Source organism: Acinonyx jubatus, chromosome B4 (assembly GCF_027475565.1).
Source record: "Acinonyx jubatus isolate Ajub_Pintada_27869175 chromosome B4, VMU_Ajub_asm_v1.0, whole genome shotgun sequence".
Taxonomy (NCBI): domain Eukaryota; kingdom Metazoa; phylum Chordata; class Mammalia; order Carnivora; family Felidae; genus Acinonyx; species Acinonyx jubatus.
The window spans coordinates 64,715,668-64,787,756 of record NC_069387.1 but is presented as its reverse complement, the minus strand read 5'-3'; the positions used below and the strand labels follow the sequence as shown (position 1 = coordinate 64,787,756).

At 35.8% G+C, this 72,089-nt stretch overlaps 2 protein-coding genes and 1 non-coding gene across 3 annotated transcripts; all 3 read right to left on the bottom strand.

Annotated features, from left to right (window-relative positions):
• Positions 1 to 17,170: 17,170 nt before the first annotated feature.
• On the bottom strand, positions 17,171 to 17,291 carry LOC113593126 (U6atac minor spliceosomal RNA). The gene has a single exon (XR_003413186.1). It is a non-coding gene; the product is annotated as a U6atac minor spliceosomal RNA (small nuclear RNA).
• Positions 17,292 to 26,008: 8,717 nt separating this feature from the next.
• Positions 26,009 to 26,667, bottom strand: LOC106977418 (protein tyrosine phosphatase type IVA 1-like). The gene has a single exon (XM_053226116.1). It carries the CDS (start codon positions 26,543 to 26,545, stop codon positions 26,024 to 26,026), a length of 522 nt encoding a protein of 173 aa, XP_053082091.1. The 5' UTR covers positions 26,546 to 26,667; the 3' UTR covers positions 26,009 to 26,023.
• A 25,805-nt stretch (positions 26,668 to 52,472) lies between these two features.
• Positions 52,473 to 63,513, bottom strand: LOC106977425 (dol-P-Glc:Glc(2)Man(9)GlcNAc(2)-PP-Dol alpha-1,2-glucosyltransferase). The gene is made up of 3 exons (XM_015074933.3): positions 63,156 to 63,513; positions 61,705 to 61,902; positions 52,473 to 60,025 (listed from the first exon to the last, which is right to left on the bottom strand). Exons 1-3 carry the CDS (start codon positions 63,336 to 63,338, stop codon positions 58,970 to 58,972), a joined length of 1,437 nt encoding a protein of 478 aa, XP_014930419.2. The 5' UTR covers positions 63,339 to 63,513; the 3' UTR covers positions 52,473 to 58,969.
• Positions 63,514 to 72,089: the final 8,576 nt, after the last annotated feature.

Here is a 72,089-nt window from a genome sequence, read left to right as displayed (position 1 = left end):
TCATTAATTCTAAGATATACACCTGTCAAATTTTAACATCTGTGAAAGCAGAATTCCTGGAGGTCTTACCATCGTTGCCAGGCTGCAGTCTTGCCTGGTTCTGTCTGATAATATCGAGACAGTGTCAAAATCACCCTTAAGGATGAATGTCAGAGGTTTGGAAGCAAACATGAGAAACACTAGTTAGAACATGCATTTAAGAAATGCCACATCACCAAAGTTCTAGAGTGAAACAGAGGATACTACTGTATAGGGGAGAAAACATAGACATGAATAACCCTGAGTAAAAAAAAAAAAAAAAAAAAAAAAAAAGTGAATTAAAAGAGCTAGACTTTGGGAAGTAGGTTTATTCATATCTGAATTGCTTTATTGCACTTCTACTCAATTTTTATATTTACACACAAGAAGTGTATACAATTAAAAGTCTATACCTAAGTAAGTCTAAAATAGCGCAAAAACTATAGAGAAGGAGTCAACAAACTTTCCTTAAAGATTCACAGATTTTTTTTTGTTTTTGTGGACCAACAGGTTCTGCCACAATATTTAGTACAGCCATCATAGTGCAAAAGCAGCCTGGGCAATATGTAAATGAATGGATATGGCTGGGTTCAATTTTTTTTTTTTTTTTTACAAAAATAGGTAGTGGGCCAAGTTTGTCCTGGTAACAAGAGTAACAAGTCCATGTGATAGGAAAGCATTTGGTTTTAGTTTATCAAGTAATTTTTTTTTCTTCCTAGCAGTATAATGTTGACTTATTTTTCTCAGTTTTTTAAATTAATAAGTAAATTGACAAGTATTATTTATTTAATTACTCTACTCCTTTGAAATGTCATCTTTACAAAAATCAGAATGTAAAATCTCTTACATTCTAAGATTTATTTGGAGGCTTTCCAATTTGACCCATTAATATAATTCTCTATTCTTATTACAGGAATATTTAAGATATTATAAAATGATATTTTATTATTATTAGTGTCCTTTAATATCTCTTCCTGATAGAAATTATTATGATTTGTTATGTTTTTAGTTCTCCAATTAGTTAACATACAGTATAGTGTTGGCTTCAGGAGTAGAACCCAGTGATTCATCTGTTATATATGACACCCAGTGTTCACCCCGAAGAGTGCCCTCCTTAATGTCCATCACCCATTTAGCCCATCTCCCACCCATCACCCCCATCAACCCTCAGTTTGTTCTGTCTATTTAAGAATCTTTTATGGTTTGCCTCCTCTCTGTTTTTATCTTATTTTTCCTTTTCTTCTCCTATTTTCATCTGTTAAGTTTCTCAATAGAAATTCTTATTTTTTTAAACATTTATTTTATTTATTTTCGAGGGAGAGAGCACAAGTGGAGGAGGAGCAGAGAGAGAGAGAGAGAGAGAGAGAGAGAGAAAGAATCTGAAGCAGAGAATGTGAAGCAGGCTCCAGGCTCTGAGCTGTCCGTGCAGAGCCTAATGGGACTCAAACTTATGAATCATGAGATCATGACCTCAACTAAAGTCAGACACTTAGCTGATTGATCCACCCAGGTGCCCCAGAAGAAATTATTTTACATTATCATAAATGTATTCTTTCCAGTGAACTTTAAAACACTTAAGTTGCAAAAAAAAAAAAGCTCATTAGAAGTATGTTTAATATTGCATTAAACCAACCCAATCAGTGAGAAGAGTTCAAATTTTTAGTGGTCAGTCTTTGTATCCAGGAAATCAAGTATTTTTCACACTCTGGTAAGATTTTATACTTAATTCATACAGGTTCCACATATTTTCTCGTGAGTCAATTTCTAGATATTTAACTTTTGGGGGATTATGAAGAATGGAATATTTTGTATTCCATTATATTTTCTAGCTTGCTTCAGGTGCTATATAATACAGCTATTAGTTTTGTACCATTTTAAACAAGAATCTTTGTATTAATATTTTTAATTATTTGTTTAATTGTTTCTTCTTAATTTTCTAGAAAGATCATTGCATTACAAGACAACATAATAGTTTTGTCTCCTTCCTTTTTCCCTTCCTCTTTTTCCCTTCCTCTTTTCCTTCCTGCCTTTGTTCCCTTCTTTCCTTGCTAATTTCCTTCTTATCTTTAATTGAGATATATTTAGCATATAACATTGTGTAAATTTAAAGTGCACAACATATTTATTTGATATATTTATATTGCAACATGATGGTCATTGTAGTGTTAGCTAACACCTCTATCATATCAAATTATTATCATATCCTCTAGTGTTGGAAACAATTGGAATTTACTCTCTTAGCAAGTTTATTATCTATAATAATCATTTTGCTGTCTATAAATGCTGTTCTGTGTATCAGGTTTCCAGGAATGATTTATCTGCTAGTTGCAAGTATGCACCCTTGCAACTTGCTCATTCTCCATCCTCTGGGCCCTGGTAACTACAATTTTACTGTCCACGTTTACAACTTCTTTTACATTCCACATATAGGAGATAATGTACAGTATTTGTGTTTCCCTGTCTGAGTTATTTCACTTAGCATAATGCCCATCCATGTTGTTGCAAATGCAAAATTTTATTTTTTTCATAGCTGAATAGTATTCTATTATATTTATACATACCACATCTTTTTATCCATTCATTTGTCCATTGTCAGACACTTCAGTTGTTTCTGTATTTTGGCTATGGGGAATAACATTACAATAAATTTTTGCCCACTTCCTACTCAGATTATTTGCTTTTTTGCTATTTAGCTATGAGTTTTTTGCTATTTAGCTATGAGTTTATATATATATATATATATATATATATATATATATACACACACATACACATTTATATGTATATAAATTTACTTGTATACAAATGTATATACATATATATATACATTTATTTGTATACAAATGTATATACATATATATACACATTTATTTGTATACAAATGTATATACATATATATACATACATATATATGTATAATGAGTTATATATATATATATAATGAATCATATATATAGTTGGATATTAATACCTTATGAAATATGTGGTTTGTAAATATTTTCTCCAATTCCATATGTTGCTTTTTCATTTTGTTGATAATATTTCTTTTGCTATGCAGAAGGCTTTTAATGTGATGTATTCCCACATGTTCATTTTTGCTTTTGTTCATGTTTGCTTTTGTTGGTGTCACAGCCATGAAATCATTGACAAGCCAACTGTTAAGTAGATTTTTCCCTATGTTTTCCTCTAAGAGGTTTATGGTTACAGATCTTACATTAAATCTTTAATCATTTTGAGTTCATTTTTATGAATGTTGCAAGATAGGATACCTGTTTCATTCTTTTGAATTGGAAGTGTTCTGCAATTTGGGGGGATCTGAATGTCCATATTGGGCTCTCATTTCTCCACAGGAAGAAATGTAGGTCCAAGAGGACCCTCTTGGTGCAGTGCTATGCTAATCTGGGGAAGGCCCAAGGCAGTCAGAATGTAGCTGCTCTTACCCTTCTAATGCAGTCCTTTTTGGTCTCAGTGGTCCAGGGTGGTACTTCAGCCATGTCCTAGGTTCTGGGATTTCACAATGGTGTCTTATTTAGAGATAGTTGCTAGTTGGTCTTCTTGTAAGGGAGACTGAAATCAGTAATGACTTTTGTTACCATTTGATAATAACACTCCATTGTCTTTTCACTTTCTTGATTATGTCCTTTGAAGCACAAATGTTTACGTTTGATGATGCCCGTTTTTTCTAGTTTAAATCTTTTGTTGTTTGTACTTGTGTCATATCTAAGCAACCATTGCCTACTCCAGGGTCACAAAGATTGATGCCTATATATTTCTGTAAGAGTCTAATAGTTTTAGCCCCTACATTTAGGTCTTTGATACATTTTGGATTGATTTTGCATGTAAATGCAATGTAGGGTTTCAAGTTCTTTCTCTGGCATGTTGCTCTCAGTTGTCTCAGCACAGATTTTCGAAAAGAACTTTCTTTTTCCATTGATTTGTCTTGACATCTTTATCAAAGACAATTGATCATAAATGTGAAGGTATATTTCTAAACTCTCAATTCTATTTCATTGAGCAATATGTCTCCCTTTATGCCAGTACCACACCATCCTGATTACTGTAGCTTTGTAGTAAATATTAAAATGAAAAGTTAGTCCTTCAATTTTTTCTTCTTTTTCAAAGATTGTTTTGGCCCTTCCAGGCCCCATTCGTTTTCATATGAGTTTTAGGGCCCACCTGCCAATTTATTCAAATAATTCATCTGGGATTTTTATAGGAATTGTATTCAGTCATAGCTTATTATGATCCTACATGGCATATTCAACCTTAACATATTTAACATACTTTGTTTTAGAGTCTAGTTACTTATAAAGTATAGTTACACAACTATAGCTAGTTGTGTTATCCCCTTACTAGATGGTCAGCCCCATAACAGAAGATATCTTTTATTTTTAAATGTCTTGAAATTTTTTGAATATCTTTGCAAAAGCATATATTTCCAAATATTTAACCTGTATAAATCATCAAAATCCTACTTAATATGATATTTTCAGTCATCTTAAAAGCATACTTGTATAGATCAATAGCGAATTTGGTCAGTTACATTCAAACAAGAGTATAGCCAATTTGTTTTTGCAATACGTATGCTGCAGACTTGGGAAATATCATTCTTTATGCTCTGTATCTATGCTTATAAATTTGAGTCCAAGCCTTGTTCAAACTGCTCTTTTATATCAGCTATTTAACTTTTTTTAACTTGCTAGCCAAACTGGCTACAAAAAAAGGTGAGGGGCAACACACATACCACATTTTTTTCAGGACTTTAGAGAAATTTCAATAAATGAATATAAGAATATTTTAAAATGGTTTTAAAATAGAAACATGCAGGTGGTTTGGTGTTGCTTATGATTGATGAACTATTCATAAACAGTAGTAAAATAATAGTTACTCTATATAAGCCATCACTTTGGCTAAGAAAAGAAAAAATGCAGTCTGTGTAGTAATTCTCTGGCCAAAAATAAATGGGTATCACTTTTAGTTTTTAATTGTCACACCTGTGGTTTGTTTTTTTTTTTCATTTAGTCATGGCATGATACACAATGGGACATGACTTAATGACCAGCAGACATAATATGAATTATTTTCAGCTCACAGAGATGTTGCCAAGTGATTCCCATACATGGAGTAGACATCCAAAGAGTTTTTCAGACTGTAAAGAGCTCCAGTTCATCCGGACCACCGTTAACACTGAATTACTTGACACATCTCTAATTAAAACTACCACAGTGGTGTTTCTACTCAAAAGCAACCACACTGTGATCTGTGTGAACACACTTTTGCCAAGTTTCTGATTATCAGATGGCAACGCAGAACCAGCTGGTGTAGAGTCCTTTATATCTGATCCTCTGACATTGAGAATGCCATACATTTCTTTGGAAATCAACATATGCTTGACTAGCTATCTCTTGCAGTAATTATGCAATTTCAAGAATTTTTTGAAGTTGTATATCTCAAATCACCTATTAAAAATTATTTTATGTTAGTTAAAAAATTCTTTTTAATGTGTATAACTCCAGTTTCCAAAATTCACTTATCCACAAATTTCATTCCGTTCTTTTATATGGATATGTCTTTAGCTATTTGCAACTAAAGGATTATTTATAAAGAAACAGATCAGCCCACAGGTGTAACTAAATATACAATCTAACTCAAATTGTAACCAATATACATCAAATAAGTTAGTCATTCCCTATATCTTGACATCTTGATGGAGGATATTATTTTTATTACAGTGTTCACCACTCATTGCTTTTCTTTAGTATATTCTAAGCTCACTAATTATATTAATATCCTCCTCAGCAAGTCCTGGTCTTGTGAATATTCTCCAGTTCTCTTTCCTCTCAGATATTTCTCCATTCTCCAGTGAGACAGATTCATCAATTTCATTCACTTTACTTACGTGAAACCATAGTATGCATATACAATTAAAGCCCAGTAACCCTGTGATTCATTTTGACTCCTGGTTGCTGTGTGGCCTTCCCACTGTGTGGGAATCTCACTGAGCACCCATTCCCTCTTCACTAAATTGAAGATAACATTAATTTACCTCATAAGTCCTTGAAATTTAAATGAAATTATGTAAATAAAAGCATTTTCATACATACAATTGATATTTTCTTTCCTTTACCAACTGTCTTTATTTCTCAAATTCTACTTCAAAGGAGCTATTAATTATTACTCAGGATCTCACCCTTTTTAAGTTCAAATGTATAGGTGTTTGAGCCACTGCAATGACAGTTTAGATCCCCTGACTGTCCTTAAGAAGCATTACAAAATTATACCAGGCCAGGGTTTGATCTTCATATTTTCAAACTCAAAATTTGGTCTTATCTGCTTCTTAGACTGGATCAAACTTGGGGATATTTATTCACTGTAATAAAGATTACAGTGGACTAATGGATAATGCTGATTTCATTTACATTGAGAAAAACAATTGCCAAGGGGAACAGATACTCATTTCTTTGACCATTGTATTCTTTCTCTGTAAGAAGCTGAATGGGAAATCAAATTATAATCACAAGAGCTCTTAGTGATCTTGGAATCAGAGCAGAGTTTGCTGGGGCTCTGATTGCAGCGCCTAATGGCCTCCAGGTTTGACAAGTGCATGTGCTCATTTCCACAAATGCACCTGCCTTCTAAACAGGATGGGTTTGTTCCTGCACCAGGCAGTGACAGAACTGCCATGTAGCACAATTTTAGCAAGTACCGTTTTCATGACAGTCTACATAAATGATGCCCCCTGGATTTGTGCAACAGTGGCAATGGTAGAAACCCTTTTTCCTACATGAGATTTTAATGTGTACTGCTGATCTATTTTTCCTTGACATTTTTCTTAATACTTCCACTGATGGCCAACTTCCTTCATATTTCAGATTTTGCATTACAGTGTCTTTGTATATTATTTTTATTCAAAAAAAATTTGGGGGGGGGAGAGCGCAAGCAGGAGGGGGCAGAGAGATGTGGACAGACGATCTGACACCATCTCTGCAATGACAGTCTGACAGCAGCGAGCTCTATGTGGGGCTTGACCTCACGAACTGTGAGATCATGGCCTGAGCCAAAGTCTGAAGCTCAATCGACTGAGCCACCCAAGTGCCCCCACCATTGTTTATTAACTTTATCATGGTCCTGTCAGAAAAAAAGCAACCTTCTAAAATGCTTTAAGATTATTTTTACAGCAAACATTTTATTTAATATGACATTTAAAATTTTTGATAAATCGTGGAATGGGCCTCCAAAAGAAATAGTGCCAAGGCTATAAAGGTCTTAAAACATTCTTGCACTCAACCGTCTAAACCTTCCTTAGCCAAACCTACTCAAACTGCTCCCGAAGAGAAAGGCAAACAAAGTGCTTTTTGTCTTAAAGGGAATGGAGGGCTAGTTGCTTGATACTACTTTATATTTTCCCTTCTTTTGCTACTGATTCTATAGTCGACTCAAAATGGAAAGCACTGTATTCTCTGCCCTGCCATCTTATAGTCTGCTGATGTATGGTAATAGCTTTGAAATTCCTGCCTTCTTTTTAATTGTTTTTGTTTTGTTTTGTTTTGTTCAAGTTTTATTTTTTATTTATTTTTGAGAGAGACAGAGAGCATGAGCAGGGGAGGGGGAGAGAAAGGGAGAGAGAGAATCCTAAGCAGGCTCCACGCTGTCAGTGGGGAGCCTGATGCAGGACTCAAACTCCCAAACCATACCGTGAGATCATGACCTGAGCTGAAATCTAGAGTCGGACACGTAACCATCTGAGCCACCCGAGAGCCTGCTTGCCTTTTTTATATATAGGGTTTCCCAAACTTTATAATTATGATTTTTAATAAGATCTATTAATATCCTGTAGCATACACTTAAAAATTGGGACCTATTTTCCATTCATTTCAATAGTGAATATAGTTGACGTCAAAGTGGAGGGAATAATAGTTTTGAGAGACAAATTGTTATGTCTCTTGTTATCATATGTTGCATCTTAATTTAAACGGAGTGGCAGAACCCACTACTCCAGGCTCTGTGCTGCATTTGACCCTTATAGTTCCATGGGCTCTGCTTAATGTCAGCTGAAATAGGTACTCTATGAAGCCTCTGGCAAAGCGGCAGATACTGGATGCTAAAAGCTTAGGTTGTATCTCTTATCACCTCACACCAAAAATCAATTCACTGGGAATTAGCCCCCCGATGGTGGGCATCTCCCATTGATTTTCTCTCTACTGTAGAGCCCCTGTGGTTGGCACTCAATAGCTAAGAACTGATGAATTTCTTCTTTCCCAGGTCCTCTCTCTCCATAGACACGTGCACACGTACACACACACACACACACACACTCTTACACTATACAAGGATGCCTATTTTTGTATAATTGGATTGGAAAGTATTATGACAAGAAAACTTTAGTAAATTTCTGTTATACACATTCACAGATTTTTCTGTTATGAGAGTCTCATCTCCTTAGGAATTTTATGTCACTTTAAATAAAAATGTCCCCAGAATATTTTATGACAGGGTTTTTCTACATGAATGCATCCATTCAAATGTTTCATTACTTTGCCAAGACACATTTTATAACTTTCAGGTTTTCACTTTAACAGTCCCAAGAATCTCATGGTATCAACTTGTCTAATTAACCAGTCCAGATATTTATTTTTTCTGAAAACAGAGTGCAATTCCCACACCTTGTAGCACAGGCCAGGAAATTTTTTTTTTCTTTTCAGTCCCTCCCTTTCCAGAATGAGGAAGATCAAGGAGAAAGCAAAAAGTTACCATACCAGAGATGAACTGCTGCAAAATGCACAGAAAAATTTAAAAATGGAAGGACCTCTGGAGAAAGAACCATGCATCTCACAGTCTGAATGACTCTCAGCATTGGGCCCCTGTATAACAATAGCACTTTCAATATCATGTACAAGTCAAAGCCTTCCAGCATTTTTACCCTTTCCTTTAATCAGCATATGACCCCCTTTCAGTGTAGTATGTATATAATTAAAACCATTTTCCCCCACATGCAATAGAGCCTTGTATCTGTTAAGATAATTTGTAAACTGATGTTGTCATGTGGTCTTTAAGAAGACCTCATAAAAAATGAAAACAAAATATTTGACTATTACAAATAATGAAATTCTCTAAATCAGGGTTTCAAAAACAGAGCTAAGCACCCAAACATCCCAAGAATTGTTCCAACATTTGAAAAAATATCCTTTGCAAATCGAGATGATTGCTCCTTGATTCCTTAAGTTTTCAGATGTGAAGCTTATCATGGCTTCCAAGAGAGGAAATCATTATATCAGAGGATGGTAAGAAGAGACCAGAGACTCATTCATGTGCCTGGAATCTACCCCAGATTGGGCAACATGTTTCCTGGACGTGACTGGAATATCGTGTATGGAGCTTTATCACTGCCCTTATTACAGGGCTTTATGTTTGTTATGTGTTCATCTCTTTGAGGAGACTGTGAATTCCTTGAGAGCACAAACTATATAATAAGCATCTTTGTATCCTGATGACAAGCAAAATGTCCAGCATTTCAAAAATATTTTCTCAATTAATCAACTATGAAGTTTTACCAGCATCACCATCATCACTGCTACTAAAGCAAAAGAGGTGGTACTGCCTTTCTCTTTTCTTTTACCTTCCAGAACATTTCCTGTTTGTTCATTCAAATCAGATTTAAAGTCATGGAGCCTGGAAAGACCTTGAAAGAATGAATATTTATTGTGAGTCTACCTAGCAGCCGTGCTTTAATTGTATTATCCCACTTAATCCTTCCTTACAATCTTATTTAAATAATGAAAGGCTCATTTTATAGATGATGAAACAGGTTCAGAAAAGCTTAAATAGGTACCACTAGCATAACTGGGGTCTGAGTCAATCTGTTTAACTCTAAACACTGGACTTTATACTGTATTCTATCCTTGTGAAATAATTCTCTCATTTTATAGACAAAAGAATTGAAGATTAGAGATACTTATGGGCTAACTAAAGCCAGATGACTGATTAATGCTGTTCATTACTAAAAGTCTGATTACCAGATTAACAGCCCAATGGGATTTCCACTGGAAATAACATGAGAATAATGTTTCTCACTAACTCTACATGCTTTGTCTCACATCCTAGCTTCGTACCTTATAATAGTGCCTGGAGACTGGAGTTATAAGACTGAGATATGGTGTGGATTTTTTTTTTTTTTTTGTGGTAGAAGAGGCAGTGATGATAATGTTGATACTGCTATTGGTGTTGGGAAGAGGAGGGTTGGGGAGGTGTTACTCATTGCTCCTCTCAATGTAGCCCCTGTTTTCCCAGGATTTAAGATTTTCTCTGATCTTCACCTTAGTTGACTGAGTTCCACAGGAGACTTTGATATTGGTAGTCATTTCCAGTATGTACTGTTTGAGATGTTTGTTTGTGAGTATATATATATTCTCTGTAGGTGTACAACTACGGAAAAGGGAGAAAAGGGTAGAAAGAGAGTGAGATTACACAAGGAAGAAAAGAGCAGACATTTGGGAACCACAAGTCTAAGTTACAGTGTTCTACAATGAAAAAGTAAGACTTAAATTCAGCTAATGCCAGTCATGAATGGTTTCATGCCTTGTAGTGTTTTATTAAACAAAATCACCAGATGAAGAGAAGTTTGGCTAAATCTATTATTTGAAATGCTAATGATTTTGATTTTCAGTATTCAAAGGGGTACCTCTAATCAGCCAAGAAAATTTGTTCTGTCCCTGTAAATAGCAGGTAGAATGCTTATTGCAGTTCCTCTTATTATATAAATATAAGCTGAAATTATTCTTTTAAAGTAAAGAGGTCTATCACTTATCGTTGGCCCTAACTATATAACTATAGTTTTCTATATAACTATATAACTATAGTTTCTAACTATAGAATGAAGGAGCCAAGTTAAATGATGTTTGTGGCTCATTTTTGCTTGTAAGCTTATATAGCTCTAAACACATTATTTTTTAAATCTGAGGAGGATAGCAACATAGAGGTTAAGACTATAGCTTTAGAGTCAGACAGTCCCAGTGCTACCCCTTCCAAACTGAGGGAATTAGAGAAGTTATAGGCATACCTCTTTTCTTGCACTTCACTTTATTGAACTTTGCGGATATTGCATTGTTCACAAATTGAAGGTTTGAGGCAACGCTGCCTTGAGTAAGCCTATAGGTGTCATTTTTCCAACAGCATTTGCTCACTTCATGTCCCTGTTTCCCATTTTGGTAATTCTCACAGTATTTCAAACTTTTTCATTATTATTGTGTTTGTTATGGTGATCTGTGATCAGTGATTATGACTCACTGAAACCTCAGATAATTGCCAGCATTTTTTAGTAGTCAGGTATTTTTAAAGTAAGGTATGTGTTTTTTTAGACATAATGATATTGTACACTTCATAGACTATAGTACAGGGCAAACATAAATTTCATATGCATTGGGAAGCCAAACAATTCATTTGACTTGCTTTATTTAGAGAGTTGCTTTACTGAGGTGGTCTGGAACCAAACCCACAATATCTCTGAGGTATGCCCGTATACCTCAGTTTAGAGGTAAAATAATCGCCACACCATTTAGGCAATTGCTCAAACCGGGAAAATTATTCTTAATATATATCCCTTAAACTTACCCTCCTCACCATTTAACCCATCCCCAAGTCCCAGCAATTCCAAATGTAACAAATATCTTGCATGTATTCTGTATTGGTTTGCTGGGGCTGCCATAGCAAAGTACCACTGACAAGGTGACTTACACAAGAGAAGCTGATTTTCTCACAATTCTGGAAGCTAAATATCCCAAGATCAAGGTATCATCAAGGTTAGTTTCATTCTGTCTCTCTTCTTGGTTTGCAGGTGGCCACCTTCTTTCTTTGTCTTCATTCTTTCTCTCACACCTCTGAGATTGAGTCTACTCTTTCTATAAGGACATCAGATGCATTAGATTAGGGCTCATCCATATTACCTCATTATAACTCAATTACATCTTTAAAGGCTCTAGCTCCAAATGTAGTCATCCTGAGACACTGGTGGTTAGGATTTCAACATGTGAATTTTGGTGGCACAAAGTTTACCCTAAAACTCATCTATTTCTCTCCATCCCCACTGATGCCATCTCAGACTCAACTGCCATCACCTATACCTGTATGGTTGCAATACATTTCTTGCACATCATCTTATATCCACCCATTTATTTTTCACATAGTAGCCAGAAGGATATTTTTAAAATGTCTATATGAGGTCACGTCAGATGTTGTGGCTAGGGTTCCATAAGCACAGTACTTGAAATTAAAGTACTTGAAAAGATCTAAATAAAATAGGAATTCCTATTTTTTTAAAGAAAAACCTTAAAATGCTTATTAAAATGTTTCAGTATTTACTCTAAAATAATTTAGGATGCAAAAAGTATCTTGTATGAAGAGTTAGGAGTTCAGAGAAATGAAGGCATCCACTTTTAGCACCAATGAACATTTACAAAAAAACACTTCAGTGTGAAAGCCTCTCAAAATCTCATTACAAAAATCTGTGGGACATTATGCACTATAACTTGGTTCATCTATCCATTCTCTTTCTGCTGTCATTGCTAAGTGCCTGGCTTCCAAATATGCCCTAGTGGTCCCCCTATCTTTCCGGAGCTGACGTGGCCACAGTGGAGATGCACTTGGTCTAACAAAACAAACCTATCATCATCTTTGCCTCCAGGATTTGCTCCCTCCTAAAACTTTCCCACTTTTTCAGTGGTGCTACCTGGAACCAGTTTTTGAGCTATTCTCCCCTAGTTGTCCCTAGCATCTAACTGCCAAATATATTGCATGTTTATATTTACTATGCCTCCTCTAACATTTCATCCTGAACCTAGTTATCTCAGCTTCAGGTTTTATGCATGGTTAAAGCAATACAAATCCATCCAATCTCTTTCTTAGTTTTTCACATCAAAACCTGTGCCACAACCATATTTAGCACATTTCTTTAGCTTATAAATCCTCTGGTGAAATGAAATTGTAGTAGAATGCATAAATAAATAACGTAGAAAACACAGGGCAGGACAACACTCACTTGACTACCCTAATGGACACTGATTTTCCAGTTGGGATATTCCTTAGGAATGGGGCCATGACTTACAATTGATTGTTGTCCTTCTCTCTCTCTCTTTCTTTTTTTTTTTTATCTCCCACAATAGCTAGACAGTGCTTTGGTTATAGTAGTTGCATTGTGGAAAAAAAGATTAATCGATTAGTATCCACAGCCTCTTGCTGTTCTGCACTCAGGAGGGAGGATCCTGTGTTGACTACCAGGTTTAAACCATGCACAGTAAAGTAGATAGTGAAAGAGAAGAAAGAAGTCCTATAGAGGCTATTTGAATTCATCTGCAAGAGATCCAACTAGTCACCAAGTAAAAAGAGGAAACTAGGAAGGTTGAGGAAGATAAAGAACATCTGTGGACTGAAAGTGAGACAACTTTTAGAAAATTGAAGTGGAGAAAGGAAAATATTAATCTTTGATAACATACCTATGAAATATTGAAGATAAGGGGTGAGAGAGAAATTCTCAAAGTTTATTTGTATGCTATGAATGCAACCACTATGATTTTTTAAGAGAAAGCAATAAAAATATAAAATAGCTCTCAATTATTTTTTGATGCTGGATTGATATTACTTTGAATGTGACACCAGGACAGGCTTGGGCCTCAAATAGCTCTGGTGTCATTTTGAGTTACAATGATGATAATGTTCCAGACCAGTTGTTTGATTGCTGTCGCAATTGTTAACATTCAGAAGCACGATGCTTAGTCTTTTTGTTATTTCTGTGAAATCTAAATGCATTGTTTTTCAGTTTTATTACCTAGAAATACCACCTTATGCACTCTCAAAATATATAATTACAATAATGCATACATGAACTGCTTTTTATAGGTTACAAAAACTGTGCATTCATAACATCCTTCTTAAAATAATTAAGTACGATATGTAGGATAGATATTGTCTCCATTTTACAAATCAGAAAACATCAACTCATAAAGGCAAAACACCAATATGTAGGTAGAAGCTGTCAGAGTAAAAACTAAAATTTTGTCTTCAGATTCCAATTTCAGAGTTGTTTAAATTTTTTTCATGTTTATTTATTTGGGGGGTGGGTACAGAGAGAGAATCCCAAGCAGGCTCCACACAGACTGTGCAGAGTCCGATGCAGGGTCGATCCCATGAACTGAGAGATCACAACTTGAGCCAAAATCAAGAGTGCAAGGCTTAACCAACTGAGCCATGCAGGTGCCCTCCAATCTTGGAGTTCTTTAGGGGCCCTATAATTCTTGTGTACATAGAGAGAAACATAGAGGATTTTTTTATGTTTAGCTTATGCTTTTTCATTTTTTTCTCTTTTTGAAAGTTTCTAATTTGATAGAGACTCAGTGGACTGTATGCACTAATCAGCTACAAGACTTGAAAGATAATCCTTATTGGCTCTCCTGTTGCCTACTACTCTTCTGAAAGGAAGCTGCTCCTTTTGTTAATTTTGCTTAGGTGTATGACAGCTTTGCCACCTGCGTACTGTTTCGCCTTGGGCAAGTCACAGAGGGGGTTAACCTCTCCAGATATTTGTAAGGATATAATGTGATATCACAGGATGTGACAGAGAAAACACTCAAAAAATGTAAGCTATCAAGAGCATCTTTTTCTTTCATTTCTTTCTCTAATCAGTCCACCCCAATCTTAGTCTTTCATTTTAATCCCAAAAGAGCAAATGACAGGAATACATCAGCTTTTCCTTTTCCTTTATCCTCTTCTACCAGTCATTTGAAATAGTGCAACTTTCAGACATATAGGAAATTTTTCAAAAACATTAACTCAATATTATTGAAGACATCAACTCAACACTGTAAGACAAAACAAACGGCAGTGTCTTATAACTAGCTAACAGCAGCCTCAAATTTAGAGTAATGTAGAAATAAAAAGGCAGCTGCAGCTTTGGCATTTTAAGGTTAACTATTTCTTTCATGAGAGAGAGAGAGAGAGAGAGAGAGAGAGAGAGAGAGAGAGAGAGAGAACTTGCATAAGTGCAAGCAGGGGCAGGGCAGAGGGAGATAGAAGGAGAGAGAGACTCTTAGGCAAGTTCCATGCCCAGCATTGGGCTCCATGCTGGGCTCTATCTCAGGACTGTGATATCACGACCTGAGCCAAAAATCAAGATCAACTATATATATATATATATATATATATATATATATATATATATATATATATAATGTTATGTTATGTTATATTATATTATATTATATTATATTATATTATATTATATTATATTATATTATATTATATGTATACACACATACATATAGCCAAAATCATGACCTGAGCCAAAACCAACTATATATAGTTGTTTTTGTTTCTGTTTTTCCTTTATTTATCTTTCTTTCACAGCATAAGTCGTGATAAATTTCTCTGCAGTTTTAATTTCTGGAAGAATGCAGAGGAACACCGCTTATATAAAGCAGATTGCCTAGTAAAATTCGATCACTTAATCAAAAATAATCTCATGGTTTATAAACATAGAACAGCAAATATTGTAAGTTATTAGAGTAAATTAATTTTTTAAAGTTTTAGAATGTTTATTGATCACTGTGTACAAACTACAACTAAGTGAATGAAATGGTGGAAAGAGAAGTGAGACAAACTTTCTATTATCTCACTGGTGGTTAGAATTAAAAGGGTAGGATAAGAAAGAAAAAAAATCATGGCAGAGATAATGCAAACTGTAAGAGGAAGCATGCAATAATTGTCAAGGGACTCTTTAAAGAAGGGAGAAGGTATTCTAAAACTGGGTAAAAGGCAGTAGCCAAGAATACAGACTGGATGTTTGAATTGGGACTGGAAGAAAACACAGTCTCAACATAAAAGGTGGTAAAAACTTTTTTCAGAAGACTAGCGTGAGACCAGCAGGGAACAAAATCACACTTACGTTAATAGGAAATCTTTCTGTTTATTCAGTTTTAAGCCAAAATGGGTGACAAAGCTTTTTGGAAGTAATGTATGGAGGCCTAGAAAGCCACCTTGGGTATTTAAACTTAATGTCATAGTCGGTAAAGAGCTGCATGATCCAAGCTCTGCTTCTGAAAGACTAATAGACCAAGTGTAATTAAAATAAATTAAAAGGGAGAAAGTTGTGGAAAATCAACAATTGTTTAGATGAAGGTAGTAAGGATCTGAGATAAAAAGGTGAACACTGGATGCTAAGGAGGTAACAGTTGAAAAATAATGAAGTCACCAAATTTATAGGACTTTAAATTGAAATATAATACACATGTTAAAAAAGTACATATCTTTGTTTACTCTCAGGTGTATATAGAGTACCTTAATTATCACAAACCAGCACCTATATCAAGGAAGAGACCATCCCCAGAAGACCCCACTTTCTGTCTCTACCTCTCTCCATTCTACTGCTCTTTCACACCACACATTACTTTCAATTGCTTTCATATTTTACATAAATGCAATTTTCCATGATATTCCCTCCTGTTTGGCTTCTTTAACTCAACACCATGGTTGTGATATTTATCCAAGTATGTTAGCTTGTTCTCATGGCTGTATGGCATTATACCACATAGATGGACCATAGTTATTTACCCATTCAACTGTTGGTGGGCATTTGGGTGGTTTTCAGTCTGGAGTAATAACATATAATGCTGCCACGGACTTTTGTGTGAATGATTTTTGGTTGGATATACATGTAGGAATTTAATTCCTGGGTCACACACATGTTGCTGTAGTAGATCATACCAACTCCTTTTCTGATAGTTGTAGCGATTAATGCTTCACGTACCAGTATATGAATTCCAGTTTTTCCATATCCTTCCCAGTGCTTGGCATTTTCTGTCTTTAACATTCCAGTCACTCTGGTGAGTATACAGTAGTTTGTTCTCATGGGTTTCATTTTGTATTTCCTTAAAATAAATAGTAGAGTTACCATATTTTCTTTTCTTTTTTGCCATTTCAAAGTCCTCTTTTGTGAAGTGATGAGTTTCTTAAGTACTCTTGATAGAATTCCTTTGTCAGATATGTGTGGCAAATAAGTTCTCCCACTCACTGCATTGCCTTTTGACTCTCTTAATTTTGTGTTTTAATGAAGAAAAAAACGTTAATGTTAATGCAGTTCGATATACCACTTGTATCTCCGACAATTTGTGCAACATCATAATGAGAGGCCATGAAGTGTGTAGCAATCCCTTAACCATGAATGTGTTACATTAGTAACTAGGTTCTTCTCATCTTTTTCAAGAGTACTAACCTCTCCTTTCATACAGCACTCATTTAACAAGACTTTACCAGGAAAGGAGAAGACATAAATGATTTCTCCAAGTTGCCCACTCTGGGTGATCTTGAGGTACTATTAACAGAATGAGACAAGTCACTAATAAATGCCTGGTTAGGGATAAAGACAGTTTTTGATTTGGGATACAATAAGTTTGAGGTATTTATGAGACATTGAAATAGAAATTTCCAGTAGGCCTCAGATTTTCAGGAAGAGCGTGATTGTTGAAAGGGTGGAATTGGTTGAAATTACTGAGAGGGAGACTATAGATACAAGAACATGAATGGGAACAGAACCTTAATATATATGTCCAGGTAGTAGTTGGAGGAGAATATCACAAATCTATATCTCCAGTTGCCTGTTAGACGTTTTTACCTAGAAATCTCTTTATCACCTCACACCCAAGACAGTTAGAACAGAACTCATCATACTCCCTCTATTCCTGAGCCCGTTCCTCCCCTTTATTGGAGTTCATATTTCTGACGGGTTGACCCCTGGGTCTTACAGTCACTCAGACACCAAGCTTCAGAGTCAATGGTGACCCCTCATACTTCTTCACCCCTTTGGCTAGTCATTAAGGCCTATTACTTCTTTCACTCCTTAATCTTACTTTCATTGACATCTCCTTAAACTATTTTAATGGTCTCACTAAACTTTGCCCTTTGTACCCACTTTTTGTTTGCAAAGCATTTTTTTTAGTTTTTGATTATTGAGCCATGCACTATGCCAAGTGTATTATATAAATATACCCTTTAATTTCATATGATCCCATGAGGAAACTGGGGGCTTAAGGTGTTTAAGTGACTTGCTAATGGTCATACAGAACCAGGGTTCCAACCTACATACATGGGAATCTGAAGTCATCTGTTAACTTGTATCATTGTCTTCCTCCACACAACTACCACATTAATAGTCCTAAAACTTTTTTCATATTTTGCCTCTTCTACATCATTCTTTGACCATGAGATAAAGTCATAAAAGCTCTTTAACTGATCTGCACAGCCGTCTGTGTTATGACTTCCACCCATTTCTCCAAACTTTCATTAATCATCTGTTCTGGTAAAGCTGATGCGATCACATACTCTTCCCCACCTGTGTAATATACAATGTGTTAGAATAGTGTCTTAGCTCACACTGTATACCTAAAATGGTTATTCACCATCCCTTGCAATTTTAAATAACTATATGGCATCTCTCTGATGTAAACTGTAGTTACTTAAACCATTAATGCTGGAATTGTGTGTGTGTGTGTGTGTGTGTGTGTGTGTGTGTGTGTGTGTGTGTGCCTGTCATTCAAATTTTACTTTTTCCTTAAAAAACAAAAAGGTTTTTCATGGCAAGTCCCTTTATAAAATAATTGGTGTATATTTTTTTACTACCTTAGAATCTTAGAGTGGAAGATCCTCATGAATCATTTAGTCCAATATTTCAGTTTACAAGTGAAAAAATGAAGACCTGAAATGGTGCTGTGCTCAAAGTTTATCACTTTTTAGCACATGAGCTTAAGGTTCCTAAATTTAGGCCTAATGTTTTTTCCATTAAACACACTACTTTTTATTTTTTATTCTTAATATATTTTAAAGAAAAATATAGTTTCAAAATTCAAAAGTTTCTGCGAGTCTCATTCTTCCTAAAGTTGACAACAGTCTCAACATTGAACGTTGATACTCAGAAGCAACCGCTCTTAACTGCACAAGCTCTTTCCTATTTCTGGCTCTAAATGAATATAAGTGCTTGTCCTTGATTCTTCAACTCAGATACATGGTCTGTGGAATTTTGCCTTACAATATACATGCATTCCTTAAGTCCCTATCTTTTCCATACTTTTATGTCATAATTTTTGTTACTACTAGTATTTCCTGTTTATACGTAATTATTTTTCAGAGCTAGAATTTGCAATTGCCCCTTTTTAATCTGTTTAATTTGGTTCATGTCTTTCGCTAATTCTTTCACTAAATTACTTTGGATAGTCAAGCACATTAATTACATTCTCATTAATGGCCATGTGGGGTGTTCTGGGTACATATGTTGAGAGTTTAGCTAAGCTACTCCATAGCAATGTTGCCTTATCATCCATTGTATTTGGCCAAACTGCCTTCAGTGACTTTAAGCTGACATTAGCCCCCTCATGCAACTGTGTGCCCCAACATGGCAGTTGTTGTGACTTTGTTAAATTAATATTCATTAAATAGAGCCTCTGAGCATTGCAGTGAAACAACAGACCACATGAGGGATTGAAATATAGATTATTATTCATAGGTCCTGAAGGAAGTACTGGAATTATAGATTATTACTCACAGGACCTCAAGGAAGTACCCAGTACACCACCAGTGGCCAAACTGGAAGTCAAGGCAGAGTGCAGATAGACAGAGTCAGGACCAGGTCCACTGCCTTTATTAGGATCAGTGGGTGGACTGCTTTGAAGTTTTCAGATTAAGCCCAGATTGGTCAATTCAAACCAAAAGAGCAAGACTTTGGTAAGCACCAAGGGGGTCTTGTCTAAGGGGTGCACAAGGAAAGGCTGAGGGGGCAGAGGAGAATGTTTCTCACAAGGATAGGGCAGTTGACTTGCGAGTCTGTGGGCTGTTATCTAGGAAGTGGGCTCGAGGGAGTGGTAGTATCAGTTCAAGGCCCCCCACAGGCATCTTGGCAACAGGGAACAGATGCTAAGACAAAAATATTATGGAGTAATTTTGTTAAACTCTCCGTAGCAGTGCACAGAGTCACAAACAAATACAAATATAAGTTAACAGCCGTTGTGATCAATAGTCTCTCCTGTTTCCCCAGCGTCTTCCCCTTTTGGCGTACTAATACTCCACTCTTTCGGTTTGAATTAAGCATTCCACCTACAGACCCTATTAAAGACAGTGCCCCAGGTCCTGACTTTCTGTCTGCACTCTGCCTTTACCTCCCATGTGGCCCCTGGAGGCATGCCAGGTATTCCTTCCAGGCCCCATCAGTACTTCTAGTTCATCAGCTCACGAGGTCTGTTGTTGAACCATGGCTCACCATCTGGCATCCTGTGCACCACTTAGTATTAATCTGATAAAAACATAACATAATTATTTATGTAAACTTTTTTTTAAATTTTAAAACAGCTTTGGATTTATAGAAAATTGTGAAAATAGTATAGGAAACTTCTGAAACACATACCGTTTCCCTATTATTATCTATTAGTATGGTAAATTTGTCACAATTAATAAATCAATATTGATACACTTATTCTTTTTTTTAATGTTTTATTATTTATTTTAAGAGAGAGACAGAGCACAAGCAGGGGAGGGGCAGAGAGACAGAGAGACACAGAACCCAAAGCAGGTTCCAGGCTCCACGCTGTCAGCACAAAGCCTGACTCAGGGCTCAAACTCACGAACCTTGAGATTATGACCTGAGCCACAGTTTGACGCTTAGCTGACTGAGCCACCTAGGTGTCCCATTGATACGTTTATTCTTAAGTCCACACTTTATTCAGATTTTGTTTAGCTTTCACTTAATATCCTTTTTCTTTTCCAGGATCCCATCCAGGCTACCACATTACATTTAATTTTCATGTCTCCTTAGACTCTTCTTGGCTATAACAGTTTGGCAGATATTTATTGTTTATGATGATCTTGACAATTTAGAGGAGTGCTGGCCAGATATTTTGTATAATGCCTCTCAATTGGGATGTGTCTGATATTTTTCTCATGATTAGATTGGGGTTATGGATTTTGAGGAGAAAGTCCAAACAGGTAAGTGTCATTTTCATCACAGCGTAGCAAGGGTACATACTATCAACATGACTGATCACTGTTGACATTCAGATCGATCACATGGTTGAGCTAGTGTTTGTCAGTTTTCTCCATGGTAAATTTACCTTTTCCCCCTTTCTGTACTGTACTCTTTAGAAGGGATCCACTAGTTTCAGTCCACACTTAAAGAGTAGGGAGTTTAAAACAAACAAGGAGTGGTAAGTTATAGTTCACTTCCTTGAGGGTGGAGTCTCTACGTAAGTTATTTAGACTTCTTCTAGATAGGAGATTCATCTACTTGCCTCCATTTATATATATTCAGTCATCTTCAGTCACTATCAGTATAGACTCATGGACATTTACTTTACCCTTTGGGTTATAATCTAATATTACTTTGTTACTCAAATTGTTTCAACTTCAGCCATTGAGAGCTCTTTCAGTTGGCTCCTGCAACCCCCTTTGACACAGAGACACAATGTCCATCATTGAGGGGTTTTTGGGTTTTTTTACATTTAACATTTTTTTTAACATTGTCTTATTTTTACACACTACAAGATACACCAGGAGCTTCTTGTATATTTTCTGTCCCAGTCCTAAAATCAGTCATTTCTCCAAGGAGGCTGGGTTCTTTTCATTGGCAAATGTTATTAGAAACCAAGGACTGCTTGCTGCTACTGGGTCTCGTTGCTTCTAGGTTTTCTTAGCTGACAGAGCAAGGAAGTACTATATGTGTGTATATACAAATCTGTGTGTACAGGTTATGCTCTATATGGAGCCATCTGTGCTTATATTAAACTAAACATGAGTTAATGCTGTTATCTCCAGTGTGATACCTCTGATTTATTATGACATGGATCTTTCTAACCTCCATTATTTGCTTATTGGAACCCTCCATACCAACAGTAAGAATGTTCCCACCATTCACCATCTATTTACTTAATCTCTTTTTTAATGTTTATTTATTTATTTTTGAGAGAGAGATCAAGAGAGTGCAAGAGGGGAAGGAGAAGAGCAAGAAGGGGAGAGAGAATTCTAAGCAGGCTGTGCACTGTCAGCAGAGCCAGACGTGGGGCTCCATCTCACGAACCATGAGATCATGACCTGAGCCAGAATCAAGAGTTAGATGCTGAACTGACTGAGCCACCCCGGTGCCCCTATTTACTTAACACCTCAATTCTAGTATCCATTCATAGTGGTTTCAGAATTAACCCATATCACCCTGTGGGGAACTTTATCAAGTAGAATATATGCTCATGTTTTTCTGAGTCTTATAGACAATAGTTATTTCCATTCAGAACCATTTTCCCCAACTCCCTTTGGTGAGGTTGTTTCATACACTTATAATACAGTTAGACGTTTCTGTTACATTCTGTATTCCATCCTGATATTCCTGACCTACCAACTGACTTTTTATAATCTACATACATTAAGGTTCACTCTTTGTGCTGTAGAAGCCTGTGGGCTTTGACAAACACATGTGGTCACTTTCCACCATTACAGTATCATACACAAGAGTTTAGCCACCCTAAGAAAACCCTCTGCTTCACCTATTCAAGCCTCCTCCTTCTTTCAAACACATGGCAACCAGTGGTTGATTTTTTATGTCCATATTTTTCTGTTCCCAAAATGTCATCTAATTGGAATCATACAACATGGAGTTTTTCCAGACAGGCTTTTTCACCTGCCAATATATATTTATGTTGCATTCATGTTTTTTCATGCCTTTATAGAGAACTCCTTTTTTATTATTGAATAGTACTACATTATATAGATATGTTTTAGTTTGTTTTCCATTCATTTATGGAAGGACATCTTGGTTGTTTCCAGTTTGGGGCAATTATAAATAAATCTGCTATAAATATTTGTGTGCAGGATTTTGCATGGACATATGTTTTAAAACTAGTTGGGTAAATAGTAGTGCAATTGCTAAATTGTATGTATGTTGAACTTTATAAGGAATTTCCAGTCTTCCAATGTGGCTCTACAATTTTGTATTCCTACCAACAATGAATGACGTTTTCCATGGCTGCACATCCTTATCATCAGTTTGTATTCTCAGATTTTGATATTCTAGATATTCTTTTTTTAATTCAAGTTAGTTAACATACAGTGTAGTCCTGGCTTCAGGAGTAGAACCCAGTGATTCATCTCTTACATATGACACCCAGTATTCATCTCAAAAAGTGTCCTCCTTAATGCCCATCACCCTTTTAGCCCATCCTCCCACCACCCTTCCCTCCAGCACCCTCAGTTTGTTCTCCATATTTAAGAGTTTCTTATGGTTTGCCTCCGTATCTGTTTTTGCCTTATTTTTCCTTCTGTTCTACTATGTTAATCTGTTGTGTTTCCCAAATTCCACATATAAGTGAAATCATATGATATCTGTCTTATATCTGTCTTTCCCTGACTTATTTTGCTTAGCATAATATACTCTAGTTCCATCCATGTTGTTGCAAATGGCAAGATTTCATTGTTTTTGATTGCTGAGTAGCATTCCATTGTGTGTGTGTGTGTGTGTGTGTGTGTGTGTGTGTACAGACAATGGAAAACACCATGTCTTCTTATCCATTTATCAGTGAATGGACATTTGGGCTCTTTCCATAATTTTTTTTTGTATCCTTTGGATAAATATCTAGTAGTGCAATTGCTGGATCATAGGGTAGCTCTATTTTTAATTTTTTGAGGAATCTTCATACTGTTTTCCAGAGTGGCTGCACCACTTTGCTTTCTCACCAACAGTGAAGAAAGGTTCTCCTTTCTCTGCATCCTCGCCAACATCTTTTGTTTCCTGAGTTGTTAATTTTAGCCATTCTGACAGGTGTGAGGTGGTATCTCATTGTGGCTTTGACTTGTATTTCCCTGATGATGAGTGATGTTAAGCATCTTTTCATGTGTCTGTTAGCCATCTGGATGTCTTCTTTGGAAAAGTGTCTATTCATGTCTTCTGCCCATTTCTTCACTGGATTGTTTGGTTTTGGGTGTTGAGTCTGGTAAGTTCTTCATAGATTTTGGGTATTGATTTTTTTATCCAATATGTCATTTGCAAACATCTCCCATTCTGTCGGTTGCCTTTTAGTTTTGTTGATCGTTTTCTTTGCAGTGCAGAAGCTTTTTATCTTGATAGGGTTCCTATAGTTCATTTTTGCTTTTATTTCCCTTGCCTCCAGAGACATCTCTTATAAGAAGTTTTTACAGCTGAGGTCAAAAAGATTGCTGCCTGTTTTCTCCTGTAGGATTCTGATGATTTCCAGTCTCCAGGTCTTTCATCCATTTTGAATTCATTTTTGTGTATGGTGTAAGATAGTGACCCAGTTTCATTTTTCTGCATGTCATTGTATTCCAGATATTCCAATAAGTATGTTATGAGATTTCATTGCTGTTTTAATTTGTATTTGACTACTGATAGATGATGTTGAGCATCCATTTTTATGCTTATTTGCCATCTGTTTACCATCTTTGATGACAACTCTGCTCCTATTTTTGCCCATTTTTAAATTGGGCTCTTTGCTTTCTAACTGTTGACCTTGAAGAGTTATCTGTATATTCTGGATACAAGTCCTTTATCAGATGTGTGATTTGCAAATATTTTCTTCCAGTCAGTGGTTTTCATTTTCATTCTTTTACAGTGTCTTTGGCAGAAGTTTTAATTATTTTTTGATGATAAATGTATTTCATTATTTATTTAGATGTTTAAGTTCTTGCACTAGATTTTTACAAGCTGGTGAACACTAACAAATTATTTCTCCCACAGAACTATAACCACACATTCCCAGACACTATAAATATATGGTTGAACTAACATTAATACACATCACCATTTTATCAATTACCTAATAAGACAAATTATCAAGTATCCAAATATTAAGTTATACAGGTCAAAAGGCATATAAAATATTAGATGTCTGCTCAATTAATTAGCAGAAACCCTCTTCTTCTTTTCTTCTTCTTCTTCTTCTTCTTCTTCTTCTTCTTCTTCTTCTTTTTTTGCAAGAGAGGTTGGGAAGAGAAGGAAGAAAAAATCACACTTCAAACAAAAATAAGTTGGTAAACAACTTCAGATAAGAAAAAAAAATACAAGTATTTCAGAAATTTTATGATTAAGGTTTTAGCTACAATAACAAAGCACCTCTACCTTTTAAAAAATATTTACTAAATTAAAGAGCATATTCTACATGTTCTGCGCAAGACAAAGGCAATGTTTTACTAAAAATACTTAATAGAACCCTCCTGTTCTTTTTTCAGGCCCTCCCTGTAAGTTGCACCTGAAAGTGCAAACATTAAAATTAACTGTAAGGCTTTTTTGTCTGGAGACAGTAAAGACATGTGCTTCTGTACAATGTAGATTTTCAAAATGGAGGTTTTCCATAACAGCACAAAGTAAAATTTGTAGAAAGACATGAAACAATTATTGTAAGACTTGGTAAAAATAAAAAAAAAATGGTTGAGCAAACCTGATGTATACTGGTACAAATGTGGGAGATGTAAACATAAAGTGAGCAGGCAAATAACCATATAGGCCCTAATTTCTATGTTTGAAATGACTGAAGGAGTAAACCACATAAGGTCCAGAGTGTTCATAGTTCCTGGGATTTTAGTTCTGTATAACACTAAAAATATACAATATTGTGCTGGGTATTTTGGCACCTAATCTTTGTAAATTTCTTATATATTGATAAGATTTTGGCATGGGAATAGATTTAAAGACATAACTCAATACTGCATGATTTCAGAAAAGGTCAACTGGTACAAGTGATAAACACATTTTAAATGCTGAACAGCCAGAATCTTTTGCTAAGTGTCCAAACAGGTTGATGGTAACCGAAGCATAGAGGTTGCAATTCTGTCAAATTTGTGGCCTAATAAAGCTGCTTTCCACTACTCCTATGGAAGCTTCATTATACTTATTCACTAAGCCAACATGTTGGCTAATGTGTACAACAAATTAGGTCCTGTTTCAAGTTTCACTTCCAAGGTAATGACATCAGGCACCCCAGTTTTATTGAATGCCACAGTTGTTTCTATGATCAGTGGAGTCTTTGAAGCGCAGCTGCATTTTAGGACGATACTTCTCCAAATACAAAAGTTGCTGGCTGTTAAAAGCTCCACACCGCTTTTGTCTTATGAAGTGTACCGCATCTTCGTATTTCATTTCACCTTCAATTAATGCTAGGACAACAAGCACTGGAGTTCTCCCAAGGCCTGCAACACAACGAACAGCCATACAACAACCAGGTTCTTCACAGAACTTGATTTTTACAAAACTTAACCAGTCATCAACAATCTGGCTGGATGGTGGTACACCATCATCAAAAGGCCAATCGAGAATATGGATGCCTTCTTTCTCTATAAGAGTAGTGTCATAAGTTGCTTCACACACTCTTAATATTGTGGTAAATCCATACTTCTTAAGTTCCTCTCTAAATTTGTTTAAGGTCGCATTGGTTGGATTGTGCGAAATGAGAAATCTCAGGTTCTTGCATGTGACTTTCACTGGAGCTGGGCAGTTCACTCGAGCCATGTTACTCTTGTTAAAAAACTCTCAATAAGGTTATGAAAGAATTTTAAAATTGAAAGCAGAAATGATGCAAAGAAACTGAGTCTACTTCAACATACTCCACCTGAAATTCTCAGTGCTCTGATTATGAAGTTGGGAGTGTGGTGGGAAATGAAATGAACCTCCTAACAAGAAGGAGCAATTCTTCAATCCAGTAATACTGAGGCAATAGAAAAAAAGTGCACTGAGGTTTATCCCATCCAGGTCAGAACTCTTGTAAAATGCTCTGTGGATTTCAAGCCAACACTCTGTGTCCAGGTTAATGATGAGTGATTTCATTCATTTAAGATTTCTTATGGGGGCTTCTTGGTGGAGTAGTCATGAATTTCTACAGTTCACTTGTCTGCATAGGGGTCGTGCTGTGCCTGGAAGTAATCTCCACTGCCCTTCAGAAACTCCATAAATGTGTGACCAAGAACACCACAGAACTGAGGAATATGTGTACTCATTGAAGACTGTGGCCTAATCATACAGCTGATCCCCAGGTGGGGGCGACACAGAGCAGGGGGTAGCAGTGGTCATCACGGGGTGGCGGCAGGGGCACCAGACTCTACCACACAGTGAGTGGCTCCGAGAAGAGCCAGAAGTTATAATTTTAATAAAGTTCAACTTACCATTTTTTCTTTGCCTTTGGTATTGTAGCTAAAAACCCATTGACAAACCCAAGGTCAAGCAGATTTGCTCCTATGTGTTTTCTTCTGAAAATTTTAGAGTTTTTAAGTAACTGCGTCATTTTGCACTAACTTTTGTGAAAGGTGCATGGTCTATACATACTATTTTTGAAAAATTTGCTTGTGTGGCTGGCTCATGTTGCAGCACTGAATTCTTCTCAATTTCTTTAAGCAGTGAAAGTTTGGAGGTTGAGTTTTTCTCTCTGTAATTTAACCTTTAGCATGAAAGCATTTTCTTGGATGTAACACTCTTTTCCAATGCAAATTTCTTTGTTAAAATTTAGAAGCACTAGACCCTTAACATCTGTGTCTTGAATTTTGTAGGAAATTTCTGGCTTTCTGTCCCTAAAAAGAGGAGTCTTGCAGAAGATGAGAAGGACCTCTGAAATATCCTGTATCTTGTTTAGAAAGATGTTTCCTTGAGTCAAATATCATATAATTATGAACCAATACTATAATTATTTCAATTGTAATAAAATAATTTATTGATCATAGTTATTTTGAAGTCAGTATTATTGACAAAGAAAACCTTTTTAGATTTACTTAAGATTTTATTTTTACTTTTTTAAAAAAAGGATTCCTGTGTCAATTAAGTTACACAAATTTATAACTAGAAAAAAATGTTTCACTGAATATACACAAGGTAGTTGGTGGTTGGAACAGTAATTTTCTCCCCATTTTAGGAGAAAACAAAACAGGTGTTGGCAGTCAATTTAGAGTGAATTAGGAAAATTTTAAGATTTCTAACTGCTACCACAGCATTTTCAAATAGGAAATCATGCAGAAAATTGCTATGAAATTAGCAGCATGGAGTAGGATTATGGACAACAGAAGAGAATGGTAATATCTTTGATCAATCAAGAGGATGTCTCTGAAGGTTCTTAAATGACAATTATCAGCAACCTCCTCTTAGTAGCCAGAGCATATGCCTTTTGGTGCTGTGGTACCAAAGCAACATTTTGGTAACTGTGGAGCCTATAAATGTTGAGTGGGGAAGGCAGTCAGTATAGAATCAGTATCCTTTGAGAATGCACACCTTTGCAAAGGGATATCATTCCAACTCTGTACAATGCTGTTTTAACTATTAGCACAATTTTGAGTGTTAAGCATACCAAGCACTGAATTTAGAAGATACAATATCTCCATTTATTCAAACCTCACTGGATTGGACCTTGACCTGGATATAATTTTTTCCCTTTTAGCAAAATTGAAGTTAGATATAAATGCTTTTGTTTTTCTTTTCCCACCACAGAATAGAAAATCTGATGCAGTTAATGTCTGGCATCAGCTATGACTTTAAGAAACATTTTCTTGCCAGGTTTTTGACAGAAGCTTCATTAGTGTCTGCCCACTGAGAGAGAATATTTGTAAAGGAGTACTTATTTCGAAGATTCCATCTTGTGGTAAAGCTGATAGGAAACAACTCAAGTATAAATCATTGCAATGACAAGGAAAACAACTCCAATTAACATTTACACTCATACTTAATTTTTCAGTATGAGAGACAGGAAACCTAAAGATGAAAATGTAACTGCTTACTGGCAAAATAATCAGTTTTTAGGCAATTTTTGAAATAATCAACAAAATTAGATATTATTAGATGTTGATATGAGTAGGTCACCCTTAATGCATAAATGAAAAAAAGAAGACAAATAGGACATATTTAATAAGACAGACAGAAGAAAAAGGTGGAGGAAACCCATGGAAACAAGTGTGAATGCCATGTGATGATAGTGGAAAAGTTACTGGGCTGAGAGTCAGCAGAACTAAATACTGGTTTCCGTTCTGCAGCTATATAGCTATTTGATTATAGGCAAAGTGATCAGTTCTACTGGATTAAATTTCTCCTTTTGCTCCATGGGGGTCACAACATCTGAGATTTCTTCCGCTTTCGGCTTCTATGAATTCATAAGAAGGAATAACATAGGTGAAAACATTTTTATAAATACACAACTCTGTTCAAGGGCCAGGTGTTATTCTGATTGAGGAAATTTCTTACCTAGAGAGGAGACGAGGGGCAGATTTCACAGCTGTTACTGACAAGCGTGGAGAGTCTGTGTGTGGCTGTAGCATGTGCACACCTTGCTCCAGGCTGAGCCCAACAGCGTAAGGAGCTTCACACTTGAGCGCTGCTACAGCGATGGTGCCAGCAACGGCTGGATGCCCAGAAGCCTTCTCAGCATTGCACACAGGGTGAGGACAGACATGTTGCAAACCTTGATTCTTGTAACCCCTTCTCGAAAGCAGACCATCTCCTTAGCAGAATTTTACTTTCTTTAGCCTCTGAAAGGACCAAAGAGCTTCCAGGTGTCCTCATAGATTGGCTCTTTTCAACCAGCTTTTGTAGCCTTTGCATCAGCAGCCCATAGAGTAGGACCTCATTCTATAAGGAAAAACAATGAACGTGACACAATCAGTTGTCATTTCCCAGTGTTCACATACATTCCCTTCATTATCTGAGAATGCTGAGCTCATGATGCAGTTTAGGAAGGTTGGAAACGTGACAAAATAAATACTTTTGAGGCAATTTTCTGTTTCACTTCATTTCCCTAAGCTCTTCTTTTTTCCCCTATGACTTTTTAAAAGATAGTTTTTAAGGACTTCTAGGGGAAGATGGTGGAGTGGGAGGATCCTAAACTTACCTTGCCACATGGATACAACTACATAAAACCCACATTCATGTAAATAACCCAGAAAAGGATGTAAAGTATGACACTATATACCTAAAACATTGCGGGGGGAAAGAGAGGAGTAAAAGTTTAGGTGCTTTTATAATAAATTTAAACTTAAATTACCATCAACTTAATATAGACTGCTATATGCACAAGATATTACATATAAACTTAATTGTAATCATAAATCAAAAAACTGGTAATAGATATGCAAAAAAAATTTTTTTAAGTAATCCAAGTATATCACTAAAGAAAACCAGAAAACCATGACAGAACAGAGCAAGAGAAGAAAGGAACAGAGAAGAACTATAAGAACAACAATAAAACAAGTAACAAAATGCCGTAAGTGCATACTTATAATTACCTTGAATGTAAATGGACTAAATGCTCCAATTAAAATGTGCAGGGTAACAAAATGGATAAATAAGACCTTTCTATATATTGCCTACAAGAGGTTCATTTAAGACCTAAAGACATATGAAGATTGAAAGTGAAGGGATGGAAAAACATTTATTATACAAATAGAAGTGAAAAGAAAGCTGGGTAGCAATTCTTAGACAGAGTAGACTTTAAAATAAAGACTGTAGCACTGGGTGTTGTATGGAAACCAATTTGACAATAAATTTCATATATTGAAAAAAATAAAATAAAAGACTGACATATAATCATAATGGAGACAATCTAACAATAAGATACAACAATTGTAAATATTTATGCACCAAATATGAAGCACCCAAATACATAACACAGCTAATAAGAAATATAAAGGAAGAAATAGTTAGTAGTACAATAATAGTAGAAGACTTTAACATCTCACTAACATCAATAGACAAATCATTTAAACAGGAAATCAAACAGGAAACAGTGCCTCTGAAGGACACATTGGAGCAGATATACCTAACAGATATATTCAGAACATTTCATCCTAAACAGCAGAATACATATTCTTTTCAAGTGCACATGGAAAATTCTCCAGAATAGAGCACATGTTAAGCCAGAAAACAAATCTCAACAAATTCAAAAAGATCAAAGTCTTAGCATGCATCTTTTCTGACCACAACACATACAATGACACCAGAAATTGTCCAAGGGAAAAAATCTAGACAGAGCACAAACACCTGGAGGATAAATAATACGCTACTAAACCAAGAATGGATAGGGGAGGAGCCAAGATGGCAGAAGAGCATGGAAGTTTTTTGTGTGTCTCGCGTCCATGAAATACAGCCAGACCGACACGAAACCATCCAGCACACCTAGAAAACTGATTGGAGGATTAACACAACAATCTGCACAACCTGGACCACAGAATTCAGCAGTTACGCGGCGCGGAAAGGTGAACTTGGGGAGCGAGAAGCCGCAGGAAGGGAGGTGCTTTTGCAGGCGGAAAGAGGACAGACACAGGGGGGAGGGGAGAATACAGGAAAAGCACCCTTCCCCAAAAGCAGTTGGAGAAAGTGGAAAATTGGAAACCCAGCCACAGTGACTAAAATAAAAAGGGAGAAAGGAGAAAGGAGAGGGTTTAAATTCCATTAAGACTGTAAACAGGGGGAGTGCAGAGTCTGCAACTCCACAGCTCCATACCTGGAGGTACTCTGGTGGGAAGGGCAAATGCGCAGGAGCAGAGTGGGGTCCGGGACGTTCTCAGGCCACACGGGGAAAAGCGGTTCCACTGCTGGAAGGACATTTGGTGGAGACTGTTGAAGCCACCTGGTCCCAGCAGACCCCAGAAAATGGCCACATTCACTGGTGCTAGAACAAGATCGTTAAGGGTGAAGCCTGGTGCCAGGTGTGTGTTGTGATTTTCCATAATCCCTGAAACGCTGCTGCTACACTGTCTCACGAACTTTTTCTGGGATGGGCTGGCACCTGGCTGCAGTCTCGGGCACCGGCAGCAGCAGGGTGCAGCCAGCGTTCCTGGGTGCAGCCAGCGTTCCCGGGTGCAGCCGACATTCGGCCATTGTTCATTCGGCCATTGCTCGGTGAGACCCTCCCACAGAGGGGCGGAACAGGTCAAAGCCGCATTCCTTCAGAAGTAAGGGGCAGAGGAAAACAGCCGCATCTGACACAAAACTCGGGAAAGAAGTACTGCCTGGGGCTTGGTCACGGAGAGTGAAAAAGCAGGGAGTGGACGAGAGCTGAAGACAGGGGTCGGGTGCTTGATTGCTAATGGGAAGAACAGACTGCGTAGGCGGGTGGTGCCATCATCACCACTCTTGCGCATGCGCATATGCACCTACAGCACTGCAACAATCCACCCCAGTAGGCTAGCAGCGCCATCTAATGGAGAGCGGAGCTGTTACACTGAGCCCTGTCCACTGGGTCAACTTTGCTCTTCAAGAACACAAGTCCCACCGCCAGCTTAGTTTATGGACTATATAATGCTACATAGACTGACTTCTAGGGGAAAACGAAGCAATTTCAGTCCTACTTCAATCTGTTAGCAGGTTCTATTCAATTTCCTTTCTTTCTTTTTTCACTCTTTTTCACTTCTTTTCTTTTTCTTGAATACAGAAAGAGAAAAAAATCATTTTTATTTTCAATTTTTATTAAAAATATTTTTCTTTAATTTTATTGCTATTTTTTTACTTTTGTGTAAATTTTTTCAAATTCTATTTTACTTTCATCATTTTATTTTAGTCTACTTCAGTGTATTCACTTTTTGAAATTTTCAAACGATTTCCTTTTTTTCTTTTTTCTCTTTTTCGTTTCTTTTATTTCTCTTGAATGCAGAAAGAGAAAAACCTCATTTTTACTTTCAATTTCTGTTAAAAATATTTTTCTTTAATTATTTTACTATATTTTTTTACTTTTGTGTAAATTTTTTCAAATTCTGTTTTACTCCCATCATCTCATTTTAGTCTACTTCACTGTATTCATTTTTTCAAATTCTCAATTTCCCTTTTTTCTTCTTCTTCCCCCCTTTTTTTCCTCTAATCTGTCAAACCACTTTCAACACCCAGACCAAAACACACCTAGGATCTAGCATCATTTATTCGATTTTGTGTGTGTGTGTTTTAATTTTTTAATTTTAATTTTTTTAAATTAATTTTTCTAATATTAATTTTTCTACCTCATTAATTCCTTTCCTCCCTTCAAAATGACAAAACAAAGAAATTCACCCCAAAAGAAAGAGCATGAAGAAATGACAGCCAGGGATTTAACCAACACAGATACAAGCAAGATGTTTGAACCAGAATTTAGAATCACAATAATAAGAATACTAGCTGAAGTCAAAAATAGATTAGAATCCCTTTCTGCAGATATAAAAGAAGTAAAAAATAGAATGAAATTAAAAATGCTATAACTGAGCTACAATCACAGATGGATCCAGTGATGGCAAGATTAGATGAGGCAGAACAGAGAATCAGCGATATAGAGGACAAACTTAGGGAGAATAATGAAGCAGAAAAAAAGAGGGAGATTAAGGCAAAAGAGCACAATTTAAGAATTAGAGAAATCAGTCACTCATTAAAAAGGAACAACATCAGAATCATAGGAGTCTCAGAGGAGGAAGAGGGAGAAATAGGGCTAGAAGGGTTATGTGGGCAAATCATAGCAGAAAACTTTCCTAACCTGGGGAAAGACACACACATTAAAATCCAGGAAGCACAGAGGACCCCCATTAGATTCAACAAAAACCAACCATCAACCAGGCATATCATAGTCAAATTCACAAAATACTCATGCAAGGAGAGAATCATGACAGAAAAAAGGGGAAAAAAGTCCCTAACCTACAAGGGAAGACAGATCAGGTTAGCAGCAGACATATCCACAGAAACTTGGCAGGCCAGAAAGAGTGGCAGGATATATTCAGTGTGCTGAATCAGAAAAATATGCGGCCAAGAATTCTTTATCCAGCAAGACTGTCATTCAAAATAGAGGGAGAGAGAAAAAGTTTCCCAGACAAACAAAGATTAAAGGAGTTTGTGACCACTAAACCAGCCCTACAAGAAAATTTAAGGGGGACTCTTTGAGCGGAGAAAAGTTGAAAAAAAAATCTATATCTATATATATAGATATATATCTAGATATCTATATACCTATATCTATATCTAGATATCTAGATATAGATATAGATATAGATAAAGCAACAAAGGTTAGAAAGGACCAGAGAACACCACCAGAAACTCCAACTCTACAAGCATCATAATGGCAATAAATTCATATCTTTCAGTACTCACTGTAAACGTCAGTGGACTCAGTGCTCCAATCAAAAGATATAGGGTAACAGAATGGATAAGAAAACAAGATCCATCTATATGCTGTTTACAAGGGACCCACTTTAGACCTAAAGACACCTTCAGATTGAAAATAAGGGGATGGAGAACCATCTATCATGCTAATGGTCAATAATAGAAAGCTGGAGTAGCCATACTTATATCAGACAAACTAGACTTTAAAATAAAGACTGTATCAAGAGATGCAGGAGGGCATTATATCACAATCGAGGGGTCTATCCACCAAGAAGACCTAACAATTGTAAACATTTATGTGCCAAATGTGGCAGCACCCAAATATATAAATCAATTAATCACAAACATAAAGAAACTCATCGATAGTAATACCATAATAGTAGGAGACTTCAACAATGAATGGATAAACCAAGAAATCAAAAGGAAGTAAAAAAAAATACATGGAGAGAAATGAAAATGAAAACACAATGGTCCAAAATCTTTGGTATATGCAGCAAAAGTAGTTCTAAGAGGGAAGTTTATAGCAATACAGGCTTACCCTAGAAGAAAGAAAAATCTCAAACACTCTAACCTCACACCTAAAGGAGCTAGAAAAAAGAAAAAAACAACAAACAAAAAAGAAAAAAGAACAAGAAAAACTCAAAAACAGTAGAAGGAAGGAAATAATAAGGAATAAAGCAGAAATAAACAAATTAGAAACTAAAAACCAATAGGGGTACCTGGGTGGCTCAGTCAATTAAGAGTCCAACTCTTGGTTTTGGCTCATGTCATGATCTCATGGTTTGTGAGTTTGAGCCCCATTTTGGGCTCTCCACTAACAGTGTAGAGCCTGGTTGGAATTCTCTCTCTCACTCTCTCTCTACCCCTCCCTCCACTTGTGCTGTCTCTGTTTCTCTTAAAATAAATAAACTTCAAACAAAAAATTTTTTTAAGTAAAAAGCAATAGAATAGGTCAAGAAACCCAGGAGCTGGTTCTTTGAAAAGATCAATACTAATAAACCTTTAGCCTTACTCATCAATCAACCAATCAATCAAAGGGAGAGGACTCAAACAAAATCAGAAATGAAAGAGGAGAAATATTAACTGACACCACAAAAAGACAAAGGATTGTAAAAAAAATATTATAAAAATTTATATGCCAGCAAACTAAACAACCTAGAAGAAATAGATAAATTCCTAGAAACATAACCCCCAAAATTGAATCAGGAAGAAATAGACAATTTAAACAGACCAACAGCCAGAAATGAATTGAATCAGTAATCACAAAGCTCCTAACAAACAAAAATTCAAGACTTGATAGCTTCACAGGTGAATTCTACCAAACATTAAAAGAAGAGTTAATACCTATTCTTCTTAAACCATTCCAAAAATAGAACAGGAAGGAAGGCTTCCAAATGTATTCTATGAGGCCAGAATGAGCCTGATGCCCAAACCAGATAAAGTTATCACAAAAAAGAGAACCACAGGCCAACACCTTTGATGAAATAGATGAAAAAATCCTCAACAAAATATTATCAAGCCAAATACAATACATTAAAAAAATAGTTCACCAAGATCAAGTGGGATTTATTCCCAGGATGCAAGGGTATTTCAATACTGGTAAACCAATCAACATGATCTATCACATCAACAAGAGAGAGGATAAAAACCATATGATTCTTTTCTTTCTTTCTTTCTTTCTTTCTTTCTTTCTTTCTTTCTTTCTTTCTTTCTTTCTTTCTTTCTTTTTCTCTTTTTTTAAAGTAGGCTTCATGCCCAGTGTGGAACCCAATGTGGGGCTTGAACTCATGACCCTGAGATCAAGACCTGAGCTGAGATTAAGAACATATGCTTAACCAACTGAGCCACCCAGATAATTATTTCAATAACTGCAGGGAAAGCATTTGACAAAGTACAACATCCATTCATAATGACAACAAAGGTTTAAAGGTAACATGTCTCAACATAATAAAGGCTATAGATGAAAAACCCACAGCTAATATCATACTTAAAGATGAAAAACTGAGAGCTTTTCTCCTAAGATCAGGAATACGACAAGGATATCCACTTTCACCACTTTTATTCAACACAGTAATGGAAGCCCTAGCCACAGCAATCAGACAAGAAAAATAAATAAAAGGCACCCATATTGGTAAAGAAGAAGTAAAACTTTCACTATTTGCAGATGACATAATAGTATATATAGAAAACCCTCAAGACTCTATAGAAAACTACTACTAGAGAAATTAAGGAAACCATTCAATTTACAATTGCATCAAAATAATAAAGTACCTAGGAATAAATTTAACCAAAGAGGTGAAAGACCTATGCACTGAAAACTATAAAACATTGATGAAAGAAATTGATGAAACACAAACAAATGGAAAGATATTCCTTGCTCATAACTGGAAGAACAAATATTGCTAAAATGTTGAAACCACGCAAAGCAATTTACAGATTTAATGCAATCTATATCAAAATACCAACAGCATTTTTCGCAGAACTGGAATAAATAATCCTAACATTTGTATGGAGACATAAAGGACTCCAAATAGCCAAATCAATCTTGGGGGAAAAAAAGAAAAGAAAAGAACTGGAGGTATCACAATCTCAGATTTCAAGATACACTACAAAGTTGTAGTAATGAAAATAGGAGGGTACTGGCACAAAAATAGACACATAGATCAATAAAACAGACTAGAGAGCCCAGAAATAAACCCATAATCATATGGTCAATTAATCTTTGACAAAGGAGGTAAAAACATGCAATGGGGAAAAGTCAGTCTCTTCAACAAATGGTGCTGGGAAAACTGGACAGCCACATGCAAAACAATGAGACTGGACCACTTTCTTATACCATACACAAAAATAAACTCAAAATGAATCAAGGACCATAAAAATCCTAGAAGAAATCACAGGCAGTAATTACTTTGACATCAGCTGTAGCAACAATTTTCTAGATATGTCTCATGAGGCAAGGGAAACAAAGCAAAAATAATTACTAGGACTACATCAAAATAAAAAGCCTCTGCACAAGGAAGGAAACTCGACAAAATAAAAAGACAACCTACTGAATGGGAGAGGATATTTCCAAATGATGTATCCAAAAAGGGGTTAATATCCAAAATATATAAAGAACTTATACAACTCAACAGCAAAAAACAAATAATCTAATGAAAAATGGACAGAAGACATAAATAGACATTTCTCTAAAGCAGACAGAAAAAATGTTCAACATCACTAATCATCAGAGAAATGCAAATCAAAACACAATGTTACCTCACACCTGTTATAATGGCTAAAATAAAAAAAAAACCAAGATTGTGGAAAATAAGAACCCTCATGCACTCTTGGTGGGAATGCAAACTTGTGCAGCCACTGTGAAAAAGAATGTGGAGGTTCCTCAAAACATTAAAAACAGAATTACCATATGATCTTGTAATTCCTCTATGGGGCATGTGCTCAAAGAATACCAAAACACTAATTCAAAAAGATATATGCACCTTATGTTTAATGCAGCATTATTTACAATAGCTAAATTGTGGAAACAACCCAAGTGTCCATCGATAGATGAATGGATAAAGAAATAAAGATAAATGGAATATTACTCAGCTATAAAAAAGAATGAAATCTCGCCATTTGCAAAAACATGGATGGATCAAGAGAGTATAATGCTAAGTGAAATAAGTCAGTCAGAGAAAGACAAACACCATATGATTTCACTTATATGTATAATTTAAGAACCAAAGAAAAAAAGAAACAAACAAAAAACCAGACTCTTAACTGTAGAGAACAAACTGGTGGTAACCAGAGGGTAGGTGGGTGGGAGGAATGGATAAAAGTAAGTGAAGGGGATTGAGTACACTTATTGTAATGAGCACTGAATAATGTATAGAATTGTTGAACTATATTGTACACCTGAAACTAATGTAACACTGTGTTAATTATACAAGAATTAAACAAATAAATAAAAATAAAAGATTGGTTTTATTTATTTACTCATTGACTAGGTAATAATTCTCATGATCAATTATCAAAATGATATTTTAAAAAAACTATTAAAAAGTTTACTCTATCTCCTGCACCCTATAGACAACCAGGAGTTAGTTACTTCTGTATCTATCCAGTGTTTCTTTGTATCTAAACAAGTGTGTGAGTATGTGTCTCATTTCTCCACTTCCCTACAAAAAATGTTGCAAACTAAATGCACTTGGGTGCCCTTTGTTCCCCAAACTTTTCTAATATAGTCTGCTATGTAGGCACTCTGTAACGTTCAGGTTGTGATTCCATTTATAGTACCCAGAAAAAGCGAAGTCTGATTCAATGAAAAGGTTATTCCCTTCTGAGGAGGAAATTAAATCCTATGTAGCAATTTTAATTTTAAAGTAAATTTTGGTGCTATGGCATAGCCCTGACCCTAAGCAATAATCTCATCTCACTGTGTTGGAACATTCTGTTGGCATTTGATGTCCTTAATATCCCAAAAGGATTCATCACATAAAAGTACTTCAAAAGTTTTTTGTTGAATCCAATTAAATTTAAGAAGAAACTGGCTACTTTGCTTGTTTCTCTTTTACTTATTTTTTTTTTCTTTAATGAGAGAATAAGTAGCTTAGATCTTAAAACTAAGTAATAAACAGCTGGGGAGAAGACAGAAGCTATAAAAATGATTGTCTGTTTTTCCATCTATCCTTTCAGTCAACAAGCTTCAGTCAAATAGCTTCTGCTATAATTCTCCAGCAATGATATCATGCCCTGGGGATATAGCAATGAAAAACCCAAGTTCATTCCAGTTTGATGCCTATATTCCAGTCCCTGGCACATTCTGTCACCCCAAACACATATCAAATAACTGCATCCAGATTATTGCTTTGCCTGCTATCTCATGTCCTTGCTTCTACTCATCCACCCTTCAGCCTGTACTCAAAATAGCATCCAGACTTGTTCTGTTAAAAATATAGATCAGCTCAGGGCATTCATGCTCGAGATTCTCTAATAGTTTCTCTTCTCCTTTGAGTAAAAACCAAAGTCGTTACAATACCACAAGGCCTACATGATCTGTCTCCTTTACTTCTTAGTAAAGCCACATAATAATACATTAAAATATAGTATAATGATAGTAAAGACTATTAAAAAAAAAGTTAAAGAGTAATATGTGGCAGTGTTTATCCTTCCAGTGAGCAATATTCAGTACTTAGTATCTGCAGATAGATTACTGTTTAAACTTCAGGTAGGAGAACAGTTATGCAAACACTAAATACAGGCATTGGCTTAAATAACCATAGATTTCCTTTCACAAATGCATATTTATATTTAAGGGAAATGAGTATGAATAAATGCTTGTGTTATTTTTGCTGAACCATTGTCCTATTTAGCCATTAGCCAGTAAGAGAATAAGCCAGAAATCACAAAGGAAAAAGAATGAATTGAAAACAACAGACCTAGACAAGGCTGAATTAAAGATGTTCAAGTCTTTCCTTTGGCATTTCTCAGAATTCAGAGGCAGTCTCAGTAATACAATATATAATATATAATAAAGTGATAAATAAAATGATTTATTTCCTTCCGTGTAACTTTCGACAGAACAAATTACACTGCTAACATTCAAACAATATATGAAAAAAAAACCACTTTCAAATTCTTGAAGGAAAGTACTTCATAGTATTCATCACATCTTTATTCCAAACTCTTAAAACATGCTGTAGTCAAACTGTAGACACCCAAAAGTATCTATTGACTGTATGAATCAATAAATGGACAAGTGTAAGTCTTTGCTGTGTATTTCTTAGCAGAAAGAAAAGGAAGAATCAGGATCGCCTAGGATTTTTTTTAATCTTTATTTATTTTTGAGACAGAGACAGAGCGTGAACAGGGGAGGAGCAGAGAGAGAGAGGGAGACATCGAATCCAAAGTAGGCTCCAGGCTCTGAGCTGTCAGCACAGAGCCCAATGTGGGGCTGGAACTCACAAACTGGGAGATCATGACCTGAGCCGAAGTTGGGCGTTCAACCAACTGAGCCACCCAGGCGCCCCTCACCTAGGACATTTTTAACCCAGTGTTTATAACAGGAATCTTTTTTTTTCTTTGGAATTCCTTTCTGTTACATATGTTTAATCTGTGCTTTAGTCCCAATGAAGCGGCATGTGTAGCAGAAAGAACGAGATAATCCTGAGCTCATGTCATGACGTCATGTTTACTGAGTCAGCGACCTTTATAAGTTATGTCTGTGTTTTCTTCTGTCTATAAAATTAGGCTAGTACTACATGGTTCACAGAAACCTAGTGAGGATTAAAGGAGATAATGTGTGTATAAGTTTCAGAGTCTTTGCCTTGCTGTCATTGGAATAGTCTTCCTTTACCAATTCACTTTAGCTATTTCCTTCTTCATATTCAGCATTCAACGCAAATATTTCCATCTCCAAAATGCCCTTATATATTTCAAGTGTCCTCTTCTTTACCCCTCTGCCATATCACACTGCTAAAGTTTTCTTCATAGCACTTAGTGTTACCTGAAATTATCTTATTCATTGACTGGGTTTTTTCCTTTTCTATTAGCACATAATTTCCCTGATACCAGGGACCTTGTCTACCTAGTTCATTATTCAGTTCCCTGCTCTGAAAATAAATGCATCAGATGATTACATGGCAATTTCTAGACCACAGATATAATTTTTTAAAAAATGTTAGTTTTGTCCCTTTTCCTCATGGCAGGGTCAATATTTTGTCATGGTTCAGCATATGACACATGATCAATAAATAATTTGGGGAGGAAAAACAGGAAAAATCTCTAGACACATGCCTAAAAATATGTCCTTTGGTATCCTGTATCAATTCTGATTTGCACAAACTTGTATAGATGGCTTTTTAGTTCACATACACACACAAATGTTCTCTTCTGAATGTGAACCCATATGGCCTTCCCAACACCATCTCTATATAAAGTTGGATAATAATGTCTCTTGAGGTTATAGACATGTAATGTCTTCAGCCAAAAATTCACTTCAGAAAGATTAGAGTTTGCTTCTTCATCATTATCGATGGTGTCTTAAGAGCAATGGCTAGTTTCTAAAGGGATTTTCTTTTTCTCTTTTGCTAAGTGATAAAAAAGTTAAATAAAATAAAATAAGATGCCTTGTTCCTGGACTTGATGAAACAGCCCAAGAAGTGAAGTGAGAGAGACAGCATCGTTAACCCACACAACCTCTTTCTAGCCTCTTCACCAGTAACAGAAGTTTTCATAATGAGGAGCTCAGGAGGTTCTTTGCAGCTCAAATATAATAGAGAAGCCATGTATCAGTAAACAAAAAATCAAAGGTGGAAAGGAGTTTCCTTGTTTATGGAGGTGTAGCTTGCTCCACAACACCATGCTTCAAAAGTGCAGGTCCTGCAGACCTATAATTCAGAATTTGCCCCGCAATATGGAACTTTTCTTTATAAATTGCTAGAAGTCATTTCACTACTTATGAATATTTTATTTATATCTGGTAGTGCAAAGTACTTGTGATGCTTCTTCAGAGAATCACAGTAAAATCAATACTCTTTATAAAATTGATAACTAATGTCCACACTAGGAACAAGATATTACACAAAGCTCAACTAGGGGTAATTTTGATTATGGAGGTGGGATGAATCTGGGGTAAGAATTTTTGACAGATCTTTGCCCTACATGATCATTTACTCTCCAGTCACAATTATACTTAGTCCTTTTATTCCCAGCTATCCGGATAAACTTGAGGCTAATTGTTTTCTAATTCTAAGAGCCCTAAATTGCATGTTTCCAAAAACAAAACAAAACAAAAAAACCTATAAATGTATTTCAAATTCAGTTTTTTCAAAGAGGAACCATTGTTGATTATATAGAACTGTTTTAGAACATGAATTGCCATTTCCTGGGAGGGGTCCAGTAGAAATGTAGGGAAAATGCAACCACTATTTTCCCAAAACATCCAAACCATGGCAGACTGACCAGAGCATCGCCCTGGAGCAGCCTACCTCATATTGAATCATGGCTCTGCAGCTTTCTAGCTGTGTGACTTTGTAAGTTACTTAATTTTTTTGTTCTTCAATTTTTTCATCTGTAAAATGCACATAATATGGAATTGCATCTACTTCATATGATTGTCTCCAATAGTTCCTGTGAGAATTAAATTAGTTAATCATGGAGAGCTCACAGAACAGTACCTGGCATGCAGTAAAATCCAATAATTTGTATTTAATGATGGTAATAAGCTTCTCCAGTGCTGGAGCCAGAATAATCAAAAGTAATGGATGGAAGAAACCTCGTTCTAAATACTTCCTTCCTCTGTGATTGCCAAGCTGACGTGATATGAACAAAGGACTCCTGCTGGTCATTCTTCCCGCCTGAGTGGAGAAATCTGGCTGCAGTAGGAGAGAGTAAATTAACAGGCAAAGAGAAACAGAGATGAGACAGAGATGGGGGAAAAGAAATTATGAGGCCCAGTTCTAACCCTGAGGTTCTAGGCAGGGCTCAGATTCTTAATGTTCTTTCTTTGATCTTCCAATAAATTCCTTTTTGTTTTACTTTGTTTTTGCTTAAATCATGGTTGTTTTTGTTACCTACACTGATAGATTCTCACTGGAACATGGTGGTAAGTAATGTGATGGATGAAGTGGGCAGAAAGATCACCTACTCATTTAGGCTTGCCAGTCTCTTAGGCTTCAGTTTAGCTCCAGCGTTCATTTCCACCAGGCCTTTTCTTTAAAAGAAAAAAAAAATTAATGTCTATTTATGAGAGAGAGAGAGAGAGCACAAGCAGGGAAGGGCCAGAGAGAGAGACATACACCGAATCTGAAGCAGGCTCTGAGCTGTCAGCACAGAGCCCAATGCAGGGCTCAAACCTACAAACTGCGAGATCATGACTTCAGCCAAAGTCCGATGCTTAACCGACTGAGCCACCAGGCACCCCTCCACAAAGCCTTTTCTTGAGGATCCTTTGCCATTAGCTTCAGGGGCAGAAGAACAACATTGAATGAACTCAGTGAAGTAGGAAGAGAAAAAAAAACAGAGAAAAATAAATTGGTAGTCTGTGGCTCTATGATAAAGAAATGTTCTGTTTTTGTTTTCCAAATATGTGGCTTCAGAATTCTGAAAATAATTCTAAGGAAGGGGAGTCCAGAATATTTAGAATGCAGATTAATCATGTCAATAAAGGTAGACCCACAAGGGAACTATTTTACATATATATATATATATATATATATATATATGTATATATATATATATATATATATAATCATCAGTTACTTATTAAGGTCAGTGTAGTAAGTTTTTACTTTTAGAACAAAATTCAAGACTTATTGCTGATTTTATATATTTTTAATACTTGAGAGATTTAGAATCACATAATTCAATGTTATATTGAATGTTATATATACCATCTTAGCCAAATGTCTAAAAATGTCCAATGAGTTCTCAATCCATTAACCAAAAAACGTGAACTGATAATGAAAGGTTTAGAATACATAAGTTTATATATTATAAAAATTAAGTATTTAATATCAAGGGGGTAAGCTAAAAATTGCCAGATTTGGCAACATAAGAGAGTGGAGGGGCACCTGGAAGGCTCAGTTGGTTAAGCATCTGACTCTTGATTTTGGCTCAGGTCATGATCTGAGTTTGTGAGTTCAAACCCTGCATCTATCTGGCTCTACCAGCTGTCACTGTGGAGCCTGCTTGGGATCGCTCTCTTCTCCTCTCTCTCTGCCCCTCCCCTGCTCACATTCTCTCTCTCTCACTCTCCCTCTCTCAAAATAAATAAATAAACTTAAAAAGAAAAAAGACAGTACAAACATTTGCTGTTTAACCTATCAATAACTTGGTGTTTGATACCAGTTGTAATTACAAATAAATTGATACTTTTAAAAAGACAGTTACATAGGAGTATATAAATCAGTTTCCCCAAAATCCATCCAAAGAGATTGCAAATTCGTCCCTTCCCTTTGTCTAAGCCCTTTAGCAGTACCCTTCCATAGTGACTCTGGCTTAGCTCTGATTTTTGCTCTGTCCAAAGAAACAGTAGCAAATATAAAACAAGCAGAGACTTGGGGGACCTGGGTGGCTTCACTGGTTAAGCGTCTGACTTAGGCTCAGGTCGTGATCTCACGGTTTGTGGGTTTGAGCCCCACATCAGGCTCTGTGTTAACAGCCTAAGCACAGCCTGAGCACAAAATTGGAGACTGCTTCAGATTCTGTGTCTCCCTCTCTCTCTGCCCCTCTCCTGCTTGTGCTTGCTCTCTTTCTCTTTCAAAAAAATAATAAGTAAACACTTTTTAAAAATTAGAAAAAAAAAAAAGGCAGAAACTGAAAATTGCCTGTGCATTGTGACTTGCCCTTTCTTGCTGCTCCTGGGAGCTCTCATAATGCTGCCATGTGAAGGAGCACAAGCCAGCCTGCTGGAGACATGTGGCCCAGTCCTGCTGACAACCCCAGTGAACAGTTAACTATCTTCCTTGTCAGAATGGTATAACTGAAGTTGTGAGTCTAGCTGAGACCAGTGGGCAATCACCCATTTGAGTCCACTCCACACTGCTGACTTAATCAGAATCATGAGCTATATAAATAGTTGTTTTAACTATTATGACTTTCTTGGATATTACTTTATGTTTTGATCTATAAAAGTGAATAAAAAGGTCTTGATTATGAATGTAGAATTTTATAGAATTGCTTAATAAAGATTATAACTTCCTATTATATCATGCATGGGTTAAATTATTGTGGTTTAAGTCACCTTTTGAGAAGCACAAGAACTTTCTCATTAAGTATAAGAATTGTCTATTTTAATTGGCAAGGTGGTTAACAAAAATGAAAAACTGCGTGCCCAAATATGAGTGAACTGTTATTTTTTGTTGGAACACCATGATGAGAAGATGGCATCCAATAACAGCCCTATTTATCTATGTAAAAACAAAAAACAAAACTTTCCTCCCTCAACACCAGTTAATGTAACGGCAAGAATATTACATTCACATTTAAGCAATAGAAGATCACTATGCATACAAGTGAGAACAAAATTAATGCTGCATTGTTACCATTATTTGACACAACTTGATTTGAAAACAAAAAAAAAAATTAGGTATGATGGCCCACTATTTAAAAAGTATTAATGTAACAGCAAATATGTAATATTCAAACCAAACCTCAGTGACTCAGAACTCCAACACATCTTCAGAGAGAGCTGTGAAATTGGCTACCTGAAAAATTTATCAATGTAACTGAATGACAAAAGATTCTGTTTTAAAATGGGGTAAACGACAAGAGACACATGGGTTGCAAATACAACTGTTGATGCTGCAAAGAGCAGTGACTTATCTGTAGTCTCAATGTCCTTTCTATAAATTGTGCCTTGATTTCCCACCATACATTTACATGCAAGAATATTTTAATTTGAAATAGTATTGGGAAGACATTCACTGGTGATATGTGTCAAATGCTTTATATCATTGTATATCACCAAACTGATACTATAACTAATTCTAATCACCAAAAATACAGGATTTTCTTTTTATAGCTACTACTCACACAACACATATTTCTAAGTAGTTTATTTAGAACATTAGTTATTTCCAAATAAGTGGTAAATGTTTCTAAATAATCCATATATAGATATATATATTTCAAAATAAATACTTCAACATTTACACAAAGAGAATATTCTAGGTGTTAATAATATGAATATTGCTATAAATTAAATTTCTGCTAGAGGATCTTATATATTACTTTTATTTTAAGGTAGGGAGGCATTCTACTAAAAAGCTATATTGGCCTTTAAGTATCTAGTTGAATATCAGATAAAAGATATGGATATGAAAATTCCATAGAATGTTGCCAGATTTAAATCTGACTAGAGTTCTATATTTAAAAGTTTAGCATCCTGAGGCATCTAGTTATTCATATTTATTCAAGCAGTCAGTCAAAAACAATTTATTGCATATTTGTTGTTTAAGTGCCTGACATTTGTGAGTACAACAGACACAGTCTTTGACTACATGAAGCTCATACTAGTCTAGTAAGGAATAAAGACAAGGAAGCTGTCAATTTCCATGGTGTGATGATGACTATGAGAAAAATAGAAAAACATTCAGTAATGAAGAGAGGAATTCACAGGAGGCTTCCTGAATATATCTTCTTCTATCCTATCTTCTCATTTGATATTAAATGATGGATACTTTTACAACAATGAAGAATCTCAGACACTTAGCAAATAACTGTTGATTAATCCTGTAATTATGTTTTTCATGGGGCTCTCAGGAAAAAAAAAAACTTGGAAAGTAAAGTCACACATACACATCTAAATTTACTATAAAATGTTATAGTATAAAATATTAGAATAAAATATTTGTTTGTTATAAAGAATGATATATTCCTAAATTGGATCAATCCATGGATATTCTTAAGACAGCAGCTCTAAAAGGACTGTTGCTGAATAAAGTTGGTGCAATGTGTAACTTATGTTGTTAATGTAATCAATCCTGCTGTGTAGGCTGATCCAATTAGAACTGCTGTGGGGTTTGGTGTAAAGAAGGAAATAGAGGACCAAAAGAGATGGCGAATATTTTGAACTTGGTTTATCTCCAGTGATGCTGAGCTGTTGTCCAAACTTATCCACAATGTTTGGTATACATTCCAGATTTATAAGCACTGGGACTCACGGGGACAGACGACATAGATGGGGAGACAGTATCGTCTCCTAGTTTATGTTTCTTTGTCCACTCTCAATGATTCCCCTTATCTCTTCCTTGCATCATTAAAAAGCTTGACTAATGTAATTCTAAAGAATGTAACATTTTTTAGAACATCAAACTGCTGTTTTTTTTAAAGAAAACAAGTTCATTAACTGTAATAATTAGCAAGTATCCAAGAGGTCACAAAACAGTTACCCAAATCCATGGCTTTTTAAAGAAAAAAATTCCATTTTAAATAATGTCAAAAACCATTCCACAACACTCCTGCAGATGGTAATGATTCAACTATCTAATACTATTTAACATTATACAAAACATATAATAAAAGTTAATTAAACTATTTGGAACACAGCCTGAGTCACATTTAATAACTAATACATATCCCTTACATGGTGTGTGATTACAGCTATCAGATCATTTTCATTTGTATTTCCTTTTCTCGTTTGATCTTGGCAGGCTCATCTACCTAGTATCCCACATGTTGAAGGCAGTCAGGACTTGAATCCAGGTCTTCTGATGCCAGCTGAATGTCCTATATTTTACAGTGTTACTGCTCTAGATGAAAAGACAACTGATCAGAACTTAGTGTACAGTAAATAGGAAACTGGTTTATTTTTATTTTATTCAATCATTTTCTCGTGTTAGTTATTTTAATAATTATAAAAGTTATAAATTAGAATATTTTTAATTCTAATTTTTACCATGATTAATTTATCCTTATCAACTAGTAAACCCAAACTACCAAACCATTAATAACATGAAGGCCATATGGATCAGTGTTTTCTTCTTAGATGCTTGCCAATTATTTGTCATAATGAGATACTTTTCTTCCAAAAACTACCATTCTTTCAAATTGATAAGAATTTGCAAATGGAGGAAAACTGGACTAGGAAGAAAGTAAAATTATACTAATCCCTTAAACTTTAATGATAAACATTTAGCTGGGAATTTACTAACAAAATAACAGATAGGGCACCTGGGTGGAAAGTTGGTTAAGCATGTGACTTCAGCTCAGGTCATGATCTTGTGGTTCAGGAGTTTGAGCCCCATGTCGAGCTCTGTGCTGACAGTTCAGAGCCTGGACCCTGCTTGGGATTTTGTGTCCTCTCTTTCTGCCCCTCCTTGCTCATACTCTGTCTCCCTCTCTCCCAAAAATAAACATTAAAAAGAAAAAAAGAAAATAAGAGAGTACATCCAGAGGTTCAAAGATCTCATGATAATAAATTTATGATCTTCCAAACTGAATTATTTATTTCTTGAGACTGAGAAAATACCATTGGATGATAAATAGTCCATGGAAGTTTTCATACATACATATATATGGAAAAACTAACATAAAGAAAGAGCCACTATAATATCAAACATTATAAATCACAAAAGACCCATAAATAGTCTGTCAGGTCACATAAAATATCACTGAAAACTATTGGGAGACTTGCAGAAACTTTAAATTGCACTTATTTCAGCTAAAATGAATGATTATTTAAAATATTCACTTCCCATGTTACTCATACAGCATTACAAATACAATTACTTCGCTTTCTTCCCTTATCAAGTAACCAGCTCCATAGCTCAGCTGTCAGAGAATGGCTGACTTCTTGTGTAATGGCCAGATAGAAGGAAAACAAGAATTTCCCACTGACAAACCTTTTGGGGAACACATATATTACACATATAAAATAAGTTCCATAGGAATTAAAACTGTATTTATAAATTCCAGGTTTTACTGGTATTCTAAGTGAAAATATAAGTAGAAAATATAAAGTTTTTCACATATACTTAATAATGAGGAATGGAATGCAGTTGTTAATTATCTGATTCAAGTTTGTACTGGTCACGTTTCCAAAATGCTCCCTGACAAAAAATAAGTAACATTTACCTAAAGCTAAGCGTATTTAAAGAATGTCCTTCAAAAGATAATGAAAAAATCATTAGTATTTGTAACATCATATAGGTAAATAAAATGGTATAAAGTTCCCGTAACACTAACTGGAAAAGATGTCCAAGATTGCCACATTCAGTGCAATTGAGAATAATGAATTTTGAAAACAAGATTAGCAAAAAGGGGATTAAAAGTTGCCCAGTTATCCCCACTAAAAAATTAACATTACTGTGGATTTCAATTGTGCAAGCAGAGATCAGTATGGTCTTTCAACCCAGATCCTATTACATTCTTCTTTCTTTTCACATCAGTATTTTGTATGCCTTCCATAAGAAATGAGCCACCTGAATAAAGTATTTGTTTCAAAGTATATTTATTTTGAGAGAGATGCAGCACAAGTGGGGAAGGGGCCGAGGGACAGAGAGAGAATCCCAAGCAGGCTCTACACTGTCTGCACGGAGCCAGACGTGGGGCTGGAACTCATGAATCACAAGATCATGACCTGAGTCAAAGTTGGATGCTTAACTGACTGAGCCACTCAGGTCCCCCCTAAATAAATTATTTTAATAAAGAAATTCTGAGAGTCAATAACATATGAAGAAATGTTTCCTCTCTGGGCTACCATTTCTTGTTGGCCCTTACTCTTTCTTCAGTCTTCCTACTTCACTTTCCTTTTTTCCCTGGCAATATTCCTGAAGTGCTCATGCTCACCATCCCCAGAAGTACTTGCACATATGTAGGTGGGTAGTCAGGGGGGTAGGGGTGAGGACGGTGATGGCTGGAGGCTTGGAGGAGACATATTCTCATATGATACTAAAACGTAAATGCCTGATTAGCCTTAATGTGTTATTTTCCTCTGCATTGTTTCAAAAAGGGACAAAGTCTTATGATGAAGGCATAGATTTCTAGGTGGGTTAATTAAAAATTGATATCCTAGATCAGAAAGGTCTCCTCTGCTTATGGATCTCCCTAATCCAAGGGCCTCCTTACACCTCTGCGACTTTGCAGTATATTTGGTCAACCAGTCATAAGACCAACCCAGTACACAGGTATTACTTAAAGTTAACATTCCAAGTCAGGCCAGGTTTCTTAACCTACATTTGGTTCTTTCACCATTCGTTTAGAGACTGACAGATTGTAAAATAAAAACAAAAATTGCACTGAACAGTACTTACTGAAAAACACTAATACATACCTATTTCCTCTCATGAAACGTTTCTCCCAACAAGGCTACATCTCTCGGCTTCAAAATCTTTCAGGCTAGTTTTAGGGTGCCCCCTTCAACCTTTCATGCTGCTTATTAAGAATGTCCTCCCTAGTCTCTGTACCATGTATAACAGGATCTGAGGAGGGACTACAGAGCAATTCCCTTCCTCTTCATCTTCTGGACATCCTTTCTCAAATAATAGCTATTTTTCTTCAGCCCCACTTATCATAGGGTCTGCTTATAGGATGTGTGTTCTCTTTGCTCCTCATTGCATATAGCAGAACATTTTCTACCTATTTTTTATATAAAAATAATCTCAACTGCTTTGAAGTATAGGTTGTCAGATTATACAAGTTTGGAATTAGTGTAGCACTTTGCATAAAAGGGCAAGTGGTCCTGGAGCCACTCTTCCTAAGTTTGCAAGGTTTCAACTTCCTGTACCTCACTTTCCTCATCAATAAAATGGGGATAATCGCATTTGCCTCACAGTTATGAGACTTAAATAAATTAATCCATATTTAAGACTTAGACCAATGCCTAGTACATAGCAAGCATTCCATTAATACTGGTCAGTTATCATTACCTACTACTCAAGTGCCAAAGTTTTACTATGCAATTTCTATCCATGCCCCTTTATGCTGCCTGGAATGTTTTTCACAATGTCTTTATCCGTCCCCAGCAAGTATAGTCTCAAAGGCTAATTTTCCCATGAAATTTTTCTTTGTCCTTTCAGTCAGGTATAATTTCTATTTCCAAGTAAACTCCCTAGCTTTAGACTCCTCCTTAGTGATTATCCTATACTTTGCATTAGTTACCCCCAATTAAAAGGTGAGTTACTCTTATCTGGAATAGATTAGTCACTTTCAGGTTTTTGATATCATTCTTATATAAGGGACCTTCAAATAGCTGTTGGATTTAATACAAATTTTTACAAATTTGGGTAGCTCAGTCGGTTAAGCGTCTGACTTCTGCTCAGGTCATGATCTCACAGTTTGTGAATTCCAGCCCCATGTCAGGCTCTGTGCTGACAGCTCAGACAATACCCCCACCAATTTTTAGAAACTCTTGTTAAGTTCTTCAAAGCAAAAGTAACACCCCAACTTCTTTGTCCATAAACAGAAAGACTATATACATAATACATGGCAACTATAATCAAGACAAAACTCCTGGGCAGGTAGGTAATAGCAGAGGAACTTTATCTTATTGACTCTTCTGCAGATTGATAAACTGAAAACAGAAAAAAAAATGTATTTATACAAGCACTAAAGAGCAAACAAAAGCAGGCAGGAACTGGATAGGATTTGATAATTGGAACATCTCACTGGGTGAGATCCATGTTTGTGTGACTTTTTCTGAGGCCAGGAAGCTGCAACAGCACTGGCTTGAGGCATGAGAGGATAGTGTTAAGGTGGCTATAAATTAAGAAGGGAAATCCTGGAAGGAGGGAGACATAAAGAAGGAACCCCCAAACCTGTGTCTGGCTGACATATATAAATGGGAGAAACTTAAGAAGCCCAGTGGAAAGCAAGAACTGGGCATCTAAAACACAGAACAGGGATCTCTTCTCTTTACCACAAAGGGTCAAAATTTGGGGTTTTAGTCCTGCCATGTTAAAAGTCCTTGGAAAACACTCTGGGCTTTCTAAAGTCCTAGACTAACAATGAAACCCAAACCTCTACAAGTTCAAGGTGACCATCCAGCATTTAACTGCCTTCCATTACTATGAGAATAAAAGGAAGATTATATACTTATTTAAGCACTCATTACAGATGATTACAATTATTCAGTTCTGGGGCAGCTGGGTGGCTCAGGTGTTTAAGCATCCAACTTCAGCCTAGGTCAAGATCTCACCTTTCTTGAGTTCAAGCCCCTGTTGGCTCTGGCCTGACAGCTCAGAGCCTGGAGCCTGTTTCAGAATCTCTGTCTCCCTCTCTTTCTCTGCCCCTCCCCCATTCACACTTTGTCTCCCTCTCTCAAAAAAAACATTTAAAAATATATAGTATTCAAGGGCGCCTGGGTGGCTCAGTCGGTTAAGTATCCAACTTCGGCTCAGGTCATGATCTCACGGTCTGTGAGTTCGAGCCCCACATCGGACTCTGTGCTGACAGCTCAGAGCCTAGAGCCTGCTTCAGATTCTGTGTCTCCCTCTCTCTCTGCTCCTCCCCTATTCACACTCTGTCTCTCTCTCTCTCTCTCCCTCAAGAATAAACATTAAGAGGGGCACCTGGGTGGCTCAGTCGGTTAGCATCCGACTTCAGCTCAGGTCATGATCTCACAGTCTGTGAGTCTGAACCCCGCGTTGGGCTCTGTGCTGACAGCTCACAGCCTGGAGCCTGTTTCAGATTCTGTGTCTTCCCCTCTCTCTGCTCCGCCCCTGCTCACGCTCTGTCTCTGTCTCTCAAATAATAAATAAACATTAAAAAAATTAATATATATATATATACACACACATATATATAATTCAGCTCTACTAGTTCAAGACTAACAAAGGTAGGATTGGTGGATGGTAGACAAGGAAAACTGATAGTAGTACAATGAGCCACTAGCATCCAGGTTAGAATTAGAGAGTATGTTAGACACAATAAATTATAAAATATTATAAAACTGAATTTATTTACAAGCAATGTGAAACCATGATATCTGAACAAACTTTTTAAAACGGAAAACAGAAGTATTTTATTCTTAGAAATAGATTTACTTAAAAATCAGTTTTAAATGACATAAACCCACAATATAATTTTACAGAACAGTTATCTAACAAAATATAAAACTTAAAAGCATCTATATACAACATATATTTATAAATTTTTTTAAAGATTAAGTTTTCCAGTCAAAATTTTTTTAAAATTCTCAAAGTATATCATGTTTGACTAACAATTTGCTTCCAAATAAAAGTCTCTTCAGAGAAACTAAGTAATAATTTTCAAACAACTATGCTCCTGCCTTTGGTAGCTGAAATTATCTAATTGAAACAAAGGTCTTTATTTCAGTGTAACTATGGCTAAGACTCCAATCCTGAGGGTTTTTTGGGTTGTTTTTTCCCTCCAGAAAATGGAAGGTAATATGGCAGATGGAAGAGTATGTGCCTCTGGGATAGCCAAATTAGTGGGGGCCTCACAATCCTGACTTATAAAATCAGGGAGTATAACTACACTCCTCAGGTTTATTTTTCTTTCTGAAATGCTATGAATTTGAGGGTAGAATCCATGTCTTCTCCCTTCCCCCAATCAGTTGATAGCAGTTAACGTGGATTCTGAAGTCACCCTGCCTAGATGTGAATCCCTGCTCAGCCAGTTATTTTGCAATCTTGGGAAAAATATTTAATCTCCCTACACTCAGTTTCTTCATGTATAGATTGGAGATATTAAAAACAGTACTGATCTCACAGGGTTGTTATGAGGCATAAATAACGTGGGTAAAGCACTTATAACACTGGCCAATACAATGAAATAGAGGAGTTTCCAAATTTTTCACCATCATCCTTCACTGATATGGGAAAAGATCTTGTCTATGCCATATGAAGTAAAAATGTCATACAGGAAGATATGTTAGATTAAATCACTTAATACAGGATTACAAAACACAAAAATGATTATTTTTTACATTTACTTTAGCTTCACAGAATTTAGAAAATATCCTGAACAACATAATAAATAAACATGGATAACTATAAATTACTTTGCAGTTCAAAACTTAAAACTATAAGAAAAGTAAACTCAGACTATTAAGAAAGTTTAATTACTAGAACACTCAGAAATGTAGTACAATATCACCACCTAGTGGATACTGCATTTAAAAACATTTTATAGATAGTGCTTGCCCTATTTATCATTAAGAGGAACATCCTTTTCAAATAGAAGCACATTCTCTTCACGAATGTAAAGGGGATTTAAAAAAATAGAAAAAAAATTTAATACTATATTAGCAGTACTCTTAAACATTAGAGATAAAAATACCTCTACTAAATTGTGTATCTCAAATTTATTTCTAAGACAAGGTAACAGAATTAGAGGTACAATTTTTGTTCAGAAATTTAAAATATATTAGAGACAGCATGCAAGTCACCAGAAATACTTCACCACGACTTATCAGTTCATGAAAAAAAGGTCAGCTGTAACAAACACGAATTTCAAATCACCGGGTTATGAAGCATCTTAAAAACATTTTACTCTACTTACTATCTCAATCACTTCTGAAGCATTCCTGATAAATAGAAATCTTGCCTCCAATGAGAGGGGAAACTTACTTTTTTCTGGATCCATTCCCCACAGAGACTAAACAGAAAATGTACATTTTTTTATCAGTTGAAATCTGTTGGCCCTTGATATACACTTCAGGGAATGAAGACTAGTCCAATCCTTCTTCCAAATAATTATTCTTCAATTATGAAAGCCTATCAAGTTGTAGAATCTCTAATTCTCCAAGTTAAACATTGTCTCTAATCTTTTAGCCATTTCTCTTAAAACATAACTATCTGTTCATGCTCTTTTAAACAGCTGCTAGCATTTTAAAAAATGACTATTACAATACAAAATCCAATACAAACAATAATATGCCATGAATGTTCTGGTTAATGCACAGTAAAGACAGATGACCAGCTCTCCATATTTTACTTCTCTTAATGAAAAACTTTCACAGTGAGGCACAGTATCAATTAAAAACTCACAGGTTTGGGAGTAAGGCCAATCAATGTTCTTCAGTGACGATGCGGACTTTGGGCGACTTGCCTGGTCTGCATGATTTTAGCTTCTCCAGCGGTTAAAGAGAAATCAGTATCTGCCCCATACAAATATGAGGATCAAATGAGACGATATTTATAAATCAGTCCACATAATGCCCTGAACACTGTAGGTGCTCAATAAATGACAGCAATTGTTAGTTACCATTACTTTTCCTCCCTCTCTTTCTCATTTTGTACGTGCCTTCCCATCCCCAACACAGTTCAGCTGAACTGAATCATCAGAAAAGTTTCAGTCAGTGTGCAAAAAATCAATACAATGCTTAATATTTATCTCCTCAGAAAAATACCATATTTCTTTTTGCCTGATGGTGATGTACTGGGCTCAAATTAACATTAAATTCACCAAATGCCCATTTTTATAAGCAAAATGTAACAGTATTATTAGATTTCTCACTGCGGCAACATTTCTTACTCTAGAAATAATTTTTAAATGTTAAAGAATTTAGTATTGGGTTCATGGATATGTGTTAAAAAATATATCATCTATCTACTTTTATTATAATTTTCTTTCTTCTTTCTTATAATACAAGTTTTAATATATTGCAAATATTTGTCTAATTGTCAACATTTAAATCATTAAAAAGTACCCTAAATAAAAAATAACATTTATTCCTAAAGTAGTAAAATGCAGCCTAACTAAAATAACACAAATTATTTGTAATTGCTTGAAATCTCTTTTCCCTTAAGAGTTTAATAAGCATCAGAAGTTTTACTGCTATTATATTTTAATGGTTGAGAGTTACTTATTTTAAATAAAACAGCAATAATTTTGAAATCACATCCTATTATAACAACATAACATATTTACAAATAGATACATAATATAAGTATTAAACAGCATAGTAAATAAAAAAAATTTTTAAATAAGGCAGAAAATTTAGGCAGAAAAAAGTTTAGGATGGTTTTCATTATGAAGCATGTGATTTATTTCCTAAGGTTGGTTTATGGTTATATAGTATATCTTTTCTAGGACATTCACTTCATTCTATACTAAAAACTTCATTCAGTATACACTTCACATTTACTATACATGTATGAACTTTATGGATATACGGTGGAGGTTGAATTAGTTTGAAATTAGGCTAGACACATGACAGGCTAGAATAACTAGAGTTAGGACAAATACTGTTTCCACTTGAAATGAGGTCAAATGCTTAAAACCACCTGCTTCATTGAATCCAAAATCACAAATACAGAAATCCTAACTTTCATGTTAAATGCTTTTTCTACAAGCCCATGGTTTCTATGTCATATTTAAATTTCCATTTGAAAAGGCTTTCTCATATTACTTGCCAGATATTTTTCCTGTTTCACTAAAGGAAATTCTAATTGGCTCAAAGATAATAAATGCTCTCTAACCTGATCAATGTGAACTCATTTTTCTATTTCCACATTTTACTTAAATGTTTATCTAAAATAACTGTCCACTATTTAGGCAGTATAATAAAAATAAGGATCTCTTTTCTTCTCCTCTTCTACCTTCAGATGATTATGAAGAAAAAAAATATCAAGAACAGTGACAGTTAAATTCAAACAAGAAGTACACTACATTAAGCTATTTATCTGTTAGAAATAAACTGCATTAAGCTACTTACATTAATGTACTTCATGACAGACTAAGCACATTCCAGAAATAACTTTAAGAAGAGGAAGAGGCCAGACAGCTAACATAATTTGTCTTATGACAAAATGACATTCTATATTTAAACTCAGGAACACTGTACTTCCAAATAATTTAAAAACATAGTTGGACATATTAAAAAGATTTCCAGATATCTAACAAAAGAAAACACAAATAGTGTGTGAGGAAACACACAGCACACTGCTTACTAACACCATATAAAGGGAATACTCTGTATCTATGGAATTTCATGTAAGCTAAAAACAGTTCAAAAAGATTTATTATAAGGCTTAGAAAATTTATGCACTAAATCTTTTTAGGACATTCTTTAAAATAATCCTACTTAAAGACTTTAACAATAATCACAAGGCTCCACAGGCTATCCAGCTTATCAATACTTCTTTTTTTTTTTCAATAATTACCTTTTAATCAAGAAATTCAATTTAATTTTCAAAAAATGTCAAAATACATATCCAATAATTCTTGAAAAATCTTCAAAACACAAATGCAACCTAAGATGTTTCTAAAAGCTATGCTCCATAGCACCTTTTAATTCACAGTATTCTTTTCTAAAGTATTAAGTACTGTATTTTATATACTGTATGGAAAACATGGAAGATTACCCTGTTTCCCTCTGAGTGTGGATTTCCTCCAAAAAATCTCTTAAAATAGCAGGAATTCAACACTTACAAATGAACTGGAACAGTGATTCCCCCAATATGGAGTAGAATGGTTTCCTCATGTTGCCAGAGTGGGTTAGAGGGGAAGTTTTTTCATCTCAACAATATTCCGAGGCACAAAAGCCTTGCATTAATAGTATCAGATAAGAAAGTTGTTTATTTTGACTTCCTGGAACTCAGATCTCCATTATAAGATAATAATTCGTGTTTTCTTATCTAATTATCAAAAAAAAATGAGTTGTTAAAAACATCTCTCAACAATCACTGTTACAACTAGAGAATCAATATATTCTCTAAGTAATGAACAGAATACAAGACTGCCCTATACTTATTACTAAAGACTATAGCTGTAATTTTCACCTACACAATTTTATATTTGCAAATGCAGAATATTTTCCAAATCCACCCATTGTTTAAAACCCAGAGAAACCATAATCTAACATTGAAGATAAAGTAATTTGTTCACAGTTATTTAAAAGTTTACAAATGTAAAATGATATTAAAAGATAAATTCTGTTCACAGTTTTAAGTTTGCATGTCAAAGTAAACATGTCCAAGTACTACTTTTCTGTAAAGGAATGACAACCAAGTGAATTCACATGAAACAGTAAACACAGAATTTAAAGACTCATATAAAATTCCTATCTGAACAGTTGCTTCCTAATCTACAAAATAAGACTAGCTCAATGGATCTCTAAACTTCCTTTCACTTCTATTTTGGATAACGGAATCAAATACCAAATTACCCTTACTTTTGTAATTCTGTAACCTTGGAATCAGCTCTTAGTGAAGACGTAATTTTATTTAAAATATCTCAGCAAAGAAAGAAATTATTTCCTACAAATTTTATGAAGTTTATCCTAAAATATCCTTTGGTAACTTCAGTGGGTGAAAAGTATCCCACAAAAAGATGTCTACACGGAACCTATAAATGTGCCCTTACTTTTGAAAAAGGGTCATTGTAGATTTAATTAAAGGTCTTGGCATAAGACCATCCTGGTTTAAGGTAAACCCTAACCCAATGACATTGTCCTTATAAGAGAGAGAGGACCATGTGAAGACAGAGGCAGAGATTGGAGTGACACAGCTGTAAATCAAAGACTGCAGACAGTCACCAAAAGCTAGAAGCATGGAACAGATTCTCTCCCAGAGCCTCTAGAAAAAATCAACCTGGCCACACCTTAATTTTAGAAATTAGATATTTTTATAGCTACCAAGTTTGTGGTTATCTGTTACAGCAACCAGAAGAAATGAATACACTAATGTATCTCTGAACCAAAATCCCTTTTAAAAGGTATTATCATCAACACAATTTATCTTTGGCCATCATATATTTCATATTAATAATCAGTGAAAGGGGGACACCTGGCTGGCTTAGTCAGTAGAGCATGTGACTTGATCTTGGGGTCGTGAGTTTGAGCCCCACATCAGGTATGAAGATTACTTAAATAAATAAGTATATTTTTTTAAAAAAAGAATTAGTGAAAGGGCTTGATCATTTCTAGATTTTTAACAAAAATTAACAACTTAATTCCAAGATAAACATAGATGAGCCTCTAATTTATAACATTTACTATCTGAGTCTATTTTGCCTTATGATTCAAATTATAATCACTGAAATATTTTAATCAAGAACATTACCTGATCATTTGTCAATATGTTTCAAATACTTGTCTGCTATTGCTTTCTGAAGAGAATTCATAAATAAGTTTCAGTACTACAAAGCTCAGTTTTCTTAAACTTGTACCTGTAAAATGTTTTCAAGCTTTTTGAGTGGTCAGCAGTATCAAAAAGATACCATGAAATAACTGTAAACAATTTCATTTTCCACTATTCAGGCTTATGGAGCAAGTCTTAAACTTTTCTCAGTTCTTTATCAGTTCCTTGGATTTATTATGTATGTTTAAAACACAAAAAATCTGATGTGATCTGTGGATCACCACTGTGCCTAAAACAAAGTCCGTAATTTTTACCTCTTCAATTGTTCATTGTGGAGATAGTCTATATAAGTCTATTTTTAGAACTCAAGATATCTCTGACATTACCACATAAATCTCTGAATGTCCTGACTATCTGGCCACTGAAAAGTCTTGTTCAGGAAGACATAAAAAGTTAGGAAATTAACAACTGCATAGCAGCCTAGTTCACAAACAAGTCTAGATATAGGTGGTAGAGGTATGTTAAGCCTATAAATAACATAAGGTAAAATGAAATAACGAAATTCTAGCAGTTTCTGAGGTACTGTAACAGTAAACAAGCATATGAAAAACATTAAATTCCAGAAAATTGACTTAGATTTCAAGGAGTCAGCTATACTCCAACCAGCAAATATATATACTGGAACTAACAAGTATTTCATAATTTCATATCTTTGAAAAACTCTTTTCCATACATAGAATGTATAATGTCTGTTATCTGCTAGCAAGTATTTATGAGCATAAGTGAATTTCCAAACTAAAAACAGAGAGACTAAGGTGATCATAAAAAACTGAATTCTACGTTTCCAAACTAAGGAAAGAAAAGCTCTAATTTTGCCAGGAGACAATAGGTGAGGAAAGGAAAAAAAGAGAGTAAAAGAGAAAAAGTAGAAGAGTTGAGGAAAATGTAGACAGGCTTCATGACTACTTCGATCGCCAATAACAATTCCACCATTAACAACTACAAAAACACAAAACAGAAACACCAGAAGGATGTACGGCCAAGTCAAAAGGAAAAGCACACTCAAGTTCTTAAAGGACATGGAATAAGCCAAAAGAAACTGAAGAATTTTCCTGAATTCTGAAAATGGTCCTTTAATAGGGGGAAGCCTCTCTTCCTTCTTCTTTTGTAGCTCAGTTTTCCAAGCTTCTGTTAATTTTTGTGCAATGATATTTCCTGCGCAGAAGACAGCCCAGATGATATTAGTTTGACGAAACATGAAGCCACAAAATCCAAGCAAAGCTGAAGTTTTATGATTTCCATAAAGACACATCAAATAGGCAAAAAGAGTAAAAAACATGGATCCTGCTTCTGTATAATAAAGGAAGTTAAAAAAATAGAGTGTGGGAAATACTGCTAATGTTAATGTTGACAAGATTCTCTGGATACTTGAGGCAGCCTAAGAGGAAAAGAAAATACATTTACAATTATTTTCACAATAAAACAAATATGCTATTTCTGCTGGGCTAACAGAAATTTATTAAAAAAACAAAAACTACCTTAATCTTATTTAAATAAAATTATTCAACGTTAATCTTATTTCTAGCTTTGCAAAAACACAACATACATTTGTAAGGATGCTTTCTGGTACCTTTTAGTTCTATTTATCAGTTTGGAAGTCATGAAGACAACACATGTGTATGCCAAAGCCTCTATGTTCTAAAACACTTTGAATGATTCAACAAATAATGAAGGAGTTATTGTGTGAACTAAATTCTATGAGGAACATGTTGATGAACGGGACACAGGGCACACAGTTTCATTTCCCTGAACTAAGTCTTAGCGCTTCTAATAAGCATTCATTTAGCCATCATCCTTAATTTCTTTTAAAGATACTCCCTTCAAAACTTTAGAGGCAATGTAAATATGTATATAGCATTTTTACCACTATACCCAATGGTCTTACTGTTTCATGATGAATTTACAGGTTTTTTACTGAAAATAGTGGTCTCAGTCTAAAGTTAAATATCTTATTTTGGCCTTTCTCAAAAGCTATTTCAGATTTTGAAAGTATTCTTATCTCCTGAAATTTTATCTTCCACTTAATCTAAATCACCAAATCAGACCATGCCATTCTCTTGGTTAAAATTAAAAGCTGTACGCCATCACTTACTAGATCAAGTTCAAAATCCTTTCCATGACATATGAAGGCATTCATGACTTCACCCCTACCCACTTGTCTAGCCTCACATCCTTGTACTTTATCATCTTGTGATTCCAAAGAGCAATTCTGTATGATCTTGTTGCTCACCTCCTTTCTACCTTTGCTTATGCTTTTTCTCCTGCCAGGATTCATTCCCCACCCTACAGTACTGTCTATTCATCGGGATTCAGTTCAGATACCATCTTTTCTGGGAAGTCTTACCCAATGCCACCCATACATCTTACTGCCATTCAGGCTACAAAATAAGTGCTCCTCTAATCCTTCTGAGTCCTTATAATGTCTTATACCTATCTCCCTCTCATCATTTACACTATTGAAATCATTTAAGTTAAACCTAATTATTATAATTAATATTTATTGAGTCCTTACTATTCTATCAGGCATTATTCCAAATGCCTTCCCTTTATTAATCTCCTGTACTCCAACAGTCCTCTGATGTAGATTCTATATTTCCATTTAATAGAAGAATACACTAAGCGGTCACTAAAGGTGACCTGCTAAAAGTAACACAACTTGGAAATGGACAGAATTCAAAGCTAGGCAATCCACCTCACAATTCCTCAAAGTCTGTCTTCCCTAAGGAAGATAAAAGTTTGGTAAAGAAAAAAAAATGCCTTATTTATTTCTGTAGTCTCAGTGCCTACCACGCATAATAAGCACCATAAACATTTACGGAACTCATTTGATTCACAAATATTTATTTTAGGTTTCACAAATCAAAGTATTACAAATCATTCAAGTATTTAAATACAAACTTATTCTAAAATGGGGGTAGGAGACTTGCTTTATCTTAACAAAATATACATAAAGACTAAGTGTTCAAGATACTTTTCACCAAATCTCATAAAATCGATTTATCAAAATTGTGGATCTGACTACATAGAAACTTACAATAAATTATTTTGGAAACATACCTTGTGTCTGGGTTGTACCTTGCGGAAAAGCAAATATAGTAAATAGAAGTTGCCTACACTGAAGAGAAGATTAACAAATCTGAGCATTCCAATGGAGCACACAACATGTTCAGACCATCCAAAGATCCAACTGGCAGGTTTGACCACTCCAACTGACAGCAGGTATAAGCCAGGTAATGTAGTAATCATGGGATCCCACTTAAAAAGGAAAGGCCAACAATGAAGCAAAAACAAGATGAAATACTAACAGGACCTACACAAGGAAGTCAAGCTCAAAAACATCTCTACCAATGATCAGGTATGTTGAGAAGTTAGTCTGTGACACGGTGGTTAGGTAAGTCCTCAGCAGATAAAATATCTCCTCTAAACAAAAGTTTTGCTTATGTTTTGCCTCTGTACCTGTTCTGTGCGGAGGTATCTGTAACCAGTAAACAACAACAACTTAAAACCAGTTTCCATTTTCCAAGACCTACCCTTCAGAAACCCTGTATTTTAGTGATCAAACTGCAAATGTTCCCATTTTAAAGTGTGGAAACACTGACTAGAACTCTGATGGTTTTGGAGGGAAAGAAGTGTTTAAAGAGATCAAACCACAGGCTCCATAATGGTAGCTAACATGTACTGAGCCAAGAATTGTGCCAAATCCTCTTTATTTAATCCTGCAACACATCTTATAGTAGATCCTGTTAAAATTGTCATTCTCAGAGAAGTAACCTGAGGCTCAAAAATTTTCCAAGGTCACATAACTAGTAAATAACCACACAAAAATTACAGACTTTATATTTCTAACCACATTGCTTCCCCAGAAAAGTAAGGATAATACATCTACTTTATTTTTTATCTTTATATTTACATAGGCCTTTATATTTTCAAACATGATGCCACCTCACTGGGTGCTAGTTTCTCCAGTTAACTGAAGGTTCCTAAAAACACCAAGAATGGAATTAATGTAACTTGTCACTTCTTGGCGGCTGAAGATTCCCCTCATTCCCCACAGTATCGCACACCCAAAATATTGGGGGAAGCTCTTAACAGGTGAACTAAAGTGAGTTTCCTGACATTTCCAAGGGGGCAGGCCGATGCCTCTGATCTAGGGATTGGGGAAGAAAAGCTGGGATAGCTAATACCAGCCACCAAGAGGGAAACAAATGTACCGTGCGCCTGGGTTGTACCTTGTGACAAAGCAAATATATTATTCCATTAGCTAATTTCTCAGAACATTACTTCCTGAGACACAGATCTGCTTATATTCATTCATTAAACAAACATTTCACAGATCTCAGGGACAGGAACAAAAGATTACCCAGTTCCTTTCATAATTCGAAACTGGAAGGGTAGAGCGGAGGGACCAAAGGATAAGGGGGGGGGGGGGGGGAGGGTAGAAAGTAGTGCTGGGACTGGGTCAGCCCTCTCTGGCCTGCCCTAGGGTGGGGGTAGGTTGGGGACCCCACCTGCGAGAGGGAGAAATGGCCCTCACAGTAGCGCTGCGCCTGCGGCAGGTGGAAGATCTCGTCCATGTAGGGCTCTCGCAGCGCCCGGCTGAAGGCGGAGAAGAGGAGACAGGACACTAAAAAGGTACAGCTCAGGGCAGCCGAGAAGTAGTAACCCTCGAGCTGCGCCATTCCTGCCCCCATAGCCACTGCCCAAGAACCCAGTCCTGGAAAATCTGTTCCGGGTTCTCGAGCCTGCAAAGTCGAGCTTGAAACTCGGGCTCGAAATGGGCGCGCAAGGCGGGACTGGCCGGACAGGACTGAGCATAGCCGGAAAGCAAAGGATGCTGGGAGAGCCCGGACCCTGATCTTCCGGAGGGATCCGGTCACTGTTTCCGGAGTGACGAGTTTAGGTAACGGACCGGGCTGTTGCCCTGTCAATCACGTTGCGCAGGTCGCACTGGAGTGGTCAGAGCCACCGGGAGGGGCGGATCCCGGAGTCTACAGGGGCTGTAGCTGCGCGGCTAGATGGCTTTGAAGGGAAAGTCGCAGTTGTTTATCCCTCTAGTTGCATTTGGCTTTTTTCCTGCTCGTTCTCATCTCTTACCAGGAGGTGGCATCGCTTCCCCACGTTTGCAATCCCCAAGCCCTGACATTTTGCACCTTTCCCCCTAATTATTTTTCTTTCATGTGATCTGAATTGAAACCTGTGATTCCAAGATATTTGGTTTCATCAATTTTGGAGTGTAGGAGGGGAACTTTGGTTATGGAAGCTAAGATTACGACTTCCAGATTAAAACTTGAATGTCTGAAGAGGCTTTTCACTGCTGAATGAACTTCACTTAATTAGAGGATTTTTTTTAAGGTTAAAAAAGACCTCTTTTAGAATGTGGACACTCTCAAAGGGGATTTAATTAAGTCGGCATTCATAGTGCACTCTGATAACCAGATTGCAGTACTCTGTAGGAGCTGGGGAAAGAAATTTTTAGGATTTGGGGTGTTTTAGATAAGAAAGGATTCTCTGTGTCGGCAAGTTTGTTCTCGTTCATATCTCTGCTGCAGTATTTTATTTTTACTACTAAATAATAAGCATGAACATATTAATGGGTGGCACTGTGTATCAGTAATATTTGTAGTCCCCCAAACGGCTTTCACATACTAAGCTCTTAAATTGGTAAACTGTTTACAGGTTGTGTAGATTTCGTACATTTCTGATATTAGGAGTTAGGGGCAGGAAGTGAAAGAGAATATTTGAAGAATGCTGAAGATAAATTATGTCTTGTAATTTTGCCTTGAACATAGTTGGCATGTTTTGAAGGATGCCCTCTTGGGTACTCTCAGTCAGATTGTCTTTGGTGGGAATACATTAGAAAAGTGTCAGGATTTGTTTAGTGTTACAAACCTCAAGGTTCTCAGTTCATTTTTCTTTGAGTCCAAGCTAATTCACACTGTCCCAATTTAGACAAATTAAACTGCATCCCTATTCAGTCTCTGCTATTTCTTCATTAATAAAAGGGCACAACGTGAATAGGGGTGGGATGGAAACATTTAAGCCACTGGAATCAAATCATGTCAGGATTCTGTTTTGATGTGATGCTTAGCTTTGTTTTCTCTATTATCTCCCATTTTATTACTGGGTCAATAATGTGCTTACCTATTTAAAATCATGTCCAGATGATTCAGTCTTCAAAAAGTAGGTAATGGTCTACAAGTAATGGCCCCAGATCCCATGATTTACTCAAAGGTGACATATATACTGTAGGGGAGGAAAAGTATCTGTTTCCTCTACCCTTCTAAGTTCTCAACTGGGAGCTCTGTAACAAAAGACAGATTAATGAGGAGAAAGCATACAAGTATATTTAATATAAATTTTATGTGACATAGGAGCCTTCGTATGGAAGTGAAAACTTGAAGAGATAGTTCAATCTGAGCATTTTTATGCTAGGTTTGATGAAGAGTGGAAAGTAGTGAAAAGGTATGATAAGACAAAAAGTATGAGGTAAGTATAGTAAACTGGAAGAAACTTAGCAAGGCCTGTTCATTCAGATTCCTCTATGTTCCTTCAATTTCAAAAATAAGGATGCTTCTTTCCTCTGTGTGTAGGAAGGCCACCTCTCACATAAAGGTTTTATGATCTGCTTCATTGGAAGACCAGAAAATCCTTCCTGCACATGCCATTTCTCAAATTTCTTTGGCTTGAAATATTCAATATAACAAGTTATCATATTTGGTGCTAACATGTCTTAAACCTCCCTCCCCAGCAATACCCTGCAGTCTGTTGACTTATCCCTGAAATAGTGGCAGATTTTTCAAGGTAGTAGAGTAAGGCCAGAGATTTATGCTACAAATTTCTTTATATAAAAATTGCCATCAAGAGCTTACATTATACATCCTGTCCCTATAGATATCACACACATCCCTTTAAGGTTACGTGAATGTTTCAAGGAAATATGGGGCTTTAGAACTGCTAGGGATCTTCTTTAATCTAATTGATTTCATTTCTGAAAAGCAGCTGCAGTTAAAATAAGTGCTTTACCTGAAATCACATAGGAAATTAGTGACACAGGCAAAGGTAGAAACTAGGATATCAGCTCAAGAGTAATAAAATGACCCCATGTTGTTATTGTTTAAAACAATCTTCAATTTATACTGAAATGAATGTTTGTTAGTCCCAGTAACCTTACATCTACATTCTACTCCTTTATGTTTTTATCTACCAAATTGAAAATACAGGTGTCTTTTTTTTTAGATGTCCACATTGCAGAGTAATTGTATTAAAATCTGCTGGAGAGCCTTGTAAAAAATTAGATTCCAGGGTACCATCTCAAACCACTGAATAATGATTTTCAGATTTGGAAACCATCAGTGCAAAACATGAATGCTAAGAAATCCTATTGGTTCCATAGTGGTCTTCACAGAATACTCTACTAGTTTGTTGGTGAATTATTTTTACTATTTACAAATTGGTGAAGGTTTGTCATATATCCACTTTGGGATTACCACATCTCCAGTGACCTATAAATGCTTTTCCAAAGTCTGCCACTAAATCAAGACCTAATAAAATAGCTACCTGTGGGGATTTTAATGAAGTAAGCTATATTTTACTAGGCTTATCTTTTAAAACTGGATCATGATTCATATTCACTTTGCATTCTCTGTTCAGGATTTCAACCCCAATTTCCCACAGATGTTTATTTTGTGGAAAAGAGTCAACACTAGGATGAGTAATTCCATCATCATTGAACATTAGTTAAGTTCTCTATTTTGTGCTATTTGAATTATGATATAAAAAGTTAGGCAAGAAAAATAAGCAATTTCTGTTGGAGTTCTAAGGATAGGTAGTGTTCACAAGAAGTAAATATTTATGGGGTGCCTGAGTGGCTCAGTCAGGTAAGCATACGACTTTGACTTAGATCATGATCTCGATCTCACATCTCTGCTTTTGAATTCAAGCCCTGCTTGTGAGTTTAAGCCCCATGTGGGGTTCTGTGCTGACAGTATAGAGCCTACTTTCGGATTCTCTATTTCCCTCACTCTCTGCCACTCCCCCACTGGGGCATGCACTCTCTCTCTCTCTCTTTCAAAAACAAACATTAAAAAAAGAAATATTTGTTGATTTAAGCCATTAAGATTTTGCCTTTATTACTGCCATGAAACTTAGCCCATCCTGATCAATTCTGACATTCCTAATTTGATGAACTCATGTAACATTGTGTATATGAATTCTGTGGAACATAAATTTCCAAACAGTGAGTTTCCCTAAAGACTGTAATTCTAAGAGAAATTTGTCTAAGTACCCTCTTACTTTGAAGTGATAGACCAAGTACCATTCTTCCTCTTATTGAATGCTTTTCACTTGCTACTGAACCAAAACACTGATCACTTGATACTGATAGTCGTGAGATGGCTTACTCAGTTCTAGGTGACAGTTCTAACTACAGCAGGGTACTATACCTTGGGCAAAATCATACATGATGACATTCAAAAAGCAAGTCTAACCTTGAGCTCAATTTCAACATATTGACGAAAAAACTTTTATAATTAACCAATGAATGAATGAATGAATGAATTAAAAGAAAACAATGCAACATTTTGATATAAATGTGTTAACCAGTATTTTAGCTCTTTGCTGAAAGTATCTTGAAGGTATGATGTAGGGTGACCAATCTTCTTGGTTTGCTGGAGACTTTCCAGTTGTAGCCTTGCAAGTTTCAGGAAATCCTTTGGTTCCAGATAAACAGAGATGGTTGGTCAGCTGGAAAGTTATACCATACAAACCAAAGCAAAACTTCCTACATATCCTGTATAACAATGGTTCTTAAAGTGTGGTCTCTGGACCAGCAGCATTAGCACCACCCAGGAACCTGTTAGAAATGCAAGTTATTAAGCAATGTTTTAGACTTACTAAAACAGAAACTCTGGGGGCAGAGACAAGAAATCTGTGTTGTAAACATTCATTTAATAATCAATTATGATTCTCCTAAATCCCTCGGTAACCCTGATGCACGTCTAAATTCGAGAACACTGTAGTCCTCTACATTGCCTTTGCTCTTCTGGTCACATGTACTGCTTTGCCACCTGTCTAGGGTCTTTTTTGTGTGTTTTCTCTCTCTCTCTCTTTTTTTTCCTCCTGGAGTCGAATTTGGCTTATCCAATTCTTCATCTCCAGGCTTTACCCTACTGAAAAACACAAAGTTAATCTCCAAACAACATAGAGATTCCTTCCTCCTCAGCAGGTGGAAAAGAGAATTTAAATACAAGTTAATATTTTTCTATTGTATAAATTCATACTTAAATACATATAATTTTTCTTTTAAAAAATCTATGTAAAGAGGAACTGTTCTTTTTGAAAAAGAGTAGCTGAAACTATAATCCTATAGCTACTGCGTCCAGTTAAATGAGAAGCATTCCAGGGAAAAGAAACTTCACAAAGACCTTTGCCCTTACATTATGTAAAATTTAAGGAAATGATGAATGATTGTTAAATGGATTGAAATATTATATTGATGAAATTGCAGTACCATTAAATCAATCAAAGTAAAAAGTTAAAAGAAAGACACTGACCTAATTTGTAATTTTACATTTTTAATAAACCAGCAGTATGATCTTACTAATTTAAAATGTTCAGAGTTTGGACTCAGATTTATCATACTGCTGTTATTACTAAAGAAACATTCATCCATGTTAATGTGAAATATTTAAGAGGCTTTCTATTTACTTATTTCTCTTTTCATTTTAAAGGCAGAGCTAGAAGAAGACAGAACACCCTTACACTGATCATTTGGTGCCCTGCACCAACTGAAAGTTTGGCATACATTCAAAATATTGTTCTTGAATTATTTGTATGATATTAATTTAGTGAGTACAGAGATAACCTGAATTTTCATTAATGAAATTTAAATGCAGAAACCCTCATTTGGATTTTATTTTCACTGGGCAAAGCAGAGACGTTGTAGGAGTAGTTCCTATTCTCTGGTCCCTGTTTTCAGTCTTGTTTTGTCTTGTATTGCTTTTCTGAATGAGACAACAAACCATATTAAAAGATTTACAATTATTTAATACAATGAAATGAAATAGTACCTTGTTTATTACTGTCTCAAAGTTTTAATTTTTATAACAGCCAAGTTTTGATGACTGATGATATGTTTGTGCAAAAATAGTTAAAATAGATCTCTGTATTAAAGAAGTGGTTTTTCAAAAACTTATTTCCACTAGAGGATGCTGACAACTTTAGCAAAATCAGGACCAGTTTGTTCCTTTCCTAAACTGACTTGTTTCCTAAACAAATGTTCTAGCCTTGCTTATCAATCAGCACTCAAAATCTGCCTAACAAGACTGCCACCAGGTTGGCTCTTTCTAGTTTTTAAAGCTCATTATTTTCAATATTAATACTGCATTACCATTATTTTTTTGTATTGATGTTCTTTACCATATGTAGTTTGAGAAACACTCCATACCTTGTGATAAATGCAAATTTACCTTAAAAAAGCAAAATTAGAGACTCCTGGGTTGCTCAGTCAGTTGGGCATCCGACTTTGGCTCAGGTCATGATTTCGTGGTTCATGAGTTCGAGCCCCGGGTCAAGCTCTGTGCTGACAGCTCAGAGCCTGGAGCTTGCTTTGAATTCTGTCTCTTCCTCTCTCTGCCCTCCCCTGCTCATGCGCTCTCTCTCTATCAAAAATGAATAAACATCAAAAAACATTTTAAAAAAGCAAAGTTAAAGAGAAAAAAAAACTCCGTATTATGTCCAAAAGATATATAATGTAACTTATTTTCAAAGTGGCAACCTGAAAAATGTAATGTAATAAATATCCAAGCACAGTGTTTCCATTTGGCCCACCTCATTTAATACAGTGGTCAACAGTCAATCTAAAGTTTGCACTTTCTTGAGGCACCTGGGTGGCTCAGTTGGTTGAACAGCTCAGGTCCTGATCTCAGGGATCGTGAGTTCAAGTCCTGCATCAGGCTCTGTGCCTGGAGCCTGCTTCAGATTCTGTGTTGCTCTCTTGCTCTGTTCCTCCCCTGCTCATGCTCTGTCTCTCTCTCAAGAATAAATAAAACATTTAAAAAATTTTAAGTTTGCCCTTTCTTTTATTTTTGAGAACTCAGTGCTCTGTGAATGAAAAGTTATTTACCAAGCTAGCCTAAACAGATGTGGCTTGTGGGTAAATGGCAAATTTTATTTGTTCTCTCATGAATGTGGGTACTCTGAAATTGTAGGGAGAGCCTGGGGATGGTTCTGGTTCTCCATCTTCGCAGCCTCTTTGTCAGATGGTTCCTTGCAGTGAAAGCAAGACCTGACCAAATTCCTCAGAAAATGGGCATGTGTTAGCTCCAATAAGGCAGGGGCAGCCATAAAATATGCTTGTAGGTGGAAGGAGCTCTTTCTCTATGCCATCTAGTAGCTCTCCTGGGCAGCTCTTCTTCATGCGTGTCTTATTCCCAAGCACATGTGGTGACTTTCTTACGGTGTAATCAACAAACCTTGTAACCAGCTCTTCAGGCAGAAATTTTTTTAAGTTTATTTATTTTTGAGAGAGAGAGAGTGAGAGAGATCGTGCCAGCAGGAGAGAGGGAGGGGCAGAGAGAGAGGGACAGAGGATCTGAAGTGAGCTCTGCGCTGATAGAAGAGAGCTACAGGGGCTCAAACTCACAAAACTGTGAGATCATGACCTGAGCCAAGACCCTCAACTGACGGAGCCACCCAGATGCCCCAGAATTTTTTTTTTAAGTGGAGAAAAACTGAATTGTTCTTTCTGGACTTCTAATGCTATCAGTGCTGTTATCACTTAACTTGAACAGCAATAATACTGGCAGTCGAAAAGCTTTTTTATAAAACTTATGTTAATTACTATAATTTAAAATATCTATGCAGATATATGATCTTTAAAAGAATAAATTAAAAAATAAATAAACAAATTAGGTTGATTGAGATATGATTTATACAAATAAAATTCACTCTTTTTCAGTGTACAGTTCTGTGCATAATCTTTCACGGGCATAAGTACAAGTCTCTCAGATAGACTCTTCATGTTCTAATTAGCCAAACTCAAATATTTTAATCAAAGATAATTACTATGCTAAATGGTTGATCAAAATATTTCGATTCAAATTAACCTATTCACAAACATATTATTTTCCAATCTGATGTAAATATAACAGCTTTCCCAAATATTACATGCTTTCCTTAATGCAGAATGTTCAATCATCATAAACGTGTTTGCATTCCTTGCTTGCACAACTTTGTAATCAGCTTACATTCAATGTCACTGACCTAGGCAAGAAGCCCTGGAAATATACTTTCTGTGGAAGGATATTCTTTTTTCAACCTGTTTATTCATAGTTTCACTATTGACTGGCTTTTTTTTTTTTTGACACATCTACCATTAGTATAAGGCCAAGGTTGACAGACATTTTTTTGTAAAGATCCAGAGAGTAACTGTTTTCAGTGTTGTGGCCATATGGTCTCTGCTGCAACACTTAGCTCTGCTGTTGTAGTGTGAAAACAGTCATAGGCAGTATGTAAACAGAAAGCATGGCTGTATTCCAATAAAAATGTATTTACAAAAACAAGTAGCAGGCAGGATTTGACTCACTGGTTATAGTTTGCCAAGACCCCCAGTAAACCTAATAGTTTCCAATTTACTTACTAAGATATAAAAAAAAATTATAACAGTGATATAAACAACAAATAATGAGGGCAGCATTCAAAACCATATAGATCCTGTGAATATCAACAGTGTTATTTCAACTAAAATTAGCTATTGTTTATGACCTGGGTTAACATAAACACACATTCTTTCCTCCATTGCAGATAGAACTCTACAAATGTGCTAACTTAGGACACTGAATCTATTGGGAAATAGTTCAAGGCCACCAATAATTCACTGATTTATTAAATCTCCCCCTACACTTCTGCACTAGAGAAGAAGCTTATCCAGGGCACCAAATCTCTGGATATTTCTCATTGAGAAAGGGTGGGCTGTTGCTTCTATGAAAGAGATTGTGGACCCCCTCCTGGCTTGTTGATCTGTAGGAATACTTCTCTTACTGGGGATTCCTTGTTGAAAGGCACAGTAACAAGGGTCAGGAAAATATTAAACCCTATCAGTTCATACTGTCTGGATCATACGTCTCAAAAGGTGAAACAGCATGAAAAATGAGCTCGCAAGTGGGGCAGGTTCTGCAGATCAGGAAGATGTGGATGGAATTTTTTAAATACCTGCTAAGTATTATATAGGAGAAGGTTATGTGAAGAGCAGGTTTTCAATAATGATGACACTGGCTCATTTTACAAGGGTTTCAGCAAAAACACTTATATAACTCAAATGGTTGACAAAACACTGTCAGCAGAGGCTCGCAGGTCCTTTAAGAGCAATGGTTCGATTTTTGCTCATTCAGTGTTTGAACATAACTACTAGGAATAAAGAGAATTGACTGTGTATCACTTTAAGC

What these genes read in the sequence shown, in the direction of transcription:
- LOC106977418 (XM_053226116.1), bottom strand. Translation starts at nt 26,545, where the DNA reads ATGGCTCGAGTGAACTGCCCAGCTCCAGTGAAAGTCACATGCAAGAAC.
- LOC106977425 (XM_015074933.3), bottom strand. Translation starts at nt 63,338, where the DNA reads ATGGGGGCAGGAATGGCGCAGCTCGAGGGTTACTACTTCTCGGCTGCC. An exon ending in GCCATTTCTCCCTCTCGCAG is followed by an intron (nt 61,903 to 63,155) that starts GTGGGGTCCCCA and finishes TTCCTTTTTAAG; the next exon opens with TGGGATCCCATGATTACTAC. An exon ending in AGGTACAACCCAGACACAAG is followed by an intron (nt 60,026 to 61,704) that starts GTATGTTTCCAA and finishes TTTTCCTCTTAG; the next exon opens with GCTGCCTCAAGTATCCAGAG.